The sequence below is a fragment of the Odocoileus virginianus genome, chromosome 34, assembly GCF_023699985.2.
Source record: "Odocoileus virginianus isolate 20LAN1187 ecotype Illinois chromosome 34, Ovbor_1.2, whole genome shotgun sequence".
NCBI lineage: Eukaryota > Metazoa > Chordata > Mammalia > Artiodactyla > Cervidae > Odocoileus > Odocoileus virginianus.
The window spans coordinates 1-71,095 of NC_069707.1; the positions used below are offsets into that span (position 1 = coordinate 1).

Genomic DNA, 71,095 nt, shown 5'->3' on the forward strand with positions numbered 1-71,095 from the left:
AAACCTAACCCCTAACCCTAACCCCTAAACCCTAACCCTAACCCTAACCCTAAACCCTAACCCTAACCCTAACCCTAACCCTAACCCTAACCCTAACCCTAACCCTAACCCTAACCCTAACCCTAACCCTAACCCTAACCCTAACCCTAACCCTAAAACCCTAACCCTAAACCTAACCCTAACCCTAACCCTAACCCTAACCCTAAAACCCTAACCCTAACCCTAACCCTAACCCTAACCCTAACCCTAGCCCTAAGCCCTAGCCCTAACCCTAACCCTAACCCTAGCCCTAGCCCTAACCCTAACCCTAACCCTAACCCTAACCCTAACCCTAACCCTAACCCTAACCCTAACCCTAACCCTAACCCTAACCCTAACCCTAACCCTAACCTAACCCTAACCCTAACCCTAAACCTCCCTAACCCTAACCCTCACCCTAACCCTCACCCTAACCCTCACCCTCACCCTAACCCTAACCCAATCCCTAACCCCAACCATAACCCCTGACCTTAACCCTAACCCTAGCCCCTGACCCTAGCCCTTTGACCCTTACTCTTGACCCCTGACCTTAACCCCTGACCCTAATGACTGACCCTAACCCCTAACCCCAAACCCTGACCCTGACCCTGCCCTTAACTCTTGACCTGAACCTGACCATTACACTCAGCCTCTTCCTATATTCAGGCCCTAAATCCTGTCCTTTTGCCAAAACTCAATCCATAAATTCTCATTCCTTTTTCCTAGCACCTTAGCCTATTCTCCTAAACATGATATTAAATCTAATTTTTCACCCGAATCCTGTAGTCTCTACCCTAGACCTCATCTCTTATGTTAACGTCACCCCATTTTGCCTCCCCTTAAGATGTGTTCTAAACACCCCTTCGAATTCAGCACTTACCTGTTGAATCACGTACCTGCAGCATCCACCATTTACCCACATCACAACCTTATCAAAGGACTCATGAGTCAAATTTCTAGCTGTGATACAAAGGCTTTAACCATGTAACAGTAATGTAAGAACTGTTTTAACACCGTTTAGATCACTTGCATCACCACAATACCTCTACCCCACATATCCAAGTAATTAACATTTAAACAAATGTATGTAATAAATATTAAAACTTAGCAATCGAATGCAGAACAGTTATGTAAGTAATTATAAACACATGATTACTCCATTTCTATATTGTGATATCAGTCATCACAAATGTGGGATTAACAGCAAGCTTTTTCACTATGATCCAATGCATTGTACAAAACAGGCAGTACAAATGTCATGCTCCTCATGGACAAGGGAAATCTTTAATTATGACCATCCTATAAAAGGAGGGCATGGTTGATCTTTGAGATTTTTCAATGTTCTACTACAATTTCTACCAAAATCCAAAATAAAGACATAAAAGGCAGCCACATAGGAAATGCAAAATGAAAGCAAGTCTAGTCAGTAACAAATTTGACATCATCTCTATGCAGTCATGTTTAAGTCAGACATTCGTCAAATGACACATTTACAAAAAGAAAATATGAGTACACAGAATCCACTTAGTTTTATACATGGCCGATGAATAACTTCAAAAGGAATTTAAGAACAGATTACCATTTTAAATATCAATATAATTTGAATATTCAATACCTTTAGTCTACAAAGAAGACTATAAGACAGAAAATGAAGAAAGTATGACTGAAATAAATGAAAGAAATCCTTAATAGATATGAAAACATCCCATGGTATTGGAATGAATTAACTTAGTTAATAGGACATTAATGCACAAAGACATCTCCAGATTCAATGCGATCTCAAGTAAAATTTGGAAAAAATACAAAAGCTGATTCTAACAGTCATATTATCTTTCTATGTACCCCTAAAAAGGAGAAACAAACTTGGAGGCTCACATTTCCCCATGTCTTAACTCAGTCCAAAGCAAAAGCATATAAAACAATGTGATGCTAGCATAAACATATGCATTTAAATGAAATTGGATGAAACACTCAAAAATGTACACATACTTATAGACTAAAACACTACTTCACAAAGGCAGACAACATTCAATTAATGAAACAATGCTTTTTTCAACAACTGATGATAACAATGCACTATGCAAATGCATAGGAATGAAACAGGACCCTAATCAGATTATATCTGATAGACAAAGTGCCTGAAGAACAATGGACAGAGATTTGTAACATTATACAAGAGGCGGTGATCAAGGCCATCCCCAAGAAAAAGAAATGCAAACAGGCAAAATAGTTTTCTGAAGGCGCCTTTAAAAATAGCTGAGAAAAGAAGAGAAGCAAAAGGCAAAGAAGAAAAGGAAAGATATATCCATCTGAATGCAGAATGCCAGGTAATAGCAAGGAGAGACAAATAAATAGAGGAAAATAATAGAATGGGAAAGACTAGAGATCTCTTCAAGAAAATTAGAGATACAAGGGAATATTTCATGCAAAGATGGGCACTATAAAGGACACACATGGTATGGACCTAACAGGAGCAGAAGATATTAAGAAGAGGTGGAAGGAAGACACAGAAGAACTATTGGAAAAAAAGCTCTTTATGACCCAGATAACCACGATGGTGCGATCACTCACCTAGAGTCTGACATCCTGGAGTGTGAAGTCAGGTGGGACTTTGGAAGCATCACTACAAACAAACCTAGTGGAGGTGATGGAATTCCAGCTGGCCTATTTCAAATCCTAAAACATGATACTGTGAAAGTGCTGCTCTCAATATGCCAGCAAATTTGGAAAACTCAGCAGTGGCCAGAGGACAGGAAAAGATGGGTTTTTATTCCAGTCCCAAAGAAAGGCAAAGACTGTTCAAACTACCACACAATTGCACTCATTTCACACACTAGCAAAGTAATGCTCAAAATTCTCCAACCCACACTTCAACAGGACGTGAACCAAAAACTCCCAGATGTTCAGGCTGGATTTAGAAAAGGCAGAGGAATCAGAGATCAAATTGCCAACATCCTCTGGATCATAAAAAAAAAAAAAAGCCAGAGACTAACAGAAAAACTACTGCTTCGTTGACTACACTAAAGCCTTTGACTGTGTGGATCACCACAAATTGTGGAAAATTCTTCAAGAGATGGGAATACCAGACCACCTTACTTGCCTCCTGAGAAATCTGTATGCAGGTCAAGAAACACCAGCTAGAGCCAGACATGGAACAACAGACTGGTTCCAAATTGGGGAAAGAGTATGTCAAGGCTGTATACTGTCACCCTGTTTATTTAACTTATATGCAGAGTACATCATGAGAAATGCTGGGCTGGGAGAAGCATAAGCTGGAAGCAAGATGGCCAGAACTATCAATAAGTTCTGGTGCAGATGACACCACACTTAGGACAGAAACCCAAGAGGAACTGAAAAGCCTCTTGATGAAAGTGAAAGAAGAGCGTGAAAAAGTCAGCTTAAAATGCAACATGCAAGAAACAAATATCATAGCATCCGGTCCCATCACTTCATGTCAAATAGATGGAGAAACAAGGGAAACAGTGGTGGACTTTATTTTCTTGGGCTCCAAAATCACTGCAGATGGTGGCTGCAGTCATAAAATTAAAAGACACTTGCTCCTTGGAAGTAAAGCTGTGACCAATCTAGACAGAATATTAAAAAACAGACATTACTTTGCCACCAGAGATCCATCTAGTCAAAGCTATGGTTGTTCCAGTAGTCATGTATGTATGTGAGAGTTGGACTATAAAGAAAGCTGAGCACCAAAGAATTGATGCTTCTTAGAGAAAACTCTTGAGAGTCCCTTGGACTGCAAGGAGATTCCACCAGTCCATCCTAAAAGAGATCAGTCTTGAATATACATTGGAAGGACTGTTACTGAAGCTGAAACTCCAATACTTTGGCAACCTGATGTGAAGAACTGACTCATTGGGAAAGACCCTGATGCTGGGAAAGATTGAAGGCAGGAGGAGAAGGGGATGACAGAGGATGAGATGGTTGGATGGCATCACCGACTCAATGGACATGAATTTGAGCAAGCTTCGGGAGTTGGTGACAGACAGGGAAGCCTGCCATGCTGCAGTCCATGGGGTCACAAAGAGTCAGACAAGACTGAGTGACTGAACTGAACTAATCTCAAACCACATTTGAAAATAAACCTTCCCTCAAAATAAATATAACACAATCAGTCCTTCATATATATAGCTTCTGCAACTATGAAGTCATATAATTATGGGTGTAAAATACTGCAAAAAATTCCGAAGTTTCAAATCTGTAAATATTGAATTTCACTTGCAGGCACTTCTTTACATGCCATCTACATTATTTTAGCTATTACAGCTAATCATGTGCTGTGCTAAGTCCTTTCAGTCCTGTCTGACTCTTTGTGACCCCGTGGACTGCAGCCTACCAGGATCCCCTATCCATGAGATTCTCCAGGCAAGGATACTGGAGTGGGTTGCCAGGGCCTCCTACAGAGGATCTTCCCAACCCAGGAACTGAACCCACATCTCTTGCATCTCCTGCATAAGCAGGCACATTCTGTACCAACCTGCTGCTGCTAAGTTCTTTCAGTCCTGTCCGACTCTGTGTGACCCCATCGACGGCAGCCCACCAGGCTCCCCCGTCCCTGGGATTTCCCAGGCAAGAATACTGGAGTGGGTTGCCATTTCCTTCTCCAATGCGTGAAAGTGAAGTCGCTCAGTCGTGTCTGACTCTTAGCGACCCCATGGACCGAGGAGCTAGGCTCCTCGGTCCCTGGGATTTTCCAGGCAAGAGGACTGGAGTGGGGTGCCATTGCCTTCTCCGCTGTACCAACCTAGGAATCAATCTATATTGCATGAACTGCTGCCATCAGCTTCTACTCTTCATGACAGGAGCAGGAGTAAGAATATCGGGAGAAGTTCTCAAAAGCATCTATTACTTAGTCAAGGCAATGTTATACTAGACATTCCAATTATTACTGGGACAAGTCAGTTTCCAAGTCCTCCAGTTATGATGGGTATAACTAAAAATTATTACAAATTCATGGGATGTGATGGCTACATTATAAATTTGTTCATATTATGGTACTACTTCAGGTATGTCCACTTCAGCATGAAGTAATGCACTTAAAAGGATGCCTACTATTCTAGCTCAAGCAACAAATAGTAAATATAAAGTGCTGATCATTGTCATTTGTTGAAAATAATCAGCAACTTGTTGATACATAGAACATGCTAGAGCAAGTCTTGGAGTGTACTGTAAAAACCCGGTTAGGGCCTCTTTGTCCAAGCCCTGTGGTAAAATGCAAATCAAAAAAAAAAAAACAGCATCAATTTTGACATGGCTTTCTCACTGTTTCTTTCTGGAAGGCAGGAAATATTTCTTGAAGCCAGGTGATTGCAGGATTTACCTGTGAACTACAATATGGTGGGATGGAAGCACATCACTCTAGTAAGAATATGGCTTGATTACCATGTTTGACTTCCATTCACTTCATGTACACAGAGTTCTATAGTCCTTTAATAAGGAATCATATAAATCATACTTCATTACACCTTTGAAATCTCTTAGTCTATACTGACTTCAAAAAAGACATTTAGACTCATTGTAACAGGTAACATATAAGTGCTGTGGCTATTAAAGAAACAGTAAGATATTTCTAAGGTTTCATATTTCTAATAAGGTGTAAAATCCTCACTGCAGGCCTCTTGCTAGATGAATAAATAAAGAAAGAATATGGAACTTCATTTACAATAGAGAAATCTCCATTTGTATAGGTATGTCCCTCTCCGAACCAGGAATAGGCAGATAATTAAATTTCAAGTAACTCTTATCACAGGAGAAGTCCTGACTTAAATCTGCAAACAATAATACCCTTTTTCACTATGGTTTGTATTATAACCTGTCATAATTAGCTTCCCCCCTTCCCCAAGGTCTTTCTTTTGTTTCTGAGGTTGGCATTTAAGGTGATGGCTTTGGATATTTCAGGAACTAACTCAGTTTTTCTGCTCCCTTTTATACAGGAGGAATACATGTTATTTAATGTCTGGTTTTCTCCTGATAATTTTCTTTTATTTTTTTAAGGGGGACGTCTCAACTAAGAATCTAGAAGAGTAGAGGAAAATTGTTTTTCCTCCCATACACATGCAACGCAATACCGCTCAGCAATAGAAAAGAATGATCTACCAACCCTGGAAACACAAGGATAAACCTTACATATATATTGTGTTAAGTGAAAGAATCCATTCTGAGGGAGCTGCCCACAATATGACATTGTGGGCATCTATGCCCATCTATGACATTCTGGGAAAGGCAAAGCTACACAGATGATAAGCAGAAGATGGGATAGGGGAGTTTGAAGGGTTCCATGTGACACTTTAGGATGCATATCTGTCACTATGCATTTGTCTAAGCCCACAGATTTGTGTAGCCCAAGGTGTTAATCAAAATCTACTCTGATTTCATTATTTTGGATGTAGCAGGGGAATATACAATGTAACACTGCATGTAACTGTAATAGAAACACACAGAAAAACCTCACTGTAGGGGATGGGGCAAAAAGTGCTAAGTTAACATTGGAAAAGAACAGAATCTGTAGACTAAAGGCAAAATGGAGCTTCCATAAACAATGGACTTGATTTTACAGGGTTCTTTCCAGGGCGTAGTAGCTAATAAAGCGGAAACCTCTACACATGTCATCTGGAAAGGAGCAACACGCAGATGAACGGCAGATGGTGGGGGCCGGTTCCTCACTGTGAGAGTGAAAGTTACACAAGGGGAGGACCTCTGCCCTGGTAATCCTCAATCTCAGCTTCCTGGGAAAATGACATGGGGAGCTGACTGGCCAGAGGCAATGCAAAGGCCCTGCAGATGTAGGAAGTTCACACCTCATCCCCACACCCATACCTACTAGAAACACTCAGCTCTCAGTGATCTGCCAGGTGCAGCTTTTATGCCACCTGATGCTTTTCCCTGATGGAAAAGATTGAAGACAGGAGGAGAAGACGACAACAGATGATGAGATAGCTGGATGGCGTTACCAACTCGATAGACATGAGTTTGACTAAGCCCCAGGAGCTGGTGATGGACAGTGAAGCCTGGGGTGCTGCAGTCCCTGGGGTCGCAAAGAGTCAGACACAACTGAGCAACTGAACTGACTGAGCCCCCAAGTAGGAACAGGTTTGTGAGGGTTTTTCTTACCCCTAAGTTGTCCCAGAATTCCAGTCTTGGAAGCTGGAGTCAGGATTGGGGTGCCTGGGCCTCTGACAAGCAGCTGGTTGGAAAAAAGACCAGTCCTGAGGGCAGGGGTGCCCTGAAGTCTCTGAGCTCTGATGTCCTGCTGGGATTCATCCCTGGTGGGGACACGGGCAGGGCCTACTGTGGTTCCCAGGTGGCACTAGCAATAAAGAACCGCCTTGAACAGCAAGGAGATCAAACCAGTCAACCCTAAAGGAAATCAACCCTGAGTATTCATTGGAATGACTGATGCTGAAGCTCCAATACTTTGGCCACCAGATGTGAAGAGCTGACTCATTGGAAAAGACCTTGATGCTGGGAAAGACTGAGGGCAGGAGGAGAAGGGGATGACAGAGGATGAGATGGTTGGATGGCATCACGGACTCAATGGACATAAGTTTGAGCAAACTCCAGGGGATAGTGAAGGACAGGGAAGCCTGGGGTGTTGCAGTCCATGGGGTCACAAAGGGTCAGACACGACTAAATGACTAACACTTTCACTTTTTGAGGAACAAATGTATACCTTAATCTGGTTGCTGTATACCTGCAACAAAGACAACATGGGAAATGAACTATATTCCAAATAAAATAACCATTATTTTGACAAATAAATTGAAATGCCTACTATATTCCTGTCGAGCATTGGTGACAACAAATGTTGGAGATGGCCTGGAGAAAAGGCAAACCTTCTACACTGCTGGTAGGCAAACCACTTCCTTCCAATAAAGCTTGGTTTCAAATTTGAATCAATTACCACAGTATGAGTTTATATGGACTATGAACTAAGTAGGCAATATGTGAAGACAATTGTGGTATTCCATGTGTGACAGTGAATGTTTCTTGTCAGATCTGTAGCTCAGTATTTTTTAGATTAGCTACAATGATTGGAGCTAAGTTCTGTTGAGTGTGAATCAGATTTGTGAATCAGAAGGTTGATCTACATTTCTTTGAACAGTCTGTAACTAAGTAATAAACTAAATTTCAAATAATGAAACATTTATCTGAAATTTACAGGCTCTTTGAAAGGTGTATTCTACCATGAAAACTTTTCCTCTGTCCTTTTTGTAAAAAATTTTTCATGATAACACTTTAACTCCTCCATTATGAATGTTATTATCAAGATAAGCTTGTTCACATTTGTGATGGAGGTGGAGTTGACCCACTGTGATTGCGCTCTGGTCGCATGCCTTTCCCAATTTCTACTAATGTCCCTACATTCAAGATTTTTTTCTTTTTGTACCCATCAAATTCTACCTCTCAGATCTGCATTTACTCAGAATGAGAAATACCTGGCAAATTCAGATTATATTAAACACTGCTTCCAAAGCTTTTTGCATCTCAAAGGAATCTGAAAATGATGAAGCAGGGAGAATGGTTGAGATTTTAAATGGTTTCTAAGCCCCCCCCCAACCCCCACCAAAGAAACCCATTAGACTAAGACATCCTAGTATCTTCTACTGGTCTATATAAATACATGAAGTTTCTATCCTTCTGTTATAAAATTGAGAAAAAGGACTGGACAAAGTTGCAACAGACTGGGGAAAATGGCGACGCCTGCTCGTTCGCCGGAGTCCCCGCCGGCCGCGTAACTGGCGCCAGCTGCGGGGGCTGCCGAGGAAGCAAGTGCCCACGGCCTCGCCAGCCTCAGCCCCCGCAGAATGTCCTCGCTGCCCCGCGGCTTCCAGCCCCAAACTCCCGAGGACTTGGGGCAGCAGAGTTTGGCGGAGCTACGGGAAATGTTGAAGCGCCCGGAGAGACTTTTGCGCAACGTAAAATTAAGTTGCAAATTGCCCAATAAAGGTAAAAAGCTCTCAGATGCTGTCGCCAAACTGAAAGGTGCCACTGCAGAACGTGAAGAAGTTAGAGAAAGAAGTGAACTCTTTTATCCTAGACTATCCTAGACAGTTAGCTTAGACTGTAAGGGGAGGCAAAAAGCGATTGCAGTTGTTGACGGAGACAGAGATAAGGCCCAGAATTCTGACCAGATACTTGATATTTCATCACCAGTTCCTGGCTGTTCCTCTGTAGCTAACATCACATCACCTCAGACAACCTCACAACAGGGACTGGCACATCCGACTCGCGGAGGTGATGCTGAGGCAACTGAGGCTGAACACACAGTGAGTGAGCACCCAACTTCTAGCAGCAGAGCCCCAGCGCCTTCCTCATCTGAAGCTAGTGAGGGTCTCCCTCAGCATTGTGCCTTAGGTCAAGTGGAGGATCATCCTGGCAGCTCAAACAACCTGTTCATCGATAGATTACAAAGGATCGCAATTGCGGACCCCACTGAACACGACTCAGAAGGAAACCAGAGTCCTGAGAACTTGGCCAGCCTCTGGACTGGGCCGCAGAAGAAGCCTCATTGCATGGAACTGCTGGAAATGCGAGCCAAAAATCCCATGCCCCCGCCACATAAATTTAAAACCAATGTATTACCTTCACAGCCGCATGATTCACCGAGTGATTGTCAGAGGAGAGGGTCTCCCATCTCCTCAGAGGAGAGGCGGCGCTGGGACAGGAAGCATCGCGATGACATCACAGCGGCCCCGCTTCTGCCGCGGCACCACCTGCCGACACAGCTGCTCTCCATAGAGGGGTCGCTGGTACTGCAGAGACAGCAGGAGCAGAGTCACGAGGAGATGCAAGCCTAGCTCGCAGCACAGAAGCTAGCTGAAAGACCAAATATTAAAATGCATAGCTGTAATCCAGAAGGGGAGTCTTCAAGGAAATACCAAGAAGTAAGGGACGAAGATGATGATCAGTCATCCTAGGATGAATTCTGAAGATGGGTGTTCAGATCATCTCCTAAATCTCTGCCTGTTGAGATGTCATCTTACATCAGGCTGCCTAACAAGTATCAAGATCAGTGTCAGACATTGTTGAGAAAAAGAATTTTGTAAAGTTACACTAAGGAAACTATAAAAATAGCCCACTTTCAGATGATAACTTTCATGTGCTTGAAAAGTTGAATATTTGAATATTGTGTTTAATGACACTAGATTAAATTTTGGCAGTAAAAAAAAAAGTTGGAACAGATCAGAGGGCTATGTTTGGAACACTGAAGATGAAACAGGCTACATGAGTTCAAAGGAGTATGTATAGGTTGATACAAGGTATCGACAAATATGTATCAATGCACTGATAAAGTATACCTTTGTAAACAAAGATAAAACATTTACCTTTTCCTCTATAACTGAAACCTTCCAGAATTTAACTTCTTCAGCTGGCTCCCCTATGGACTTGATGGTTTATTGTGACCAGATTTCAAGTAATTATACTAATCATTGCTTTGATGTGTTCTCTTTGGTTTAAAATTGTTTATGCTTTCTATCTCTCTCTGTTATAGTATGATCTTATTATGTTCTAGCAATATGACGTGTTCTATTTAATAAATTGTTGCTTGCATTATTCACTGTGTAAGCAGGTCTCCAACAAATGAATGATGGCTTAAGGTCTTGAAGCGTTTAATATATCAACATGTATATAGATATTTATGGTTATATAGATCATTACAATCATATGTATAGAGACCTTTCTAATTATATGTATAGAGATCTTTGTATCTAGATGTGTAGAGATATTTACAGTTATATGTATAGAGGTATTAAGGAGTTCAGTCCCATAGTTTGAAGGTTCTTTGGCATTTCTCATCTTTGGGGTTGGAATAAAAACAGACCTTTTCCAGTCCTGTGGCCACTGCTGAGTTTTCCAAATTTGCTGGCATATTGAGTGCAGCACTTAACAGCATCATCTTTTAAGATTTGGAATAGCTCAGCTGGAATTCCATCAACTCCACTAGCTTTGTTCAAAACAATGCTTCCTAAGGCCCACTTGACTTCAGACTCCAGTATGTCTGCCTGTATGCAAGTGATTACACCACCATGATTATCCCAGTCATTAAGACCTTTTTGTACAGTTCTTCTGTGTATTCTTGCCACCTCATCTTAATATCTCCTGCTTCTGTTAGATCCATACCACTTCTGTTCTTCATTGTGCCCATCTATGCATGAAATGTTTCCTTGGTATCTCTAATTTTCCTGAAGAGATCTCTAGTCTTTCATGGAGCTAACATTCCAGGTTCCTAGGTAATATTGGGAAAGGAGTATGTCAAGGCTGTATATTGTCACCCTAAGAACTACAGAGCTTCTTGGTGAGACTGAAAGAGGAGAGTGAAAAAATTGGTTAAAACTCAACATTCAGAAAACTAAGGTCATGGCATTCAGTCCCATCACTTCATGACAAATAGATGGGGAAACAGTGAAAACAGTGACAGACTTCATTTGGGGGGGGGGGGGGGCAGGGGACTCTAAAATCACTGCAGATGGTGACTGCAGCCATGAAATTAAAAGACTTGTGCCTTGGAAGAAAAGTTACGACCAACCTAGACAGCATATTAAAAAGCAGACACATTACTTTGCCAAGAAAGGTCTGTCTAGTCAAAGCTATGGTTTTCCAGTAATCATGTATGGATGTGAGAGTGGACTATAAAGAAACCTGGGCGCCAAAGAATTGATGCTTTGGAACTGTAGTATTGGAGAAGACTTTTGAGAGTCCCTTGGACAACAAGGATATCAAACCAGTCAATCCGAAAGGAAATCAGTCCTGAATATTCATTGGAAGAACTGATGCTGAAGCTGAAGCTCCAATACTCTGGTCACCTGATGCGAAGAACTGACTCATTGGAAAAGACCCTAAGGCTGGGAAAGATTGAAGGCAGGAGGAGAAGGGGACGACAGAGGATGAGATGATTGGATGGCATCACGAACTCGATAGACATGAGTTTGAGCAATCTCCAGGAGTTGGTGATGGACAGGCAATCCTGACGTGCTGCAGTCCATGGGGTCGCAAGGAGTCGGACCGACTGAGCCACTGAACTAAACTTAACAAGACACCTGACATTTACAGTTTAGCCCCAGGCAAGGACCGGAAACCGGGAATAAGTGAGCCGGCCCAATCCGGTCCCCCCGTGGCCCCGCCCGCTCTGCGCTGTCATCCAATCACGTCTGGCCCGCCGTCCGCATTTCCGGCGCCGACTTCCGGCGGCGGCGGTGGTTCTGCGGTATGACTAGCCTGCACCCCACCCCATGGCGTCTCCAAGCGCTGGGCCGGCGGAGCTGGGCTTCGTGGAGGCGGCGCCATCGTGGCGGCTGCGCAGCGAGCAGTTCCCCAGCAAGGTGGGCGGCCGGCCGGCGTGGCTGAGTGCGGCTGGGCTGCCCGGGCCTCCGGAGCTGGCCTGCCCGCTGTGTGGCCGCCCGATGGCCTTCCTGCTGCAGGTGTACGCGCCGCTGCCAGGCCGCGCCGACGCCTTCCACCGCTGTCTCTTCCTCTTCTGCTGCCGGACGCCACCGTGCTGCTGCGGCCTGCGCGGTGAGTGGCGCGGCCTCTGCTCGGGGTCGGACCCCAGAAGCCACCCGGCCTCTCCCGTACCCCACCGGCCTCTCCCACCCGGAACCCCGCCGGCTTCTCCCCCACGGAAACCGCCCGGTCTCCCCCGTACCCCGCCGGCCTCTCCCCCCTGGAACCCCGCGAACACTTGCGGGGGTGGGGGCGTCCCGCGTGTTCGCTCACTCCTAGCCGCCAGCCTTCTGGTTAATTAGTAGGTAATAGGTGTGGTAGGTTACTTTCAGGTAATAGAAATCGTCACTTTTCGGAAAGGTGGATCTCAACAGGTTTTTCATGTTTCTGTAGTCTGACTTTACCTATTATTCTTGTTAATTTGAATAAACTGTGAGAGCGTACTTAGTTGTGTGAACTGTAGAAGTTTCTCATTCTTTTCTCCGTTTCCAAAAAATAAGCTCTTTGCAAGGGAAAACTGTCTTCAGTTTTTCTTTTTAAAAAATGAATGTCTTTTTCAGTCTAGTGTGAAGGCTCCAAATACTTGAATTGCTGTATTGTTTTATTTAAATCATTCATTAACAGTTCTCCTTCTGTCCCCTTAGTTTTCAGAAATCAGCTGCCCAGAAGAAATGACTTCTACTCCTATGAGCCACCTTCTGAGGATCCTCCGTCAGAGACAGGAGAGTCTGTGTATCTCCAGCTCAAGTCTGGTGCACATCTCTGCAGAGTTTGTGGCTGTTCAGGCCCCAAAAGATGCTCCAGATGTCACAAGGCACATTACTGCAGTAAGGAGCATCAGAGTCTGGATTGGCGATTAGGACATAAGCAGGCTTGTGCGCAGACAGGTCAGTCAATTCTTTTTTTATTTTGAAATATCAGCTCAGTTTCCTTGTGTCTATAGGCCAGATCTTTCGTTTTGAGGATAAAGGTTAACATTAGAAAAGGTGTAATAATTTTCAGAATTTTGGTTAACTAGTGCCATAAACACCTTTATGAAGAAGGAGCTGTGAGTTCTCACCCACTCACATCCCAACCATGCTTTAATATAGTCATTTAATGTATGAATCATAATCTAAAATGCCAGAGCTACATATGTTAGTTTCTAAGGAAAACTGTTATAACACGGAATACATTTCAGAAAAAGGAAATTATTTGATTTTCAAAACTAAATGATCACTAATGATGCTAGTTACCTTTTTTGTTTCAGATAATTTGGACAATACAGTTCCAGATCACAACTTCCTTTTTCCAGAATTTGAAATTGTAATAGAAACAGAAGATGAGATTATGCCTGAAGTTGTGGAACGAGATAATGAATCAGAAATTATAGGAGGCATGGGTAAGGAATCTGTTTCAAAACTCATTCAAGTGAGTGAATATAATACTTGAAAGAAAAGGCTCGATATGCCAAGAAGAGACGCACTGAACAACTCACTTGGGAGGCTTCAACCTGTACTTTTCAAATACTGCCTCATTTGAAGATAGCCTTTCTGTACTTCCCTCCTTGGTATATATAACTTATATTTTGATTGCTATGAAGTGTCGCAGGGTGTATTCCAGTTGGTCAGTTGGGTGGGACTGCACAAGATGCTGGAAACTTGGAAAGTTTATCTGGTTCCAAGATTTGTTTCTCCAAACTGAGATGGTGTACATGAGAGTCCCTTGCAGTGTTTGGTGGGTGGCAGGCGCCCTCTTACCTGGCAAGTTTCAGATCCATGATTCTGTCAGTTACTTCACGATGGTCACGTGCTAGAGCAGTGCCTGTGCTGAGACTCCGTAGGAGCCAGCATTTCTCCAGCACATTCTCTGTTGTACAGCTCATACCATGGGCCTTCTGTGCATGATCTCACTGAGATTTTCCCACCAGAACAATACATTGAAAGCAGTACCTCATTTTGCAGTAAGGAATTTGAGGTTCTGGGTATAACTTGTTTGGGCATATAACTGACGACAGTTAAGTTTTAGAACTGGAGTTTGAGCTCACATCTTGCTGAATTTAGAACTTGATCTCTTCACCACAGAATGTAGATTTTTAGAATCTAAATTAAATTTTACATTAGAATGTCAGCTTACTGGCTTATAGTTCACATGCAGGATATCAGAAATACCCTCTGAGTTACAACGAGTCTTGCCTGTTCAGGACAGGGTGATTCAGGTAGCTGGGATTCCAGAGGTGAGAGTGAAAGTGTGAGCTGACAGGTCCAGTGAGCCTGTGATGACAGAATGAGTGTACCAGCTGGGAAAGGAGAAATGGGGCAGGAAAAAAAAATGTAAATAAGAGTTCAGACAAGTGAAGGACAGTAGGAATTAGAAGGACTCGTGATTTGGGAATATCCTTTTCAGTGCTGAGTACAGCAGTCCTGAACCTGGGACTTGGAGTCTATTCTTAATTTGAAGGTTCAAGGAAAAGCTCTTTAAAAGAACCAGCAGAATAATAATGCTTCATGGAGTACCTGGAAAGTCAGGTAGTTTTAAAGCACAGATGTTAATAAACCAAAACAGGAAAACCCTGCAAAAACATCAGGCCTTCAGTGTCTGATTTAACACTAAGTTGGTTGCTTAAAAACTGGCTTTCCTTGGCATGTGTTTATTGTCAAGACATGTGGGTTATTCCTGCTGACATAATAGTAATGTTGATGATTTTTCAGGTGAAGCACATGAGGAAGACTTGGAATCCATGGCAAAACATGAATCTAAGGAAGATAAAATTTTCCAGAAGTTTAAGACTAAAATATCCCTTGAACCAGAACAGGTAAAATGGAACTCATATAGCTCCTTCTTCTGTTCTTTTGAAGTGGTGTCCGGGTGTGAATCTTGAGGTGGAAATTCCCTGGTGGTTTGGTTGTTAGGACTCTGCACTCCCACTATTGAGGGCCCAGGTTCGATCCCTGGTTGGAGGACTAAGATCCCAAAAGCCACGGTGTGCGCCACACCCCGCCTCCCTTAAAAAAAAAAAAAAAAAACACCACACCTGTGTAGAAGTAACTCTTTCTAATAAAGTTAGTCTCTTGTCTGTAGGATTCCTTCACAGGGGATCCATAGGGAAAGGTGTTTGCAGTGCTGATCCTTTTAATAGTTATGGGAAGACTAAAAGCTACATTGTGTATCATATAGTCATTTTCTAAAACCGTCAGCAATCAGAGAGAAACATCTTTTGTTGCCTGTAACACATGGAGTTTAGACACTAATGGCAAGACAGAAAGGAAATTTTTGCGCATTTTTCCAGCAGGGACCTTTGATTTATAAAAATTAACCTGACACATTAGTAGAGAAATCACTGGCTTTGTCAAAAGAATAATGGGTTTTGGTGTTGTGAGGATTCCTGGCTCCTTGAGTTACATTTTGGCCTTCTGATGTAGTTGTATCTACAGTGTAGGGAGGAAAAAAGAGTGGTTTGGAGGATTAAGGTAGATTATAGACTTATAGTAAGTGTTCAGCAAATGTTTCCCTTTGCCTGTTTTCTTCCATTAACTTTATTCCCTTAATTTCCCTCACCATAAATAGAAACCACTAAAGACTCTGCAGAATTCCCATAAGTCAGTCACTAGAGCAAATAAATACTAAGGGGCTTATAGGAAGAATAGCTGTAGGTCCTCAATACTGAGAAGATGGATTTTAGCAATGCCTATTTCTTTTTTAACAAGAAGCATCTAGGAACATCACTCAGTTGTTACATAAGATCTTATTATAGTGAAATTTACTTCTGTTGTATTTAAAACAGTGTGTCTCACTTGGTATTTTGGCAACTAAGTTTCCTTATCTGTGTGAAGGTAAGCAGAGGCATTGGGTTGCATTTTATATTCACAACCTGGTAATGGGGAAATAGAATTATTGTTAGTCTCTTCACAAAATAGCCATAGAATTCATTCTAATCATAGTCATCTAAGAAAAATACTTTTGATAACCTGAATCAGATGAGGTGAAAGCATCACTTTGACGATACTGAGGCATTAATGGTGCCCAGTGTGTATCCGCCAGGGAGTGGGGGAGGGGCAGACAGGAAACTGGTTTTCAGATGAGCATTTCATCAATTGTCAGAGTATGTACAAAGTTTCTGGAGATGATCCTCAGATCACATGAGATGCTGGTGATTTAAGTGGATCATAATTGATTTTAGATTCTCAGATACGGCAGAGGGATTGCCCCGCTCTGGATCTCCGGTAAAAATATCCCTCAAGAAAAGGATATTCCAGATTGCCCCTGTGGTGCTAAGAGATTATTTGAATTCCAGGTAAGATCTTAAAAAGGAATATTTTAGTATATATTTACCCTATTAAATATTAAAAGATTTTGCCAAAGTAATTTATGTGCAAGAGTTCCTAGGGGTACTATGTATAGAAGATGCCCTTTAGGAACAATTAGTAGTTTCTGCACCACCTTACAGTATGTTCCAAGGAGGGAATTATCCTTTACTGGTTAATCTGGAAGTTATTTCTGCCTCTAATTTGTTTGCTTTTTCTGAGATTTATCAGTTTACTAGTTTTTAGACATTATCTGTTGACTGACTTCTGTAGTAGTGAGGATTTAAATGTCACTTACGCCACCTGGACCATCCCTTCCTTCCCAGTGTGGTTATATCTTTATTTTTAGTGCCTCTGTTGTTACCTTTATAATTTAAAATGATGTAGCTTCAATCTTTATGAGAGGAGTGTTTTAGAACCCTTGCTCTGTTTGGTCTTGGTTTGTGGATTTGTTAGAACAAATGAATGTAATCATTAAGATAAAATTTTTCTTGCCGAAAAAAGATGATTAGCATCAGAATCCATTTAGGTTGGGTGGAAACAACTCTTGAACTGTCAATTCACTAACATTATGAAGTCATAGTTGTTTCTTACGGTTGAAAGGGTAATTTGAGGACTGACCCCAAACAGACTGGTCCTTGGTGTACGGTAGTCTGATAGTATTGGTGGCAGTGCTGCCTCGGACTCATTCCCAGGAGACCACGGACTCCTCAGACTCCTTTCTAGTCTAAACAAATACGTCAGTAGATTGTCTTTTTGTATTCTACTACGGTAGTGTTTCTTCAGAGTCATAGTAACGGCATCTGCTATTCAGGTTGTAATAGCACAAAATAAAAGTTGCCCAAATAGAAGCCTCTGCCCTATTTTTGTGGCATTATTATTATTAAAAAATAATTAGGTTAACAGCCAAGTTCAACAGATCAGCCAGTCTTATACTTGGGAACTTCTTTCTCAGATAAAAGGACACCAGATATAAAGAGGGGCTTTAAAGAAACACAGAGCTGCAAAGTATTTTTAGATTGTTAGTAAGTTACCAGTGTCATGTCTGCAACCTTGCTGTAGAATGTGGAGACTGAGAGCTGAGTGATCAGGGTCCCTACAGTCGCTCTGGCAGGGAAGATCTGGTCTGTTGAAAACTGTGTGTGTGCCTCGCCTTCAAGGAGGGCTCTGACTGTGCCACCCTTTTCTCAGGTCATGCCTCAGCTGCTCAACTACCTGAAGGCGGACAGACTGGGCAGGAGCGTCGACTGGGGCGTCCTGGCTGTCTTCACCTGTGCTGAAAGCTGCGAACTGGGCACTGGCTATGCAGAGGAGTTTGTTTGGAAGCAGGATATAACAGATGCAGCCTAAAGACAATGGTGTAAAGCCTTAAAATATTCATCATCTCTTCTACCTTGCAGTTCCATTTCTAGAACTTTATCCTAAGGAAACAGTCATACCAGGGATACACAAAGATGTTTTAGGTGTTGTTTACATTGTCTGAATGCTAGACAAAAGTGTCCAGTGGCAGGGAATTCAATAAATTCTGGTGTATCTGTCTAGCAGGAGGCTACGATCTTAATGATACAGACCTATATGCAGATCAAATAAAATACACAGTATCATCTATAATACCATACCATCTATAATACCATGATAGATGGTATTCATAGTGTGAAGTTTTTGTAAAAATATACATGTGTATGTGTATCAAAAAATTGGAAAGATACTAGTTGTGAACTCAACAGTGGAACCAAGAACTTTTTACTTATATTTAAAATTAATTTTTTACTTTTGCCATATTTAAAAAGAACTAAGATCTTTGTACTTATATTTCTTTTTACAATAAAAGTGGATTAGGTGCCTAATTAAGTCAAACTATCATTCACAGCATTTTCCCCCTAAAATTTGCAAAATTTAAGAGAAAAATATTTGGGTAAAACCCCAGGAGACATGTATAATAATCAGGTGATTGTCACAGGCTCCAGTTTACATGGAAGCCCAGAATGTGAGAAAATTCTGAACCCCATTCAATAATTGGACTTCCCTGGTGGCTCAGATGGTAAAGTGTCTGCCTGCAATGTGGGAGACCTGGATTTGATCCCTGGGTTGGGATGATCCCCTGAAGAAGGAAATGGCATCCCACTCCAGTACTCTTGCCTGGAAAACCATTCACTAATCACTAATCAGTCACTAATTAGCATGATGAATGGGATACCCACTAATTCTGAAAGCAACAGTTAGCAGGATCAGAAAAACAAGCAGATTTGTGATCAGAAGAGCTGACTTTGAAAAGCTCTACCTCAAAACTGACCTTAGTCAGCCAGTGGCACTACTTACAGACCGCAGACTGAAAGGCAAGAGTGATGGTCTCTTTCCATCTGCCTGTCTCATAGCACTGCCCATGTGGCAGGTAAACCCAAGTAATGATTTGGAATCAACCACTGAAATTTCTCTGGGTTGGGCCTCAGAGACTGTTGGGCCTAAGGGAGGCCCTGAAGAGGCTTTCAGATGAGGGATATTCTGTTTACACAAGTGGTTCCTAAGTCAGTGCTAAGGCTCCTTCCCACCCCAAGCAATATGCACTTCCAGTGAGATAATTCCCAGTTCTCTTAGCAGCAGTGAAGCCTGCCCAGCACTAAGGCAAACCTGAAGAGACATCGCTGTCAATCACTGCTTGCAGACCAACAGCTAATTCTGGTTAACGGCCCTGCTAACCCTGAAATGCACTGCTGCCACAAACAACTTAGAATGGCGTAACATCACTGACTTGATCACTTCATTATACCTTTATATCAGGAAGTCCTAGCCTTTTACTCGGTATCATATGTATAGTAGTGTTCTGCTGTAGTGGTATTAGTTGCTCAGTCATGTCCGACTCTGCAACCCCATGTACTGTAGCCTGCCAGGCTCCTGTCCATGAAATTCTTCAGGTAAGAATATTGGAGTGGGTAGCCATCCCTTTCTCCAGGGTATCTTCCCAACCCTAGGATCAGACCCAGGTCTCCCACATTGCTGGCTGATTCCTTACCGTCTTGAGCCACCAGGTGTGTGTGAGTATGTAATTCATACAAAGATGCATATATAAAACAGTTACATGTAGCACTGTATGGGAAACTGCAGTATGGAATCCCATGGAGAGATTGTTAAATGCAAGTTTCAGAGGGAGAGGACAGCGTTAACAGTACTGAAGCTAGGAGTCAGTGACAATCACCCATAATTAAGGGGACATAGCCTGTGGCTACTGAGACAATATGGCAAGAGTCACACACTTAGCTGGAAGCTCACTGGAGAACTCATCTAGTGGGACCTTCATAGTCCAAACTGTAACTCAGATATAAGTGCCAAAACAGGACAGCACCCTGACTGCTAAGGACTTTTTAAGTGAATTCACTGTGGTCTATTTGGAGACATCCCTGGATGTCTACATAGACATTCTTGCAGGCGTGTGTGTGGTAATCAGCCAAGCTATCCTTTAGGTGTATATTCCTGCCACAGTCTGGAGATGACAGTGAGTTCACAGGGCATTTCCACTTGGACACAGACATTCAAATCACAGCACTGACTTGGCAGCCATGTCCAAAAAAAGCAACTAGTTGAAATAACTAAAAAATTTTAAAACTTAGATTAAAAAAGTAACTCAGTTGTCTCTAGAAATGTGAAGACACATTTAAAAATCTTAATGTTGACCATGAAATGATTGATGCAAGACACAGCAACTGCTCCTGCAGAGGATACAAACTGCCAAACCACGTGCTCCACCATCCCCCCAAACCTTGGCTTGGCCTGGCCGCCGCCTGACCAGGCAGCTTACCCCACTGCAGAGAGCAGAGCATCCACCTCTCCTTACGTTAGATATGAGTGCGGGTCTCGGCCTTCAACAATTCAGAGATTTTAGTGAAGAAACGTTTCAGTGCTTTTGATAATCATACTGGTGGTAGTACTCTGTTATTCTAACTCATCATCCCATGTGTCTTTAACAATTAAGGGTTCTCAGCATAAAATACTTAATACAGAGCTGATGGGGGGACACATGCATACCTGTGGCTGATTCATGAATTTAAAAAAAATACGAAGCTGACTAAAAGCCCTATAGTCTGGACTGCATGTATTAATATGAACTCATGAGGCATTTTTTTTTTTTCATGAGGCATTTTTATCTTGAGAAGTTTTAAAGAAGTAAGCACTTACCCTGCTATGTGAAGTATATCACTATAAAAAAATTTTCCAACAAGTAATGATAAAGTGATTAAAATTTCATCTTTTACAACCTAATGAATTAATGGATCAATGAGGAGACAATCAGACATTCAGTTCCTAAAACCACTATGACAGTCTCTACAAAGGGATCAAGCCTTCAGATGCAGCCACGCACCTGCAGGACACAGAACCAGGGGCACGCGGACTGCAGGACGCCACCAGCCAAACAAGCCTGAAAGTTTCCTTCAGTGAGATGGCGGGGGACTCCAGGAATAAAACAGACATAAAAACGTACCAGCTTATTAAAATGGAAGACGAATCAATATTGGTGTTTGGTGATTAAAAGGATAATGGTTATGGGAGTGTGTGTCTGGACTGAACCATAATGAGCTTCTGGGATGTTTTGCAAGGTTCAGGGTGGTGGCTGCTGGGGTGTCTGCCTCTGGAATATGTTATGCGAAACGTGTATTGGGTTTCCTGTGTGTGCTGCATTTCACAACTGTAACAGTCAAGTGATTGGAAATAAATATATCAATAATTTTAAAGTATTCTGAAAAATACCATTAATAAGAAACTATAAAATACTTAGGAATTAACTTTTATGAAATGTAAAAGCCCTAAATAAAATAATTATGAAATTTTACTGAAGAACCTAAGAGAAGACCTACATGTGAGGAGACAATTCTTTCTTGGATAGAAGGAGATACTATTGGAATGATGTCTTTCTGATGAATTCATACATTACTGACATCACTAATGACTTCTTCTGGACTATAATCTGGTATGGATCTATTAAAACCTAGGATGTATAACTTCTTTAATACAGTGACTCCTAGGAATGTTGTTACAGAAACACCTGTACTCACCACAAGTACACATGAAAGGATGTTCTCTGCTGCACTGTTTATAATAGTGAAACACCACAGATAACGTAAATGATTATAATTCAGGAGATGGTTAAATACATAAAGGTATGTAAGAGATATGACACCACTGAGTTCCATGTCATGGAAGTATGTCTGTCATGCAAATATGTGTATGATATAGTGACTACAAAAAGGAGGCTATAAAATCAAACATATGCTTTACTGTATTCTCCATATATGGAGAAAACCACCCCCAAGGGAAAGAATCTGAACAGGAGAGCTGAGGAGACACCAGTCTGTAGTTAACCAGGGAAAACAGAAGGGAGAGGAAGGAAGAAACACCTTTCTAATTATATACCTCAGAGCTGCTGAAAAATAATATACAACTAAAAAGAAAATCACACACATCACATATGATGAAACCCCAGAACTTTTACATGTTAACCTGATATTTATGAGCACAACAGACACCCATCCATTAGTCTATTGGACTACCCCAGTTCTAACCATGAAGGCCTTTGGCTTAGAACCCATGTTTGACACTTACCTGCTCTGTAACCTGGGGCAGATCCCCAGGTGGGACCTAGCTTGCCTGCTTTATATAAGAGCAACAAAACCTGATTATAGGTTTGTGAGAATTAAGGTATGTGGGAAATAGAGGGTGCTCAATATATAGGATGTAATAAACACATTTTGTGAGCAACTGTAAATTTTCACAGTTCTGCCATTTTCACTGCAACAATGAAATGTTGACTGAAGCAAGCAAGCAAACACACTGAAATGGTTTCAGGCATTGTATCTAAAATACAATTTTTTTAACAGTATGATCACATGAATTTTAGAAAGTTTCATTTACAACATCAATCTAACACTTTTATAAACAGCATTTATTGTACAGAGTACTCTGAAGGAAGAAAAATATGTACAGCCATTTGTTTTCATTAATACATTTCTATTCTGTCCTGCAATACTGAAAAGGCGGAATGTGTCTGGCACAAAAATAACCCTCAGGAGTTACAAATTAGAAAACAACACTTTTAAAAAAGAGTTTTACTTTTCTGGTAGAAATATAAAACTGTGGTTTATGGGGAAGAAATTAAACAAAATAAAGTCCAATCAATTGTTGAGGTGGCTTTAACACTTAGTTTTGTCCCTTAAACCAACTTGTCAACAGCAGTAAGTGTTTAAAATCTAAATATAAATAACAGGCAGCACTGCCCGTATAGCAGCACAGTCTGAGCCACTTAGAGTGACGCTCCGGTGTTCTCTGTGCAGAAATGACACCCCTTCTGGCACCCCATGGGGGTACACGTGGAGGAGCGCCTCACCTGGTGCTGCACCCTACAACCAGACGTCCATCCGCTACCACATGGGCCATCACCACACCACTGAGTGTACCAAAACTGACTGGTTTAAAAAAAAACAAGTGGGTGGGGGAGGCAGGAGTACACAGCAGCCATTACGTTGTCTTCCTGAAACCCTTCAGAATAGGGTAGATGTTCTCAAAGGCTTCATAAATTTCTGCTCTGACTTTAGCACCTACGAAGACAAGTAGAAAAGAGTCTGAAATGGAATTTCTTAACAAAACCACAAAAGCACAATTCTCTCCACATCCAGGCATTAAAACATTAACAATGGAATCCCTTGTCACAATCCTATTTTTGTTTTTAAAGAGGTACTTTCTTCATTTGGCTTTAAAAAATTACCAAAGCAACAATACAGATGACTCCACCTTCCATGCCTACAGTCTGCCCATGTGACAGCTGTTGGTCTCTGCACCAGGTCAGAGCCCAGCAAGGCAGCAGTTGAGCGTGACGGGAGTCTTATTCTCTCAATTGCCGCTTTCAAACAAGCTCTTTAGAAACTTCCTTTGTTGAGGCAAAATGATAATGCTGAGGAAAACCAAAGTTTTAGACAATGGTACCCAACTTAAACCACCATCTGTTATGCAATCTAATGCTCACCTCCACCCCTCCCCACCAAGGTGATGCTTCAACTGAAGGATCAGCAAGGCTGTGACCTGACTCCTCAGCTCCCCGCCTCTGGTGGACGTTTCCCATCAGTGTTGGGAAGAGAAAAGGGGAAAGGATTCTCTGCAAGTCACTAGTTAAATGTCCCAACACTGTGATATTACTTCTAAGTACTGAGAAAATACCATTCTCGACACTTTCAAAACTGCAACCACTACTTTCTGTTACAACTTACCTGTTAATACAACTTTTCCAGAAACAAAAATAAGGAGAACAATTCTCGGTTTGATCATCCTGTAGATTAAACCAGGAAATAACTCTGGCTCATAACTAGAAGGAAAATAGTAAAAACAATTTAAATTGACAGCTGCTCATGCCTTTAGAAAATATGAGGACCTGAACAAGGGAAAGCACCGGATTAGCCACAAACTAATGACAGGGTGAAGCCCAATTCTGCAAGCAGTATTTGGCCAGTGAGGCTGACCTGTCACTAGCACGTAAAGACCAACTAATCCTGTTTTGAATGAATCTGGATTTCCTGACATAAGAACAAGAGTTTTATATTCTGTAGTTTCTGATCTTTATCAAGTTTCATTCTGGACAAGTTTATATCAACTTAAAAGAGCCCAGTAATTATCCATCTATAAGATCTGCCAGTCACACAGTTTCTTCTCTAATCATTCACATCTCATCTCCTTAAAGTGAAATACCTTCTAGCTGCTACGTTTGCTCAGGCAATTTAACCAAAGTGACAGAAAAGATGGTTGGAGACTGAACCTTGCCCCGTGTTATCTGACTAAATGCACTATTGGTATAGTTTTGTTCTAATCCTAGTAATCTCATTTTGTTACACTGAAAACATGATGTATGACTGTGTTCAACTTACTGGAAAATTCAAGGCAGGCTTCTCTGAGGAAGGGAGATGCTGGGATGGATACATGAAATGCCAGTGGGAGTTTCTTAGGTAAAAAGTGACAGAAGAGTGTGCCAGGGATAAAAGTGGGATGTGCAACGACCCTGGTGTAAGAGGGGTGTGATAAGCCGTGGTGCTACTGTGAGCAGAGAGGCTGGAGAGGTGGTCAGGGACCACCTGCCTTTGAAGTCTTCTTCAGGACATAGAACAAAAGACTGAAACAACTGGGGGAAAAATTGATACAAGAGGTTGTGGGTTTTATTTATTCATTTAAAATGTATTTATTGAGCAATAAAATGATGAAACATACAGAAGGGAATCAATTTCATGCCAGTAAAGGGGAGTTTTGGGTGTCACTGAGTTAAAAAATAGAGAAGTAGGAGGCTGGTGAGAATAGTAGCTATTACCAAAGAAATCAGGAAGACACTTCAACAATAAACACACCTATCAGTATATCATTTGTTCTTACATACTAATTATTTTGCTTAAGTTTTATCATGAACAATGTTTAAATAGATTATAAATTTAAATTGTTGCCAAAAGCAACCACCATGTATTTCAGACTTACCTACTGAACTGTTGGTGGGTAAGCACAAGGCCTTCTAACCTTATAGGGAACTTCACATCACAGCTCCCCACCATGTTCTGAATCTTGAAGTCCAAGAACTTAGCTGGAAAACCCAATTTCTGTACAACTCTGGCATATTTTCTTGCTGCTAGTCTAGACTGTTCTTCACTAGGAAAGAAAAAGTGAGCTATTCATACTCAAAGACAGCTAACACAATTATTTAGATGAGTAACTTTCCCACGTCCTTGACAGAAAACTGTAGGCCTACCAAAATGAATACCTTTCAATTCACCAAATTATTGATAGCCCCAGATTTCATGGATATGAAGTATAATATCAGCATCACCATTATCACTAATATTGCTGTATTTAAGCCCACAAATTTCTACTGAGATAAAAACCAACAAGCGTCATTTTGATAGGAAAATACTGATGAGATTTATACTCAAAGAATGCATACACTAATTCCTCTTTTATGTCATGTCTTTCTTCATCCATTCCTAGAACTTATTTGTTGGATAAAATATGACTTAGCAGTGCAGGGCTTATGTAACAAAAGCAGAATGAAAGCAGTAACATCACTGTTGACAAAAGGCTCTCAAGTGCAGGGTCACAAATGACAAAAATCTGGCACGCACGCATGCTGAACTGTACAGAAATAAGATCGGAACACACATCCTAAACTAATGCCTATTTTTAAGAAAATGAAGCTACCACCATCTAAGGTGAAGAGAATCAACTACTTTAATAAGAAAGCAACAACACTGTATTAAAGTAGTAGCCTAACATCTAGATACCATGACACAACCTTCTCTCCGTAACACGCAGACCAGGACAATGAACTCCTTTAAACCCACCTCTTGGCTCCTGTGCACACCATCTTCCCAGAACTGAATATCAGTGCAGTGGTCCGGGGCTCTCTTATTCTCATGATTACAGCAGCAAAACGCTAAAATAGCCAGGGACAACAGTTAATGAGGTCAGACTACTGACTTCCATCAGGAGAACTACACAACAAAGAACAACTGAAATAACGAGAAGGACCTGGTACTGAGACAGTTATAACACCTGTCATGTGTTTCCTTATAGGACTCCCTTCCATCACCGCGTGGCACACACGCTTTTGCATAGGAAACAAACATGTAAACTGTGATGACAGGGGCAGCTGGACCGAGATTTTTATATTCTGTCATGCACATCCCAACAACTGAAGATAAATAATATTTGCAAAACTTTAACTATAAATTTTGTTTTATTAATGATTTTTTAGGCAAATCCACTTACAAACCTTTCCACCTCCAGAAGGAATAAATCAGATTACAAGCATATCAACACACAGTGAAGTCCCTGTTCCCGTAGACTTTTAGAAAATGCACTGATATATTGGCATTTATATAAATGCAATGGCCTCTCTAAAAGATGTAATATCTGCTACCTAATTACACACAAAAAAATTCACATATTTCTTTTTCTTTTTTACATATTTCTAATGAAGATGACTCTGACAAGTTAGACAGCTTTAACAATTTTAATTTAAAAACTACCATCTGTCTTCCTTCTAACTTTACCACCATGTAAAAATGCTAGCATTATATTCTAGTCTATACAAGTCCCAGGAAATGTCTAATTATTTTGCATTTCCTAAATTCCTTCTATAATTTTTTACATTTCCTAAATTCCTTTAACCAGTTTTACTGGTTGGATAACTACTATCATTTCATTAGGAGAAAAATATGTAAAATTATGTATTCAACTTAATAACATTATGATAGAAAAAAGGTTAATTCTTATAAGGCTACACTCATATGGATTTGCCATATGCATTAGGCTGCTAATCTTAAAATCTGAAAATTTGTAGCTATTTTCTTCTTAATCTTTTTATTATTAAAAAAAGACTGGGCAGTTATACAAAGGTAGAAAAATATATTAAACTTCCTTGTACTTATTATCCAACTTTAACAACTACTAGTTTTTGGCTAATCTTGTCTCATTCATATGCCCCTTTCCCAGTTCTCCAATTGGATTATTCTGAAGTAAATTCCAAGTAGCCTGGCATTCTATTCTATATAGTTTTCAAAACATAAATGGGAAAAAAAAAAAATTTTAAACATAAATGGGATCACACTACATATTTTCTTCAGTAACTTCACAAGATCCCCTTACAATAAGTATATTAAACTTCATCCTGTGGATTGCTATATTCTTACAGTCTCTTACTTGGCAGTTATTCAATAAAAATGCTACATATTTTGCTTCAAATTCTTGTTTTGTTGGTGTCAACAAACAAACACAACATATTCTTTTTAACTTAGAGACCTTTGGAAGAAAATTCTGCTATCACTATGGTTTGATACATTACAATTGTTCTGACCTTGGGATTATATTCAGCATTTCGGGCACGAAGTGCAATGGTCTTTAGGTCAAGTTTACAACCAAGATTCACTGTGGATACAATATTTCTGTAAGAAATTGGAAAAGAAAGCATGATTATTTACTGTTAATTATCTAAAAAACACAATCTTTCCTAATTTTTTTAAATTAAACAAATTTTTAATTGCTGACATTAAGTGTTTAAACAAGTACCAAACACCATGCCAGCATAATACATAGATAACCTCACTTAGTACTTACAATACACTATGAAGTAATAACTATAAATATTGCCATCTTCAGATGAAGAAACTGCTCTGTATGTACATGGCTCCTAAGTGAGGTATGACTTTCTCACTTCTTTCAAAATAAGAATCTCGGACAAACAAAAATTCAATTATCTCTGACAAAGGAAGGAAACCTGCTTTTTCCTCCGATCAACTCTAAGTAGATCAAGAAAACCAGACATCGATATTTATTATGTAGGTCCAATGAACTCTTTTAACTTTCTCTTCTCCTCTCTGTGGGGGCCCCCACCCTGCCCTCTGCTCCCCTTGATGTCAGGGGGTGACCGGTATTCTGGAGCAGCGCCTCTATAACTTTGTGCGGCGGCACCTGCACCTCATAGCATGGCAGGCGGGAGACAAACACTCCCTTCTCATTCTTTAATATTCTTATACATGTTCTCTTCTAATCAATCTTCTATACGCGGTTCATATAACCTTATCTATCTACTCCATAGAATCCCTGCCATCCTTTCTGATTTTAGTGCTCTGAGTCTTCACTCTCTGTTAGTCTAACTAAATGTTGATTTTTGTCAAAAACCCAATCTTTTGTTTCATTGATTTTCTCTATGGTTTTCTTTTTCTCTATTTTATCTATCTCTGCTCTAATCTTCATTATTTCCTTCCTTCTTACAGCTTTGGGTTTAGTTTTCTCTTTTTCTAGTTGTAATGTTATTGCTTTGAAATATTTCTTATTTTTTAATGTGATCATTTACAGATATCAATTTCACCCTTAGTTCAATATTTGCTGCATCCCAAATATGTTTTGTGCTCCATCAGGCTTCCATTAAGTCTATCAGGCTTCTCTGCCCACGGAATTTTCCAAGCAAGAATATCGGAGTGGGTTGCATTTCTTACTCCAGAGGATCTTCCTGACCCAGGGATCCAACCACATCTCTTGCGCCTCTTGCACTGGCAGGCAATTCTTCATACTACTAGCGCCACCTGGGAAGCCCTATATACTATTTTCATTTTCATTTGTCTTAACTATTTTCTAACTGCCTCTGTGATCTCTGATCCAACGGATGTTTAAAAATATGTTATTTAATTTCCACAATTCTGTGAATTTCTTGGGATGCTTTGTGGAATACCAGAAATATTAAGGTGCTGGCAAGAAATAAACACCCCATCTGAACTGGGTATAAATTACAACTTAAACCAAAGATGCAAACTTAAATGGGCATAGGAGCCAGGTAACTGTGCAAGACAATAGCGTATGGTGCTTATAAACTGAACTAATAAGTGCTTATCTTTCTACAATCATTAAGATTAAAATTATTTTGTTTTTTTAACTTGTTTTGGATCAAACAAACACCAAGGGCAAGATTTAGGTCTCTGTATAACAGTCATGATCCATGATTAAACATTACTTAGTTCTAAAAATGATTAGGAATAACTTGCATGAAAACTCGATGATGTATTTACTACAAATAACCCTTCATGTGGTTATAAGCTTCCTAAAGGCAAAAGCTATATACTTCTTACTGACAGATATGAGAATATGTTTTTCAGGGAGGAGGAATTTTCCCTACCTGTCCCCCCACCCCCTTTTCTGTTACATACAGGACCCACTTCACACAGGTAGAAAAATCCATTTAGGGCAAGAACAGCTATCCTCAGCTTGTGGGAAGGATACAACTCTTCAAAGATTTATACGCAGCCCTTATAATAAACAATGAAGAAAAACAAGGACCACTATGAACGATGATGATTCTGTGACTCTGCAATTAATCTTTCCAAAGGCTTAAAGTATCACAAGGGAGGGAGACTACATAAGGCTTGATCTGGTTAATCAGCTACAGCAAAACGTCAACAACAATAATGCAATCCAAACTGGACTTCACTGGCCCAAGCATACAAGCACAGCTACCAAATTTCTGAAGATGTTCTGAGAGACCTTTACTGGGGGCACTGACTCAGTAAGATAGCTTTCCTTCCCTTGTCAAGTAAGATAAAGCAAGTTTTGATGCATGGTCCCCACTGACACCACACAAGTAAGTCAATCCATCTGAGAACAAAGAACAGCAGCGAAGTCGCAGAGGGGGCCCCTCCAGGGCAGGGACAGGACACGCAAGAAGAACTCACTGCAGCTGCGGCACGATCCCAGAGCTCTCGGAGGCTGGCGTGGCAGGGGTGATGGGGGTCATGGGGGTCATGGGGGAGGGATACAGGGGCGTGGTGCCCGGCAAGGGTGCAGTCGTAAGAGTCTGTGAGTGGAAGAGCTGTGGCGTCTGGCCCGAGGGCCCCTGGGTTGCCTGCTGGGACGTCGACTGCTGGACGGCTGCCACTGCCGCCGCCTGCTGCTGCTGCTGCTGCTGCTGCTGCTGCTGCTGCTGCTGCTGCTGCCGTTGCTGCTCCTCCAAAATAGACAGACTGTTGGTGTTCTGAATAGGCTGTGGAGTCAGTCCTGTGCCGTAAGGCATCATCGGACTAAAGATAGGGATTCCAGGAGTCATGGCACCCTGTGGACGGTTAGAGAACAATGTGTTAGGCTGGCTGGTGTCAAATGTCTGCAGCACTTGGCTGGGAGAACTGCAGGTGAGATGTGCAAAGACAGGCACCATCCAAGAACAAATGGGGCTATTAAGCTGTCATCTCACGCACATCACTTTCTTCTTCACCGTAGCATAGTAGGTAAGAGCTTAGCATGTGGAAGTAGACCTAGGTGTGAAATTCAACGAATAACACATGAGAAGTTAGGAAGATGCTTAACCCTTCAAGCTCTAGAGGATAACAATGGTCTAAGACTCAGAAAAAATTGAGAATTTCTATTCTTTGAAAGATAGCATTAAAAAAATTAAAAATTAAGCCACAGATTAGGAGAAAACATCTACCATACATACATCTGAGAAAGAACTTGTATCCAGAATAAAGGACAATCAAAATGCAATAAAAGATGAACAAACAGACCAATAAAAAATGGGCAAAAGAAGTGAAGGACATTTTACAAATGAAGAAACATAAACAGTTAATAAGCAGTTGACAAAACGCTCAAGATTGTAAGTTAACAGGAAAATGCTTTTACTTTTAGACTCAAGTGAAAACAGAAGTGCTGGTGAGGGTGTGGAGCAATGAGAACTCTCACACGCTGCTGGCTGGACTTGAGAACACGCAGGGTACTTTCTTATAAAGTTAAACACACACTTACAAAATGACCCAGCAATCCGACTCCTAAGTATCTACCCAAGAGAAATAAAAACATAGCAGACATGAAGAATATACACATACAGCACCTTTATTCATAATTGCTTCTACCTAGAAACAGCCCTAATGTCAGCAACTGGAAAACAAACTGTGTTACATCCACACAAGAGGGCCACTTGGCAATAAAACGGGATTTGCTGATATATGCAAACATTATGCTGGGCTAAGATGACAGGCACACAATAAGCACATACCGACTGGTATGACGCGACCTGCACGATATTCTAGCGTAGACAAAACTATCTCTAAGTCTAGAAAGTGGATCAGCTGTTGCCTGGGGCCAGAGGAAGGGGCAGAGAGGGATTTTTAGGCTAACTGAAATGTTCCAGAACTTTCACAGGTGCATACACTTATCAAAACACACATTTAAAATGGGTATTTTTATTTAACAGAAGTTATTTAAAATTTTTAAAAGCAGATATGTTATTTGGAACCTTAAAGATAAAAAGGAAAAGATAAAGCTAGAAAATAATTAGGTTACTTCCAAAATCAAACACTCTATAATCACTCAGACCACTTTCATAAGTGTTTATCAAAAGATTTAAGTCTTATAGACAAATATATATTTTAGCTTCCAAACTTCCCAAATTAAATGCTATCATGCCTATTAAAAATCTAAAGGAAATTCTCAATGAAATAAAGAAGACTTAAAAAACTGTAAGTCCATTTTCAACAACAGATGGCTTAATTCCTTTCCTTCCCCTATACAATATCTCTAACAATGCAGATTCTGTCCTACATGCCCCCTCCCTCCAGTTGCATTACCTGAGGGGAGGCCAGGCCCTGGGCATAAGGTGGGAGGCTGTTGTTCTGATCCATGATGTTCACCTTCTTGGCAAGTCAAAAACCTTTGGACTGGAAATTGCCTCAGCATTCAGTCTTTTCCTAAAGCATCCCCAGCACACTCTTCTTGGAGACTTCCTCAGCTCTATGGGTTATCTTCGTGCACACCAAGAAACAGTGGTGTTGCTTTGAAAAAACCTGAAGTTTAATGTAAGAATACAGGTAAGCTATACAGCCTCATAAATCAGTTTCACGGTTATACAAAAAACAAATTTAAAAACCCAATCAAGCTATTCTGGAATCCATTTCCCTTTACCTCACAAAGCTGAAATCTTATTCCTTCCATGTTTCTCACGACTGCATGCAAAATAGTCAACAGGACAAAAACTGTTTTTTTTTAATGTGTTCAATTTATAGTCTTATAATGTTAAATGTTAAGGTACATAACCAGCATTCAAAACTTTTGGGGAAAAATATCCAAGGGAAATGAATTCCTAAGGAAACTGTCATATCTGAGTAGGAATTATTATGCACTGTATACATGGTACTATTAGGCTGAATTTAAGTTTTTAAATATTTCATTCAGTTTTCTATCCTCTATAATGTCTTGGGCATTAAGTTTAATAAATTTTGAATTGTATCCAATACACTTTAGCGTGATCATTTATTGAGAAACTACCTTAAATAACATACTGTGATAGAAGCTGTACCGACATAAAAATAAGACATCATATTTTTATATATGTAATACCTTTACCCCTTCAGAGCACACAAATACCAATATGCCTGTACCTGGCTTTCCTTAAATCATCTCTTTACTAGCTACACATTTGAAATTCCTTTTAGGTTAAAGAACCGAGTGACTAACGAAAGACCTTCTATTCAGTTTAGCTCATATGGACTCCTATTGTGCTCAAGGTTGCTGTGAGAACTGACTGATTCAAACAGGACTGATTAATACCCTAAGAACAGCATCCAGTTATAATACAGTAAGCACAGGATAAATGTCAGCTATTAGTATTAGATTTCAGTCTAAATGTTACCAATCTAGTAAGATATTCTCACACAGAACATATAAATCTTAAAGTTACAAATTATATGTCAAAGATGCGCATGTACCTCAAGCACGTACTTGTATAAAAAAGCACTCAGAATCTGGCAGTGACTCTGAAGACAAAGGACTCCGAAGACTATATATCCTACATACCCATCAGTGGAAAGCAGACCAAACACAGGGAAAGCTGCTTCCGAAAACAGACATATAAGAAAATTACACTCCTTTGGACACTGTTATTCTATTACAACAACAGAGTGCTGCAAATATAAAAATTAAGAGGAGATATATATATATATATATATATATATATATATAGTCCCTGGCATCAAAGAGTTCAATTTGTATAGGATATGCAAATAATCACTGCAAAATTTAAGTGCTATAATAGCAGATACATACTAAGCTAAGCCCCTTGAGTGAAGAAACCAGGAATATATGTTTTTGTAATCTCTATACTTAGTACAGTGTCTGACATATAATATGTTGATGATGAATGAATGCATGCTTTCGTTCAGTAGCTAGGTCATGTCCAACTCTTTTGCAACCACATGGACTATATAGTCCACCAAGGTTCTCTGTCTGTGGGATCTTCCAGGCAAGAATAGTGGAGTGGGTTGCCACTTCCTTCTCCAGAGGATCTTCCCAACCCAGGGGTTGAACTGGTGTCTCCAGCAACTACAGGTAGATTCCTTACTACTGAGCCACCGGGGAGGCCCCAAATGAATGCATACATGCTAGAGAAAAGAAAGGCAATGTTAACTGCCAAGTGTTCAGAAGAGTATGTTTATAAAGCAAGGAATATCTAACTTGGGTCTAGCAAGGTGAGTAGGAATTTACATTCAGCATTTCAAGTAGAAGGTCAAGCACAAAGAGACAGAAATTGAAAGAGCATGCAAGCAACAAACTAAGCATGACTGCATGGAATGTTCCTGCAGGGGATGAGACAGCAAATGTAAGTGGGGTCACGTTATATTACATAAGCAATACAAGCAGTGACAAGGTTTTGAAGTGCACCATGAGTATATCTACTGTGGCAAGAATATGAACGAACTCTAAGAGACAAAACTGGAGGCTGGAAGTTCGGTTTAAGAGTCACTGCTATGGTTAAGGCAAGAGATAATGAGGGCAGGATCGAAACCACTCATTTGTACGAACAGATTGATCCAGAAACTGGTGGCTCCTTACCCCGTTCTGCAAACTAAGTCTAGAGAAAAAAATCTGAGGAAGTTGTTGAGGCCTAATGTTACCATTGTTTAGAGCTTATCTCTAATTCGAAGGGATGGTACAGACCATTTTTCCTCCCTTGTGTCCTTAAAGCCACACAGTTATTACTGTACTAACTTATCCCCAGAAAACAGAGTTGTTTGTAGCATCTCCTCATCTTTTGGTTAACTGAAGCGTCAAATTTGATATTTTGGGGAGATAATCACTGATAAGGGAAAAGAATCAATAAATTCTGCATAGTCTCCTCGTGTCTGCGAGGAGATTATTCTCAATCAAGAATAATCTTTTCAGAGACGCCTACCTAAGTATTACATGCGAAAACCACACTGTCCAGGGCCTAGACAGGGACACCTTTGTATTTGTGTATTATGCTCTAACGTGCCTGAAGTCTCCGGCCTCTGAAAAAACGTTAAAAAGTCTCAAGCTCAACTTTATTATAAAACTACCCCTGTTGGTAGCAAACCAGGTGAGCACAGGCCAAGGTGAATATGCCTTTCAATAAAGAGAATTAAGGGATGGCAGGCTCCTGGATGAGCGGGACTGTGCTGCCTCAGGCCCCATCAGCACCCTGCGCCCGCGCTCGTACAGGTAAGCCGCTCTCGAACCACCGCAGAGAGCGCCGGGCGGGAGCCACGGCCGGGACAGGCCGAAGGGGCGGCAGCAGGAACCAGAGGAACGGCCCCCTTGGTCTTCGGATCCATTCCGTGCCTCTCCGCTCCACCACCCCCAGGAAGTCGTTGCAGTGACCACTCTGCAGTAATTCTCAGAGAGAAGCTAACAGGGTGGTTACCTGGAGTCACTGCAGAGACGACTACCGGTCGGAGAAAACGAAGTTCTGCACCAAACTGCCCAGGCGCCCGCCACGGCGACCCTTCCCGATCCCACAGGACTCCGGGCGCGCGTTGATAACGTCACTTCCGCCAGTTTCACCCTCTGCTTTAGCAAGCTGCCCACGAGGGGCGCCGGCGGTGGTAAGTGCGGACGCCTAGTGACTTCCTCTGACTCCCTTGGATACTCGACTTTAGAGAAACAAGAGGCGGGGCGGAGTGCTTCTGGCTTCCGGGAGAGGCCACCCTGCCAGAAAATGTTGATTGGTCGCTGCTGGATGTAGACAAGATATTGATTTTTAAATACTGACTGTTTAAACCAACTAGCGGTGTGACATTGAGCAAGTTACCAGACCGCTCCACCTCAGGTTCTTCGTGTATAGGATGGAATGGTAATAGGGCTTGTCCTCTGAGAACAATGTGAGAAGAATTAAGGAAATGCATGAACAGTGCCTGGTGCGCGGTAAGCGGTGTTCGCTATTCTCAAACACGTGGAACGATTAAAAAAAGAAAAAACCAGATAGCGTGCTGCCATCTTATGAAGTCTTTTCACATTTGTCACAAGAACTATAGGTAAAATTAGACCCCAGACGACCTCTCCGATGGTTCAGTTCAGTTCAGTCGCTCAATCGTGTCAGACTCTCTGTGACTCCATGGACTGCAGCACGCCCGGCTTTCCGGTCCATCACCAACTCCCAGAGCTTGCTCAGACTCACATTCATCGAGTCGGTGATGCCATCCAACCATCTCATCCTCTGTCGTCCGGTACTCTTCCTGCCTTCAATCTTTCCCAGCATCAGGGTCTTTTCCCAATGAGTCAGTTCTTCGCATCAGGTGGCCAAAGGATTGGAGCTTCAGCATCAGTCATTCCAATGAATATTCAGGACTGATATCCTTTAGGATTGACAGGTTTAAGCTCCTTGCAGTCCAGGGGACTCTCTATAGAGTCTTCTCCAGCACAAGAGTTCAAAAGCATCAATTCTTGTTCAAAAGCATCAATTCTTCGGTGCTCGGCTTTCTTTATAGTCCAACTCACATCCATACATGACTACTGGAAAAACCATAGCTTTGACTAGACAGACCCTTGTTGGCAAAGTAATGTCTCTGCTTTTTAATACACTGTCTAGGTTGGTCGTAGCTTTTCTTCCAAGGAGCAAGCATCTTTGAATTTCTTGGCTGCAGTCACCATCTGCAGTGATTTTGGAGCCCAAGAAAATAAAGTCTTGTCACTGTTTCCATTGTTTCCCCATCTATTTGCCATGAAGTGATGAGGTTGGATGCCATGATCTTAAGGTTTTTGAATGTTGAGTTTTAAGCCAGCTTTTTCACTCTCCTCTTTCACTTTCATCAAGAGGCTCTTCATTTCCTCTGCACTTTCTGCCATAAGGGTGGTGTTATCTGCATATCTGAGGGTATTGATATTTCTCCCAGCAATCTTGATTCCAGCTTGTGCTTCATCCAGCCTGGCATTTCACATGATGTAGTCTGCACATAAGTTAAATAAGCAGGGTGACAACATACAACCCTGACATACTCCTTTCCCTATTTGGAACCAGTTCATTGTTTCATGTCCGGTTCTAACTGTTGCTTCTTGACCTGTATACAGATTTCTCAGGAGGCAGGGAAGTTGGTCTGCTATTCTTATCTCTTTAGGAATTTTCCAGTTTGTTGTGATCCACACAGTCAAAGGCTTTGGCCTAGATAATAGAGTATAAATAAATGTTTCTCTGGAACTTTATTGCTTTTTTGATGATCCAGTGGATGTTGGGAATTTGATCTCTGACTTTTCTAAATCCAGCTTAAACATCTGGAAGTTCTCAGTTCAGGTACTATTGAAGCCTGGCTTGGAGAATTTTGAACATTACTTTACTAGTGTGTGAGATGAGTGTAATTGTGCAGTAGTCTGAACACTCTTTGGCATTGCCTTTCTCTGGGATTGGAATGAAAACTGACCTTTTCCAGTCTTGTGGCCACTGCTGAGTTTTCCAAATTTGCTGGCATATTGAATGCGGTGCTTTCACAGCAGCATCTTTTAGGACTTGAAGTAGCTCAGCTGGAATTCCATCACCTCCACTAGCTTTGTCCGTAGTGATGCTTCTTAAGACCCACTTGACTTCACATTCCAGGATGTCTGGCTCTAGGTGAGTGATCACACTATTGTGGTTATCTGGGTCATAAAGATCTTTTTTGTATAGTTCTTCTGTGTATTCTTGCCACCTTTTCTTAATATCTTCTGCTTCTGTTAGGTCCATACCATTTCTGTCCTTTATTATGCCCATCTTTGCATGAAATGTTCCCTTGGTATCTCTAATATCCTATGGTTTATTTAGGCATAGTCGCAGGTTGTAATGCTTGTTAGCTTGCTTCCTTTGTACCTCACATAATCAGTGAGGTTGTGTGCTCCTTAAGGATAGGAAAGATTTTACAGAATTTTTGTATCCAAGACATTACCTGAATAAATACAATACTTCTCTGTCCATAATCATCAAAGAAAACCCTTTCTTTTACCCTTTGTTTACAGTAAAGTATAGGAAAAGTTTTAATTAAAAAAATACTTTTCAAAAATCTTTTTCTCCTTCCAGAATTGCATGTATATATCAGGTAGTCCATTCTATATTAGTCAAAGGCTTGCTTGTTTTTTTAATTAACATTTTTAAATTGTAAAATATGATATTTACATAAAGTATGTAGACATGTATACAGATTAATAGATGGTATTAAATCAAGTAAGGGCAGTACATGAACCAAGAACTTCCAGATGTACAAGCTGGATTTAGAAAAGGCAGAGGTGCCAGAGATCAAATTGCCAACATCCATTGGATCATAGAGAAAGCAAGGGAATTCCAGAAAAACATCTACTTCTGCTTCATTGACTTTGCTAAAGCCTTTGACTGTGTGGATCACAACAAACAATGGAAAATTCTTACAGAGATGGGAATACCAGACCAGTTTATCTATCACCTGAAAAACTTGTATGCAGGTCAAGAAGCAACAGAACGGAACAATGGACGGGTTCAAAATTGGGAAAGGAGTACATCAAGGCCGTACACTGTCACCCTGCTTATTTAACTTATATACAGAGTACATCATGCAATATGTGGGGCTGGATGAACCTCAAGCTGGAATCAAGATTTCCTGGAGAAATATCAACAACCTCATATATGCAGATGATACCACTCTAATGGCAGAAAGCGAAGAGGAACTGAAGAGCCTCTTGATGAGGATGAAAGAGGAGAGTGAAAAAGCTGGCTTAAAACTCAACATTCAGAAAATGAAGATCATGGCATCCAATCCCATCACTTCATGGCAAATAGATGGGGAAAAAGTGGAGACAGTGACAGATTTGATCTTCTTGGGGTCCTAAATCACTGCAGTGACTGCAGCCATGAAATTCAAAGACACTTGCTCCTTGGAAGGAAAGCTATGACCAATCGAGACAGTGTATTAAAAAGCAGAGATGTCACTTTGCTGGTAAAGTCTGTATAGGCAAAGCTGTGATTTTTCCAGCAGTCATGTACAGATGTGAGAGTTGGACCATAAAGAAGGCTGAGTGCCAAAGAATTGATGCTTTTGAACTGTGGTGTTGAAGGGACTCTTGAGAGTCCCTTGGACAGCAAGGAGATCAAACCAGTCAATCCTAAAGGAAATCAACCCTAAATATTAATGGGAAAGACTGATGCTGAAGCTGAAGCTCCAATACTTTGGCCACTTGATGCAAAGAGCTGATTCATTAGAAAAGACCCTGATGCTGGGAAAGAATGAGGGCAGGAGAAGGTGGGGGATGACAGAAGATGAGGTGGTTGGATGTGACCGACACAATGGATATGGGTTTGAGTAAATTCTGGGAGATAGTGAAGGACAGGGAAGCCTATCATGCTGCAGTTTATGGGGTTGCAAAGAGTTGGACACGACTTAGGGACTGAAAACAGCAACAAAGGGTTCCCCTGGTAGCTCGTTGGTAAAGAATCTGCCTGCCAATACAAGAGACACAGGAGATGGATGTTCGATCCCTGGGTGAGGAAGATCCCTTGGAAGAGGAAATGTCAACCTACTCCACTATTCTTGCCTGTAAATATCCCATGGACAGAAGAGCCTCCTGGGCTATAGTCCATGTGGTCACAGAGTCAGACAAGCCTGATCAACTGAGCAGGCGCACGTTAAATCAAGTAAAGAGACCCAGTATTGCTGGCACTACAACCTCCAACCCATCCTTAGCCAAGCAGGACCTTTCCCTCTATCCAAAGTCAGTTTATTTTCTTGCTTTGGCACATCCCTCAGTTGCTTTATCCATTCTGCAGTTTATGGACATTTAGCTCATTTCCAGTTTGGGGCCATTAAGAACATCTTTATGAACATTCTTACACATCTTTCTGGCCAGGGTACATACCTTGGCGTGAAACTGCTGGGTCATGATGTGTGTGTATTTTCAACTATGTCAAGTAATGCCAGTCCCTTTTCGAAATACAGCTGTACTAATTTACACTCCAATAGAGTCTTCGAGTTTCCGTTGCTCCATAGTTTTTCCAATTTCTTTGTAAGCTCAGACTTTAAAATTTCTACCCATCACGAGTGACTTCGAATGTTTGCCTGGAAAAGAAAGCCTGCACCTCACTGCCAGGTCTCTTCGAAGAGCGGGCGCTCGCTACCGACTGAAAGGGAAAGGCTCTGGCCTCCAAGAGCAACGACCGGCGCGAGATAGAGCGGCCGGAGGCAGCGCCGCGGAAACCGGAAGCGGCACAATTTCCGGTCGAGGCAGCCATCTTGCCGTGAGACAGCAGGAGCGGAGCCACGGAATGTTGCCCTCCGTTGCCGCGTACTCGGGCGCGGGCCGAGACCTGGCCATGGAACCTCACAGCGCCGTGGGCCCTTTGCAGCTGCGCTTTTCGCCCTACGCTTTCAACGGAGGGTAAAGCCCGCAGAGCCGCCGCTTTCTCTTTCTTCCTCCATATCCCTGCTTAAGCCTGTCTGCATGGCGCTGCCCCTCCAGTCTCAGGCCTCCCTCTCCGAGGTTGCTCGGCTATGTCTTGTTCTTCAGGGCTTCACCTTATAGGCCGGTCACTGGATCTCGATGTGGACGGCCAGCTTTACGTAGACAGCAGATAGAAATTTGACACCTGACCTCCACTCTGGAAGAGTTTTAAAAATGGACCTAACGTTTCCTCTCTGTCTGAACGTGTTTCTCGAGCCAGCAGGCACGGGGCAAGTTGAGCATCTGAGATTTAAGAGTTAGGTTTGATTGGCCATGTGATTAGATGTAGTTGTATCTAGCTAAAAGGTCTAATCAAATCACCATTTTGAGTTGTTTTAAATAGCAGGTAGGATTACTTGGGCAGACTTAGTTTCATTGATCAGTGTTTATTTTTAAGGGTTGACATAAGTTCAGGGAAAAAATACTCGGAGGACCTTTGATTATGTGTATTCTTGCATGTTGTATTAAAGTTTTCCTTTTTTTTTTAAACTTACCAGCTTTATCTTAATACTTTTCCTTGATAGTGCACTAAAAGAACCAGGGTTGTGGAAAGACACTCAGGACTCCTAACTGCGAAGAGCTGTGTATTTAAGCATCGTTTATAGTTTGCCAGCCAAATTTTGTACTTTGAAAGGTACACACCCAATTAATTACTCTGGTAATTTTTAAAGACCATCTGATGACCAGATTAATTACTCAGGTCCTTATGGGTTTGAGGGCTTCCCTGGTGGCTCAGATGGTAAAGCGTCTGTCTGCAATGCTGGAGACCCGGGTTCGATCCCTGGGTCGGGAAGATCCTGTAGAGCAGGAAATGGCAACCCACTCCAGTACTCTTGCCTGGAAAATCCCATGAACAGAGGAGCCTGGTAGGCTGCAGTCCATGGGGTCACAAAGAGTTGGACACGACTGAGCGACTTTACTTACTAAGCTTTACTTTATAGGTTTGAAATTTTAATGTAGATTTTTGGGGTACTTGCAAAGAGGGTGGAAGTCTATGATTTTAGCCTTGTCTCTGACACTAAAGAGCAGTGTGATCTTTGGTACCTACCTCTCAGCTTCTTGAACCCAGATTTCCTTATCTTCCTTTAGCTACTCATAGTTTGAGAGAAGAATCAAAAGAGAAGCATTTTGTAGATTGAAAGCAGGTATCTTTTTAATCCTCATGATGACTGACTGTTAAATAATATATACCTCAATTTTGCAAATGAACTTGGGCCCTTAGAAGTTAAATTTTGTTAGTCATAGCACTGGTGTGAATTTGAACCCCAGGACTTGAATCCATATCTGTGTTGCTATGAAGTTTATGAATACTTTTATCATTGCACTTTTAAATATTTCCTGTGACAACTAATGAAGTGGTGGGGTCACCAAATGAGTTATTAGACCCATTTCATGAGACAATTGGAGATTCTGCTTGAGACTTAATAAAGTATTCACTATTTATTGCTCACTTTCTAACCTTTGTAATCCAATTACTGCTCTAAAGTTAGTGCTTATGGCTTTCTGATATTAAATTACCTTTTCTTAGTCTGTGTTCTTTTCCTTGCTGGCTCTTGGGCAGCCTTTGCTTCTACAAAATAAGACTTAGTCCTGTGTCTTTTTCTACTCTGACTGAATGTGGTTAAACTCCAAGTGATTAGCCTGTGCATTGGTCACTGAATACTTTAGGATTGTGCCATTTAACTCGGTCAACCTTTAACACAGGAACTGCTAGTATCATCAATTTGATACTTTGTCCAAGGTCACAGAGCTGTTAAGTGGCATGGACAGGTTTTGGGTAACTTCAGAGTCCAGGTGATCATACTTATGCCAGAGGGATCATAGCTAACACTTAACTGGAGGACCAGTTATGTTTCAAGCACTGGTATAAGGCTTAACAATTTAGTCCATTTAATGCTTGTAACACCCAAATAAAGTAGCTACTGTTGTGATCCGTGATATGTGTTTGAGGACATCGAGGCCTTGAGAATTTAAGCAGTTGACTGTCTCATATCCTCTAAGCAGGAGAGCCAGACTTCAAACCCACACTGTCTGCTTTTAGAGCTCATCCTCTAGGCCCCCACTGAACAGAGCCACAGAGGGAAAAGGTTGTTCTTTGTTGGTCCATTTTCCAACAGATGCTTGGGTGTCTCCTGAGTGCAAGACAATTATATAAGGACTTGGATATAAAGAAATTAAAAACATTAAGCCCTGGGACTCCCCATGTGGTCCAGTGGTTAAGACTGCCCTTCCAAAGCATGAGACACGGGTTTGATCCCTGATCGGGAAACTGAGATTCCACATGCTGTGTGGCGTGATCAAAAAATAATAAGAAAAACCACATTAAGCCCCTCTTTCTTGAGCTCAGATATCTTGTGTTGTATCACTATCTACACCTCCCCCAGCAGGCAGGACCATGGCCTTTGGCCGTTTTATAGTATCAGTAATTGTTTAATGATGCATATTAATCAATGATATGTTTAATTTTTTGACGATAGTGATAATTTTGTGCTTAGTCGCTCAGTCGTGTCCAACTCTTTGCGACCCCTTGATCGCATGGACAGGCTCTGTCCATGGGGATTTTCCAGACAAGAATACTGGAGTGGGTTTCCATGCCCTCCTCCAGGGGATCTTCGCAACTCAAATATCGAAGCTAGGTCCCCCACGTTGCAGGCAGATTCTTTACCAGTTGAACCACAAGGGAAGCTGGATGTTTCTGTAATCTTCTGCTAAGTAAACTTTGCTCTGATTTGACTTGTGTTTTTAAGGGAATTCTTAATTTTTTTTTTCCCAGATGACTTGTAGCCAGGGATCCTTTCCCATTACCTTTTCCTCTTCCATCTGAATCCTGCACTTGATTATATCTAGTAGATTTTATCTCAGTATGTGCTATGGAGCATTCTCATATTGGGAAAGGTGTTATTAATGTCCAGAAGAATTCATTAATTTTGTTTTTCCTTCTTTTCTCCTCAGTACTGTATTGGCAATTGCTGGAGAAGATTTTTCAATTGTTGCTTCTGACACTAGATTAAGTGAAGGGTTTTCAATTCACACACGGGACAGCCCCAAATGTTACAAATTGTAAGTAAATATTTCTAAAGACATGTTTTCAGCACCTTGTGATGATTTAATGTGGCGAAAGATTCGGGTTTTAAATGATGTGTTTCATGAATTTTTAGTTTGCCTGTTTGGAGCTTAGCTTGCATTTTTGTTAGAAAATTATTTTCTAGTAATTCAGTATGTAGTCTTCGTGATATTTTCCATATCTAGGTACCAACAGTGTTTTTGGTAACAAATATTTTTTATTCAACATCTTATAAAAAATTTCAAATATACAAAAAGGTAGGATAATTTTGTAGTCAGTGCTCATATACTATCACGTAGATCTTATCAGCATTTTATTGTTACTACTTTATCATGTATTTTAATCCTTCTGTGGGTCCTTCAATACATTGGATTCTTTTTTAATCTGCACCTTTAAAAAACAATAACCTAAAACATTCAATCTACCCATATCTTAAGCAGTTATATATATCCATAGCTCACAGTTTTAGTGGGTGGCTATGTTTCTTCTAAAACGTAAGAAAATCAAGTCATGTGTACTGGGGGTGGGGGGAATCTGCATAAATTACTAAGTGCACCTTACATTAACAGTTAACAGTGGTTTGTATTTAACATTTTTGGACACAGTTGAAAATGGTGGTTACTCTTAGGTTAGTGCACAAGTGCTTCTTAATCCTGTATTCTAGCAGGAGTGGACTGATGAGGTTCAGGTCCTTTGGGTGGGCCTTGTGGTGCTGCAGGGCATGGCCCAGCCCACACCGTAACCTAAAGAACAGTTAGCTTATCTTCATCTTCCCAGTTCCCTTTCTGTCCACTTCCATCTTTTGATACCCTTTTCTCTTGTCTGATTTGTAGCATGGTGGTGATTTCGTTGTTAAGTCGTGTCCAACTCTTGGCGACCCCATGGACTGTAACCTGCCTGGCTCCTCTGTCCATGGGATTCTTCAGGCAGGAATACTGGAGTGGGTTGCCATTTCCTTCTCCAGGGGGTTCTTCTGACCCAGAAATCAAACCCTGGTTTCCTGTGTTGCAGGCAGATGATTTACCGACTGAGCTATCAAGGAAGCCCTTGTGGCATACCCATGCAACAATTTTTGTCTTTTAAGATGTAACTTTTATAAAGTGCAAGTAGTAAATATCATGAATAAAACTTAAACACATAATGTTACAAATACTGTCCTTGTACACTGAGTGTGCTCATCTTTGTAACATTCTGTTTTAGCTTGTGTGCCTCCTGGGTGAGTACTCTCTCTCTTTTTTTTTAAATGAAATACTTCAGGTATATATAGAGAGAACAGTATTACTTCTGTGTTCCTGTCGTGCATCTCAGGCACTGGGTCACACATGAATTGCTAGCATGCTCCTGATCCTGTGCCCTTTGGGGCTCACCTAGAGCCTAGCCCATCTCTTCCCCAACTTGTTTGAAACTTATATTTACTCTTTATTCTTTGCAGAAAAACTCTTCTTCATTTAGGTACCTAGATACTTGGCAAAAGCATCTTGAAGCTCAGATTTTGTCTTACCCTCCTGGTACTATCAGCCATTCTTGGTAGCACAGGCAGTGAAGCCTTATGGTATATTGGGGTCTTTGGCTCAGTGCAGTGAGGTTGGTTATAGAGAGATCAGGAAATGCTAGTGATGACCCTAGAAGTATCAGTGGTCTCCCCAGTTGGACAGGTATGTTTTGTGTGAATTATTCTTTTATTTCTAAAAGAAAGGGCCTCTGCTGGTCATTTCTTGATGAGATGGGTTTAGGTTTCCTTATAAATATCAAGACTTAGGAATTAACTTTTGAGGCGTCAGTTCATTTCAGTTGCTCAGTCGTGTCCAACTCTTTGCGACACATGGACTGCAACACATCAGGTCTCTCTGTCCATCACCAGCTCCCAGAGCTTGCCCAAACTAATGTCCATCGAGTCAGTGATGTCATCCAACCATCTCATCCTTGTCATCCCCTTCTCCTCCTGCCTTCAGTCTTTCCCAGCATCAGGATCTTTTTCACTGAATTAGTTCTTCTTCACATCAGGTGGCCAAAGTAATGGAGCTTCAGCTTCAGCATCAGTCCTTCCAATGAATATTCAGGACCAATTTTCTTTAGGATTGACTGGTTGGATCTCTTTGCAGTCCAAGGGACTCTCAAGAGTCTTCTCCAACACCACAGTTCAGAAGTATCAGTTCTTTGGCACTCAGCTTTCTTTATGGTCCAACTCAGATCTGTACATGACTACTGGAAAAACCTGGGCTGGAAGAAGCACAAGCTAGAATCAAGATTGCTGGGAGAAATAACAATGACCTCAGATATGCAGATGACACCACCCTTATGGCAAAAAGTGAAGAAGAACTGAAAAGCCTCTTGATGAAAGTGAAAGAGGAGAGTGAAAAAGTTGGCTTAAAGCTCAACATTCAGAAAACTAAGATCATGGCATCTGGTCCCATCACTTCTTGGGAAATAAATGTGGAAACAGTGTCAGACTTTATTTTGGGGGGGCTCCAAAATCACTACAGATGGTGACTGCAGCCAAGAAATTAAAAGATGCTCACTCCTTGGGCTAGATAGCATATTAAAAAGGAGAGACATTACTTTGCCAACAGAGGTCCATCTAGTCAAGACTGTGGTTTTTCCAGTGGTCATGTATGGGTGTGAGAGTTGGACTGGGAAGAAAGCTGAGCGCCGAAGAATTGAACTGTGGTGTTGGAGAAGACTCTTGAGAGTCCCTTAGACTGCAAGGAGATTCAACCAGTCCATCCTGAAGATGAGTCCTGGGTGTTCATTGGAAGGACTGATGCTGAAGCCGAAACTCCAATACTTTGGCCACCTCATGCGAAGAGTTGACTCATTGGAAAAGACCCTGATGCTGCGAGGGATTGGGGGCAGGAGGAGAAGTGGACAACAGAGGATGAGATGGCTGGATGGCATCACTGACTCGATGGACATGAGTTTGAGTAAACTCCAGGAGTTGGTGATGGACAGGGAGGCCTGGCGTGCTGCGATTCATGGGGTCGCAAAGAGTTGGACACAACTGAGCAACTGAACTGAACTGGCAAAACCATAGCTTTGACTAGACGGACCTTTGTTGGCAAAGATACACAAAAATTTTATTAAGTACTCTCTGGTGGGCATTTGGGTTGTATTTGTTTTGTTTTGGAGAGTCATTAAAATAATGTGTATACTTACACGTGAACCTAGAGCTTATCTTCACAAACTTGCATGAGTATATCTGTAGCAGTGGAGTTTTTGAGTGAAAGTGATGTGCATTTAAGTTTTTAGTACAGGCTGTCAAACATCCTTTCTAAGAGTTGGATCAGTATACACTCTTTTCCACTTTCTGAGAGTACCCAATTTTCACAACCTCACTAGCATTAAACATTCTTATTCTACTAGGCTGAAATCGTCTCTCATCTAGATTTAATGTCTGAGTGGCATGGAGGCTCTTCCATGTGTTTGTGGTAGCTTGTGTCTCTGTTCTCATGACTTCCATGTAATTCAGGGGCTTCCCTAGTGGCTCAGACAGTAAAGACTCTGGAGGAGACTGGGTTTGATCCCAGGATCAGGAAGATCCCCTGGAGAAGGGAATGGCCACCCACTCTAGTATTCTCGCCTGGAGAATTCTCCTCCTGGACAGAGGAGCCTGGTGGGCGACAGTCTGTGGGTTTGGAAAGAGTTGAACACAGCTGAACACTAAAACTTTCATGTAACTTACCTGTCTTTCCATCATAGGTTTTCTGTTTTTTGTATTGAGGTATAATTGACATTTGGGGGCTTCCCAGGTAGTGCAGTGGTAAAGAAGACAGCTGCCAGTGCAGGAGGTACAAGAGATGCAGGTTTGACCCCTGGGTCGGAAGATCCCCTAAAGTGGGAAGTGGCAGCCTGCTTCAGTGTTCATGCTTGGAAAATTCCATGGACGGGAACCTGGCAGGCTGCAGTTGTGGGGCTGCACAGAGTCGGACACGACTGAGCACACGCACTCCTAGTTGACGTGTAATATGTTAGTACTTCCTGGCGTATAGCATAATGAGCCCATAGTCATGTATATTGCAGAATGATCACAATTAGTCTGTCACCACCCAAGTTATAACATTTTTTTTCTTATGATGAGAACTTCTAGGATCTATTCTCTTAGCAACTTTTAAATATACAATATGATGTTATTGACTATGCACCTTATCCCCAAGAGCCATTATGCTGTTAATGCATTTCATATTTTCAGAAACTATTTGTAGAATAAGGAGATTAAAAGTAGACTTTGGTCTGGTCGTGTATATTACAAATATATTTTCTTAGTTCTTTCTGGCTACACTGAGCAGCTTATGGGTTCCCAGTTCCAGGAATTGAACCTGGGCCGTGACACTCCCAGTTTTTTTGTGTTGTTTTTTTTTAATTCAGATTTTTATAGAAGGTTTCATTTTTTATGCAGTCAAATCTATGAAGCTTTCTGTGTGGACATTGGGTTGTATTATATGTAAATTGGCTGCCCTCAACCTAACCTTATTAAAATTAGATCATATTTCCTTTAGTGCATTCATGCTTGCATTTATTCTTATACATCTTTATCCACCTATAATTCATTTGGTATAAGGGGTGAGATTTCTCAATACAGGAATCCCCCCTCCATGTGCCTACATGTCTTGAGTAATTTTAAATTTAAAATTTATTCACCAAATGGAAATGGGAGTTTGTGAGTTTTAAATTTAAAATTACTCAAGACATGTTTTACTTTACTGTCAAACCAACTGTTCCCTGAAATGTGGTGTTTTGTTTTTTTTTTTTTTTAACAGAACAGACAAAACAGTCATTGGATGTAGCGGTTTTCATGGAGATTGTCTTACCCTGACCAAAATTATTGAAGCAAGACTAAAGGTAGATGCTTTTGTACATGTCTACACTGATGAAAGCTAATAACAACAGTTCTTTAGATTATTTTAAGCATACATCATGGCTGTTGCTAGCTGGAGAAGAACTAGTTTTAGCAGGTGAAACTTTAACCTACCCTACAAATGACACGATCTTGTTAATACAGCCATCATCAAAGTAGCATAATATAAAATGACAGCAAGTTCCTTTCTGTTAAAATACACGTACAGTATGAAGTGAAGGACTATCTCTCCTTTTTGAGGTAGACTGCAAAGGGTTTCTTCTGAAGATACTCTTCTCAGAAATGAAGTAAATCAGTTTCTGCAGAGGAGGCAGGCTTTTAGACCGGAGCTTGGTTTGAAACACCATCAGCCAACACATCACACTCTCTTGACAGCAGTGTACTCTTAGCATGAGCAGAAGAAGGACGAGCCAGCTGTTTGGACTAGAGGCACAGTCATTATCACCTAACCCCTACCAGTCTTTAGTTGACAGCCAGCTGAGGAAGGAGATCTGACACAATTGTGGTGGTTGGGAGTGCAAGAGAACGGGTGGGGTGAGGGAGAAGGAAGAGAATAAGATAGACTGACCTGCAGTGGAGTCTTCAGAGGCGCTGGTGCTGCACCACCTGCATGTCTCTGGGAGCCAGGGATGTTTGAAGAACGAGGGAACTGACTTGACAAAAGCAGAGGCAGATCTAGATGTTGATTCTGGCCTGTGTATACTAGCTGCGTTTGCTTCAGATCGTTTCAGGGAGAGTAGGATAGTAATTTGGGCTGTACTTATACAGATTTTATCAGTAATGGTGCTCTTCTTAGTTTGTAAAGTACAGGGTTAAGGTAGGATTCTCAGTCACCTTATGTGAGTACTCAGAAGTGTAGCTCTGTTTCTTAGTTATATAGCTTGGTAGCATTTTTAAATTTCTATTCATGATATTTACAGTATCAGTATTATATCTTTTTAGTTTTCATATTTAATTTTCTAGGCTGTATATTATAATAATTTAGTAGTTGGTAAGTTCAGCTGGTACATGAAAAGGTTAGCAGCGTTGGTGTTCTGTTTTGCCTGCTTGTGAATAACCCTTAAGATCACGAGTAAGGTTACTGGAGTTATGTAGTGAATTTAATTGACACTTAAATTTTTTAATGTGTAGAAATGACTTCATTGAGTATTTACCAATTGTTAACATTTATTTAAAATCTATTGATACTGAAAGCTGTAGTGACCTAGGTATTGACATCAGTATGATTCCTAATGTATATTTTGTAAATGGCATTTAGAGGACAAAAATAAAGCTGACATGGAAGGTAGTATTTTGTTAATAAAATTTCAAAAAGGTTAACAGTGAGTTCAACTCAATGCACAGTACTTGAAAATTTTCTTTCACATGTTGTGTAAATGGTGAGGTGAATAAATACTGGTGCTTGGTTTTGGAATGAAATGAAGAATTTTCTTTATAATCTTGGAAAAATACATTTTTATTCATCAACTTATATAAGTAGCCCATTTCTCCTCTTTCTTCAGTATTTTAATTGTCATTGTTAGACTTATAGCAGTTCTTAGGTTTCTCTTTAGAGATGTTTGTTGTGGCTGACAAATCGGTGAACTTAAATTAATTTTATTGGATAATTTGAGATTGCCAAGGATGTAGTAAATCTAGGATCAGAAATCACTGTGTCAGGTGCTATTTTGGATACTTCTGTTCTGGTAGATGCTCTAAGGATTAAGACCCTGCTCTCTGCTGAATTCATACAGAGTAGAGCTGCCCCCGTCTCTCGCAGATACCTACTCTGAAAAGAGAGAGGCTTGTCTGAGTCTGATCAGGAGTCAGCCATTTGGTTTCTGGGGCAACTGTTTAAGTCTGCCCTTGTGCAAAAACAGATACAATATGTTGTGAATGAACAAGGCTGTGTTCAGTGAAACTTCACCTAAACAAGTGGTGGGCTGGATTTGGCCCATGGGCTGGATTTTCCTGACCACTGTCAGTTTGCACAGTGGAGAGCTGAGTTTGGAATATCCTCTCCAGGTTGCCTCATGTGATCTTGTGTGTATTTACTCTTGAGTTAGAGGGCCTGAGATAAGGATGGCATGGAAAGGAGCCTCCAAACTGAAGAGCTGAGGGCAAGTTGGTGTTCTCTCCCTGAGAAATGTCTGTAGCCCTCACAACAATAGGACATAAAATGTTTTTGTATTATTGTGTTGTTTAATTATGAAAGGAACAGGCATCCTTTCTCATTTCACCAGGAAAGGCTTTCATTCTTTTCAATTTGCTGTTCATTGTTCTAGTCTTTAGTATATTCTGCTTGTACATGCCTGTTGGTTTTGTTAATAATTGCAGATGTACAAACATTCCAATAATAAGGCCATGACTACCGGGGCGATTGCTGCGATGCTGTCTACAATCCTGTACTCCAGGCGCTTCTTTCCCTACTATGTGTACAACATCATCGGGGGGCTTGATGAAGAAGGTAGGATGTTTCCTTTCTGGGTGATGGAGTGGGTAGCATTTCTTACATGTGTGTTTCCATCCAGAGCTGATAAAAACTGGATACCATCTTACCCAGCAACTTTATTTTCTCATAATTAAGGCAGTGAAGAAAGTGAAGCTAAAACGGAAGTAAAGGATTATCCAGTGAGACACAGCAGGTCATGTGTTAAGTGAATGTTGGGCATTCAGTTCTTTTACAGATATTTCCTCAAGATCTTGCATGAGTTCAGTAGTAGATATTTAGCATTTTAATCTTCCAAAAAGAAACTTGACTTGGAGAAGCTTGACCTAAATATGATTCTAAGTAATGACACTTCAGTAACAAGCATATTTGATTTCAAAAAGTTGTTTTGAAAGTAATGTGAAAAGAAATGTTTTTCCACCAGTGTTCTTGGATCATTTTTGACACACCTCTTTAATTTTCTGTCAGAGTTGGACCAGGAAGGCCAGGGAAAATCAGTGTTGTTACTTGACATTTTCATGTTTGTATTGATCTAAAGCTGTGTTACCCAGAAAAGGCAACAGTGTTTTTCTCCAGATCTGATGTGAGTGAACTTTTAGTTGCTTCTAAAAATCAAATACCATCTCCCAGGACAGATCTGTGCTGCTGTTTAGAGTAGTCCATTCTAAAAAGAGGGCTTTCCTGGTGGCTCAGATGGTAAAGAATCCACCCTACTATGTGGGAGACCTAGATTCTCTCCCTGGGTTGGGAAGATCCCCGGGAGGAGAGGGCATGGCAACCCACTGCAGTATTCTTGCCTGGAGAATCCCCGTGGACAGAGGAGCCTGGTGGGCCACAGTCCAGGGGGTAGCGAAGAGTGGGAGACGACTGAGAGACTAAGCCCGAGCACGGAGACTGTGAAAAGAAGGCACAGGAATGTCTGAGGAGAGCATGGTTGAAATGTCTGTGCCTTTCTTTCTTTTTATAAAAACATTTTCATTTCTTTTTGGCTGTGCTGGGTCCTTATTGCTGTGCAGGCTTTTCAGTAGTTGCAGCGAGTGGAGGCTGCTCTGTGCTGTGGTGCACAGGCTTCTCATTGCAGTGGGTTCTCTTATTGCGGAGCACCAGCTACAGGGTGTGCGGGCTTCGGGCGCTGTGGCTCCCAGGCTCTGAGGCACAGGCTAAGTAGCTTTGGCACATGAGCTTAGTTACTCTGAGACATGGAATTTTCCCGGATCAGGGATCAAACCCATGTACTCCTGCATTGGCAGGCGAATTCTTTACCACTGAGCCATCAGGAAAACCCAAGTCTGTCTTTCCGAGAGGGAAGTTTCTGGGTCAGAAGGAGTCAGGTTCTTTTCATCTTCTCTCTCTAGTTTTTGCTCCTGTCTATTCCCATTCACAGGTGTTTTACTTTGTTCTCCCTTTCTTTCTTAACCCCACCCCTCATGTGATGTATGGGAGCATTCTGATCACTTTAGGTTGGCATAGTTTTTTCAGGCTTTCATACGTAAAAACAGAAAATATAGAGCATAGAAATGGAGAATAGAAATTAGTTACCCCATAACCTGAGTAATTCTAGCCACAGGTTAGCTTGCCTAACACCCAGCATGCTTCTGTCTTTTTTTTTTTTGACTGATTTGTAGTCAAAGGGTAATTGCTTTACAGTGTTGTGTTGGTTTCTACCAAACACATTCACACATTACCGTCTCACTGGAGCATCCCTCCAGCCCTCTAGGCTGCTGCTGCGCCCGGCTTTGCATTCCGAGTCACACGGCAGCGGCCCGTTCGCCGTCTGCCTCCCATGTGGTGGTGTGTGCTTCTCTTCCTCTCCCTGAACACGCGCGGCCTCCCCTGGTGCCTTTTGAAACTTCACTTATGTCTGATTTGAGTGTCAGGCTAATAAATTCAGACTTGACCAACATGAATAATAGCTGCTATTGAATTTCAGCAGGCCAGACAGTGTCTTTGAGTTGTTCTGAGTGTCACTGATTTGAGAAACCACATGTGTACTGACTGGCAGAGCTCAGGTTTGGATCTGTTTGACTTCAGAGCCCTAGGCTTTGATTTCCACTTGCTAACACTCTAGCTTGCTTTGGTGGTATTCTCAGGCTTTCCTAATGTTTTTCTTTCTCCTAATCTTTTCTGGTTTAATTTGATTTTTGTTCCTAAGAGGAATTTCTGTGTGTAGTGAAATAGTCCTTTGCCTTCTTTTCCTGTTTCCCAGGACAGTCTTCAGCACTTTAACTCCCATCCTTTCCTCTTTCTTGGTTTATTTCTTTGTTTAGTGGAGTGTGTTGCTAGAGAAATTTCTGAAGAAAGGTATCGGGAGACCTTTTTGAGTCTTTGCTTTTAGAGTCTTTTCTCTATCCTACTGTTTTTTGCTTTTTAAAAAAACTTTCCCCCATATGTTGTCTGGCTGTTTGGGGTTTTATCAGATTGCTTTTTTGGTCTTGTTTATTTTGGCTGCGCTCTTCTATATTGGAGGCTTCCTTCAAATTTCTTTTGATTTTGGCTGTCCGTTCATACTGAAGAGTAATAATCAAAATTTGGTCAAGGCATGTGGTGGAGTGGCTCATCAGCTCTCCATTTAACGCTTCTGTTCTTGAACCTGCCTTCTACCCTGTCTGTGCCTAAGCCTTGTGCTTCCAAGTCCAGAGCCTCCATTGAGGCTTGAGATTGCTTCCTGTCTTTTGTGTTGGCGGTAGGCTGTGTTCCTGATGGGGACCCTCAGGACACTGGGTCAGCAGCTGACCGAGCACAGTCCGCAGCTGCTGCTTAGACCACTGTGCCTTCACCTCTCCAGTTGTAGTCATGACCTCTTTTAAAAGAATCTTCCCCCAGGTTAACGAGGACTTTGGTTTTTCTGGAACAAAAACAGTAATGCTTATAGAAGTAGTCAAATAGTATTGGAAGATACAAAGATAAAAGTGGGAATCCCCCAAAGCCTGTCCCTAGAGGTAATTACTATTAAACTTCTTGGTATGCATGTATGCTTGTGCACTGTGTAAGTAGGCCATAGTTCACATGTTTCTCCTTGACTGTGCTGTGGATGTTTTATCACGGGGTAGATTTGTGCTGATGGATAAAGACGTGGGTGATAATTTTATAGCCAACACCACTAGTCCTCTGAGAGTCATCTACATTGTTTCCAGTTTCCTTAATACAAACAATATTATGCCTCCCTGTATATAAAATTCTGTGTATTTCTCCTGTTATGCTTATCTCCCTGGAAAAAATTCCTGGAAGTTGAGTTTCTAGATCAGAGAATATCTGTGTTTTCCGTTCTGCTGATACCACATGCTTGCCCATCAGAAAGGGTCCTGCACTCACCAGCAGGGGTGTGAGTACCATTTTTGTCTTTTGTTTTGGGGTTTTCTTGTTTTGCTTTGGCGTCCTAACCAGTATCAGAATTTTAACACATTTTGACAGTCTTTGCCTAGTAAACACATTGTTATAATTCATATGTATTCTTTGTTTTTATTGAGTTTGGGTGATTTCATGTTTATTGCCCTTTTCATTTCTTGTTTGGAGACTGACCCATGTCTTGGTCATCACTTGTACCTTTACATGCAGGTTAGTCTTTCTCTTGCTGATTTATAACAACTGTTTTCAGCATATGTTACAAATGTCTCTTGCTTTTTCTAAGGGGTCTTGGACATATACTCTTCGTTTTCCTCAAAGCTGTTGTGTGTGGTTTTCTGAGGTTGGCTTCCCTCGGGTAAATCTTTCTGCATATATATAGTTTTATTTAGTCATGTATGGAATTTTGGCCCTGCCGGGTCCTTGTTGCCGTATGGGCTCTTCTCTGGTTGTGGCGAGTGGAGGCTGCTCTTTGTTGCAGTGCTTGGCCTTCTCATTGCAGTGGCTTCTCTTGCGTGGAGCACGGGCCCCGGGGCGCGTGGTCTCCTGGGCTCTTTAGCACAGCTTTTGTAGTTGTGGCCCTCAGGCCTGGTTGCTCCACGGCACGTGGGATCCTCCCGGCCCAGAGGTCAAACCTGTGTCTCCTTCATTGGCAGGTGGATTCTTTACACTGAGCCGCCTAGGAAGCCCCCTACCCTTGGGTAAATTTTTGGGACCTTGTTTTACTTGTGGCCTATTGGCCTCGTGAAAGATAACACGAGGTTTGGTTTTATCCTTTGTCTTTTTATCCTTTATCCTTTGACTTTATCCTTCATAGCACTTAGCTTATGTGTTGAAGTTGGTGAGCTTGCTTGCTGCAATCTGGGTTCTTGTTCCAGGCTTACTTCCAGCAGAACACTTCTTCAGGTTTTCTCAGATGTTGCCTTCTTCGTGGGGTTATTAGGCTTAGGGTTATGTTTATGTAATTCTGCAGAATTCTGCATGAATCTGTTAGTTTTTAAGTCATACTTTATAAATGACTCCTGGGTTCTCACACTCAGAACACAGTGGTTTTTAAAAGTTCTCTTTAAAAGTTATAGTGACGTGTTCTTTTTAATACACTCAGTACCAAAGCTTATAAAGTGATTCCCTTTCCTCGTCTCTAATCCCACGAAGATGAATGAGTACAGTTCACGTATTCATCTTTCTGTGTGTTTCTGTGTGCCTGTGTAAGTGTGTGTGCTGCTTACTTAATGCCTTTAATGAAAATGAAACTGCCGTGCACACTGCAGCTCTTCCTTTGGCTCGTCCTGTGGGGGTGTCCCGCAGCTGCTTCCTAGGCTGTGTGTTGCTATGTGAACATAACATTTTCTGCTCATGGATAGGTTGCTTGTAAATTTTTGATCTTTCAGAGATAAATAAATGATCCTGTACATACTGCTTTGTGTGTTTATATAACTGTTATTTGTAGGTAAATTTTAATTCTGTAAGTGAAATTATTGCTGGATCATAGGGTACATACTTTTATAGTTTGATGGATTCAGACTCCAGTGGCATAACAGTTTATACTTACTTCAGGAGAGCCTGAGGACCCATTTACCTACCCCCTGACAGGTCTCTGTAACTGTCATGATAAGAATCAGTGTACTCAGATTCTGTTTTTCTTACCCCCAAAAAAGTACTAGTGTTTATGCTGCTAGTATAAAACAAGTGATTACATTTTAGGCAAATCTAGCCTCTTGCATGTGATATTTGTGTTCTTCTGGAATTTCTTCTTTATTGATTTTTTTTATGGTACTGATGCTAAAGATGTGCTCACCGTTAGTCTAAAAACACGTAATAAGTTTTTTGTGCTTCTGCTTATATTTAACACTAGGAGAATCTTAAATGCATGTCTGCACTGCAGCTGCACCAGTTAGTTTTCCAGGAATGTTGTGAGGAACTTGGTTCAGAACTTAGAGTAGCACTGTGACCGCTAACACCCCATGTGCACAGGGAACCCCATCACAGTAGTCGGTGACAGCAGCTTTGAGAGTATGAAGCTCCTTGTGGCAAATGCCATCGTGGACAGGAGTGGCAGGAGGGCCTCCAGTTGCGTTCTGAAGGGAGGGGAGGAGCAGACCGCACTTCTTAAATTTTAGCCAAGTTGATAGTCCATATTGCGTCACACTTTGATTAGGTTTATTTTACCATAATTTGGGAATGTTGTCAGGATGCACTCTTACAGAGACTTTTCCTTTAAGGGAAGGGAGCCGTGTACAGCTTTGACCCGGTAGGGTCCTACCAGAGGGACTCGTTCAAGGCCGGAGGCTCAGCCAGTGCCATGCTGCAGCCGCTGCTTGACAACCAGGTAAGGAGACTGCATCCAGGGGGCGGCGGGGGAACCCGAAGTGCCTTCCTTTGCCTTTTCTTCATTAGCTAGGGGAGCCAAGAAATCACGGCTTTTTTGTAATTCACTGCTGAGCTTGCTTGGTTAATTGGCCTCACCCACCTTCTTGTCTCTGTTCTGCTAGTTCTCCTGTGGCCACTCACTTACGTGGCTCCAGCTTCTTCTTGTTCTCGTTACTTCGGGGTGCTTCTGTCTACAGTGGTTGGTCCATGTTTTCACTTCTCCTTTTGCCATTTTTATTTAGAGATCATGAAAATGCATTTCTCCCCGTCTCTCCATTTCGGTCACCTCATTTTGTATTCAAACTTCCATGTATATTTTTAATTTTTCCCTTTTCTGTTACTGCTGGCTGCATTCATGCCTGCATGGCATCTTGCCTGGATCATTGTGTTAATTTTCTAACATCCTTTTTGCCTCCTAGCTTACTTCCCTGTTTCATCCTCCTTGCTTGTTTGAAATATGTGCAGTTCCTTCTGCTCATTGCTTATCTACCACATTTCCTGTCTCTGTATTCCACTCAGATCCTTGAAATGATGTGCCTCCCCGTCTCCATGCCTCCATCTGGAATGTGATTCCATCCGTTTAACTCCAGTTTATCTGTTAGGATTCCTCTACTCAAATACATTTCCTGGGGGGGCTTTCCTGGCTCTATTTTCTTCTTAGTTTCAGCACATTCTATAACCATACTTGGCTTTCATGTGTCTACCCCTCTGCTGTGTGCTTCTCAGAAGTGGGGACTTTGTCTTAGTGGATGCTTGTCAGGTGTCAGGTATGGGTAAATTCAGCCAGGTCTAGAAACATTTCCCTTGGGGGACATTTTAAGTTTGTGTGATATATTCATTTTGACTCTTGAGACCTATGGAAAGCTTTGTGGGAGACTGGACCTCCTTTACATGATCACATGATGCCTCATCCAAGTTTCCTGTCCCACTAGGTTGGTTTTAAGAACATGCAGAATGTGGAGCATATCCCGCTGTCGTTGGACAGAGCCATGCGGCTTGTGAAAGATGTCTTCATTTCTGCTGCTGAGAGAGATGTGTACACTGGGGATGCACTCAAGATCTGCATTGTGACCAAGGAGGGCATCAGGGAGGAGACTATTCCTCTGCGGAAAGACTGACTTCTGGGCCCTTGTCACTGATCAGCTCAAAACTGGCCAAGTTTGTACCTTGAAACTGTTGGACTAACTTGTTTTATTAAAAAATAAAGCCCCAAGCACTTATTTTGTTATAACTTGCCTTCTTCCAGGACAGAGCTAGGAAACAATTTCTTTTTCCTTTCATTTTCTTCATTCTTGTATTTTTCTGTCATCCAGAGCTAAGCAGACTCTTTTGGTCAGTTTATCATTTTATGATAGTCAGCCCATCTTACAAAGAACATGTTTAGAATTTATTTAGTCCACCTAGCTTGCCTTGATGGACAGGTTACCTTTAACACTCTCAGTTTCATTGAGAATGAAATTAATGTAAGTAGAGTATGCTAAGATTTATCATCCCTGGAATGACTATTTTGGAGGAAAATCTTCAAGTCAGCCAAAACAGAATAAAATTGTGAAAGCAAATAGCCCTTTATATGGACTTTTGCCAGCAATCTGCAATAATTGTTATAAACAATTAAGAAATGTTAAAATTGAGACCTAAACTTAGATAGAGCTGAAGTTTTTGCTTTAAAACTATTAAGTACATTCTAACTCTATTACATATAATGTTGGAGTAATTTTTTTGATGTTGAACAAATTATTACGGTAGGGGGTGTGATTTGCTTTGTGGGCTAAGAAAAATGGAATTTTACTGTTGACTTTCCCTTAATTTAAATGATCACAAACCCCTAGTGGATGCATATTTGAAATTTTGTTCAAGAAATACTTGTTGAATACTCTGTCCTAGGCAGCAGAGTGCATTGGTGACATCTCATTCATTTCTCTTACAACATCACAAGTGAAAACCAGACTCTTCCATTCAAAATGTATTTGTCATCTTTATTATATAGTTATCCAGAGAAGCAGAAGAAATAGGATATAGATTTATTATTAGTAACTGGCTTGTGTGGTTCTGGAGACTGAGAAGTTCCCATTACCCGTTGTCTGCAGCCTCAAGACCCAGGGGATGTGGGTATGAATTCCAGTCCAAGTGTAAAGGCCTGAGACCAGGAGAATTGATGGGTGTGAGACCCTGTCCCCAAGGACAAGAGAAGACTGGTCCCAGCTCAACATGAAGAGAAAACGAGTGGATGATGCCCACCCAAATTGGGGAGGGCAACCATAATATTCATCCAATTCAAATGCTAATCTCATCCAGAAACCCTCACAGACACCCAGAAAGAATACTTAGCAAGGTATTTGGAAACCCTGTGATCCAACCAAGTTGACATAAAATAAGCCATTAAAGTTGTCAGCTATAGGTGTATTTTATTTGTTTCAAAGGATTTTCTGTTAATTTGAGATTTAATTTTTCACTACTTAAAATTATATAAATTTGTGCCTAAACTTTTCTATTCGGTCTTCCCCTCCCAAGGTTTCTAGGACCATTTTCCCCCAACCACCAGGGACAAAGTATTTTAGCCTAATATTCCTCTAGACTAAATGTGGTTTCCCTGAAGGCCTTGTCCAGAATGTGCTAGATGTGAAACCTCCTAGAGCTACCTCTGACTCCAGTTGTTTGAGTGGCTTTTATGTTTTATTCAGTTGCACATGCTCACCTGAAAAGGGCAGCCTTTTAGCCTTTGATAGGTTGGAGGAGTAATTTGCTTTTACAGTTAGCCAGACTCGTTAAGATTCCAGTGCCAGGTGACTCTAGTAAAGAATCCACCTGCCAGTGCAGGAGACAAATGATGTGGGTTCAATCCCTGGGTCAGGAAGATTCCCTATAGGAGGAAATGGCAACCCATTCCAGTATTCTTGCCTGGAGAATCCCATGGACAGAGGAGCCTGGTGGGCTACAGTCTGTGGGGTTGCGGAGTCAGACATGACAGAGCAATTTAGCATGCTTGCAAGATTCCAGGGATAAAGCTCAATTATGTTGAGACTTGACTTTATAGATGAGTTACATTCCTGCTTGCAGCACAGAATTGAAAGAATCTGATAATATTAGAAATTGTTGGGGGGAAACACTTAACTCTGGAGGCATCAGCCATGGCTTGATTTACATCCACTGAATTGGAATGTTGTGTACATGTTTGTTTTTTCTTTCATTGTCAGAACAGAGATGCTTTTTTGCAGTCTGCTCGACAGTGTTGCCCAGTGGGGTAATGCTGGCCAAACTGAGCCTGTGACAAGCAGGGGCCACATTTCCTGCTGTAATTGTGAAGGCAGCAGGCTGAGACAGTGACCGTGCAAGCCTACTTGAGAAGAATATGAATTACTTGATAGGAAAATGTTGGTCTTTATTTCTAAAATGTCTCAGTCATTTCCCTGAAGGGTTTTCCAGCTGTTGTTCTGTACCTGTTATTTAGGAGAACCCTTCTGACTCCAAGATCTCCCATCCTGTCTGTGAGTTTCAAGGTGTGACTAGTGCATCCGTATATCGGAGCTGACTCGCTGGAAAAGACCTTGATGCTGGGAAAGATTGAGGACAGGAAGAGAAGGGGGCGACGAGATGGTTGGATGGAATCTTCGACTCAGTGAACATGAGTTTGAGCAAACTCAGAGATAGTGAAGGACAGGGAAGCCTGGTGTGATGTAGTCCATGGGATCCCAAAGAGTTGGATGTGACTCAGCAACTGATCAACAACAACATATTAGAATTACATAGAGCACTTGTTAATAATTCCTGAGCTCACCCCAGACATACTGGCCTAGTTTCTGGACTGGGATGTGAAAATATGCGTTAGAAAACTAATACCCAAGTGACACATAACACAGTTTGAAAGCCCAGGAATTGAACCTGGGTCTCCTGCATTGCAGGCAGATTTTTTTACCAACTGAGCTACAAGGGAAGCCCTAGGAGACTTTTAATGAGAGATTGACTAGAGGTTTGACCTTGTGTAGTTAAGAGGGGCTGGTTAGATGACCCATGAGTGGTGCTGGAGCCTGAAGTCCGAGTGCAGCAAAGGCTCCTGGGAAGGAACAATGGGTGTAAAGGGAACTCGGCTGGATTGGAAACTACAAACTGGGGCGTGAGGGCATTCCTACCAGCCTCACCACCTCCAGATCTCTCATTTTAGCGATGGCTGCAAGGGGCTGAGTTCCCTACACCCAGCACAGCACCTAGGAGCAGCTGGAGAGGGTCTGGCAGAGCTGAAGGCACCACCACGCCCATCAGAGGGGAACAAAAGGAAGATGGCACTGCCCATCTTCCCAAGTTGGCAGTAGCAGGCCCACACCTAGCAGGTGGGAAGGACATTTAGGTTCTACCCACAGAGGAGGTGGCAACTGTGCCCATGGACAGTTTGGACCACAGGGAACCTGAAGGCAAGGAGAGCTGAGGGATAGGAACCTCCTCACATTCTGCAGGTCAGGACGGAGGGTAGGAGAGAACTGTTAACCTCCTGGGGCTTGTTTTCTCTTGGACAGAGAGGGGCTCCCAGTGTGTCTGCAATTCAGTACATCCAGCGGAGGAAGGGCCCCTGACAATCCCGGCCACTGTCGCCCTCTCTGAGCAGATGCCCGGCGGTGGCTGTTCCGAAGGCATCTGTTCTCTCTCCTTGCGTGAGATCAGCTGCCCATGTGGCTCTCCCTGGTCTGAGTGGCTCTGTGGAGTGTGTACTCATCTTTGAAAATGTTTTTTCCATAATGGGAACATCTCTATTCAAGAAAACAGCCTGGGAAAACAAAAACAACAGAAATCAAACATGGGGTGTGAACGGATATCCACAGGGCTGACTTGGAAAGTATAGGTGACCTAGGGTGTGATTTCACACTTTGTCCTCAAGCAGACGTAGAGCCTGTGCCTTTTTTGCAGCGAGATGCTTCTGGAGGGCCCCTGCTAGAAGCAGGCTTGGAAGCAGGTTTGGAAAAGGAGTTGGTTATGATCCAGGGAGGCTGTGAGACCCTCACTCTTCAAGGACATCAGATCTACAGGCCATTCTTCCAGGCCACCAGATGGCAGTGTTGTCTTGTCCGGCTGGGTATCCCACAGCTGGGGACCTGGTGTTCTATAAGGAAGTGGTTGCTGATAAGATCTCCCAATGCAGACTGCTGAGCTCCTGTGAGAGTCCTGGGCCTGATGGTAAATCCTTTTCATAACCTGGAAGGAGGGTTGCCCTGCTATGTGCTAAATCCCTTCATCCTTATATCAAAGTGGAAAAACAGGAGATAAACCCAGCACAGTTGGTAGTAATTTGTACTGGCAGAGATAAATCGAAAGTTGCTAAGTAGTGATCTGTACTGGAGGTCCTGGGCAAGGTGTGTGGGTGGGAGGGAGAAAACATCAAAAGACAGCTTGTTTGGAAACAGAACTTCTGGGGTTTACTCAGGCAGCTGTCTGGTGGCAGAACTGAAATTAAGTCTCAGCATTCATTTTATTCTCCTAGGACCTGTCTCTGGGTTTTCTCTGTTTTCTGCCACCAGCAAATCCTTTTATTTCTTGTACTTGAGTCTATTCTTTCAAATGGTCTGTGAGGTTATGATACTCTTGAGGACCTGAGTCTACCAGTTCTGTTGAGACCTTTGGTTGAAGAGTTTGTGTAGTGCTCGTGGTAGAAAACACCCACAAAGTCGTGAGCACAGTCTCCCCTTAATAAAGTTCTAAGTCCCAGCAAGTAGGCTGCTCACTTCAAGGAGGAACTACACCCCCAAGAAAATGCAAGAAAAGACTTGCTTTTCTTGCATTTAATTTAATGCCTTTGGTTAAATAAGAGTTGGCCCATACTGCTTTCCTTTGCCATTGGCAAGGAATACTGTTTTCCTTGAGTATCACAGATAATTTTGCCTTTCTTCTCTTTTGCTCAGAGAGAAACCTAGTAACCCTGGGGCTGGCCTACCTTAACTGGAAAAAGTTTGAAAAGGAAAAAGGAAAGTCTGCCATTATAATGATCACATTTTCTAAGCCAAAGGTTGAAACACGCTGTAATGTAGGGTCTGACCAAATAGTTCAGTTCAAGACTGTCTTGCAAATATTAGCACTTGTAATAAAAGTTCTAAGAGTATCTATTTAGTTTTGGTTTTCTTTCCTAAAACTTATTTTTAACTATTTCAAAAACTGCACCTGGATTCGTTTTCTTCGTTCCGATAGTCTCATTTACTTTTGAATTGACTGTGGAGAACCATGTGGCTGGCCTAGAGGTTGGAGACAGCGCTTGTTGATTTGTGATGATGTGCTGTTTTCCCTCTTCGTTTAGGATGCTGAGAGCATTCCCCCACAAACCCTGAAACGTTGGTTAGCTTCTCGGGAGGTCGTCTCGAAGTTCAGCCCTGCTATCCCTGCTCCTGGGAGGAGCGCTGTGTACAAACCTCTGGAGCCTGCAGGCTGCAGATGCGGAGACCTCCAGGAGGCCTGCCCGCTGCCGTGCTCCTGGCCTCCAGGGCTCTGAAAGGCTTTAATGCCATAAGGCCTTGCCCATCTGTGGGTTCCTTGTGAACCTTTAGACCTCCATAATGACCACACATCATTAAAAAAAAGTTTGAGGTCAAAGTTTTGTAAATCTAGAATTCTATGTATAATGATTGCTTTTCTATTTTTGCCAACCTCCTCAAAATATACTGAGTTTGGATGCTACCTAATAACACACCTAGTGAAAAAAAATCTAATTGGTGACTTGGTTTGAGCTGGCAAAAAATTAGTTTGTTTGACAGAGTATCTCACTTTTAGCCAGCCATATTGGCATCAATAGATATGCCTGATCATTCCCTAATTAGTAACCAATAAAGACTGTTGTTTTCATGAACCATAAATATCAGGGAGGTGGGGTAGATAGGGCCAGGATGGAGCTAACTGCAGAGCACATACCTGCTTTGTGTGAGGATTTTCGGGCAGTTAGGTGATGGCATGGCCAGGATACTAGTCTTCTCTGTTGAATTATGAAGCTGAAACCCCAGTCTTTTTAGAAAGACATGTACAAAGTCTCTGGTGGTCTGCAGAAAATCACAGAGAATTCTGACTTCCTTCAGGCTTCGCAAAGGTGAAAGGAGTTTTAACCTTGAGCACACATTACAAAATTCTAATAAAGGAAATGGTATTGAAGAGTATAGAGTTTCACTCAAAAAACATGGTAATAAATGCTGACAGGCAACATGTCCGCCACACAAAAAGAAAAACTCCAGAGAAAATCACCAATGCCTTTTTTTATTCCACTGAAAATTTGCACCAATGTCAAACAACAACACTTCAAAAATAAGAAACAAACACAATTTTTTTTTATGGTTTTCACAAACCAGAGGAAACAATTACTAATCTAAACTTATCAGGAAGTTTGGTGAAGCTTATTGTTCCATTTCCCTCATAATTCTGTAAGAAAAATAGGTTTTTTATTTTATACTGGACAAGCTTTGATATAAGCTCTTCATTTGCTCAAAATCTGCAGCAGGTTTTGAGCCCTTCTGGAGCTCGGGTGCCTCCTGTTCTGGGTCTTCTCTTGACGTGGGTGTGGGTGCTGCTGCCTGGATTCGGTAATTCCCCAGAAGGGTTAGCCTCAAAAGTGCCAGCATGCTTTGGTTTATTACAAGTTGCAAACTATTTTTTCCTTGAATTCCTCAAATGCCTCATTCATTCACATATTTTATTATGGAACATTTTAAATGCATACAAAAGAAGTTGAGAGACAAGTGTTACGAAACCCTATGCATCCTTCTCTCACTTCAGTAACTACTCCTGACCACCATTATGTCATCACCTCCCCCACACACCCCAAAGTATTTTGAAGCAAATCCCAGAAGCCCTATAACTTCATCTGTAAATTTTTCAGCCCTCTAAAAATTAGTGAATCACAATAAACTGTGGAAAATTCTGAAAGAGATGGGAATACCAGACCACCTGACCTGCCTCTTGAGAAACCTGTATGCAGGTTAGGAAGCAACAGTTAGAACTGGACATGGAACAACAGACTGGTTCCAAATAGGAAAAAGAGTACGTCAAGGCTGTATATTGTCACCCTGCTTATTTAACTTATATGCAGAGTACATCATGAGAAAAGCTGGGCTGGAGGAAGCATAAGCTGGAATCAAGATTGCCGGGAGAAATATCAATAACCTCAGATATGCAGGTGACACCACCCTTATGGCAGAAAGTGAAGAAGAACTAAAGAACCTCTTGATGAAAGTGAAAGAGGAGAGTGAAAAAGCTGGCTTAAAGCTCAACATTCAGAAAACTAAGATCATGGCGTCTGGTCCCATCACTTCATGGCAAATAGACAGGGAAACAATGGAAACAGTGGCTGACTTTATTTTTCTGGGCTCTAAAATCACTGCAGATGGTGATTGCAGCCATGAAATTAAAAGACACTTGCTCCTTGGAAGGAAAGTTATGGCCAACCTAGATAGCATATTAAAAAGCAGAGACATTACTTTGTCAACAAAGGTCTGTTTAGTCAAGGCTATGGTTTCTCCAGTGGTCATATATGGATGTGAGAGTTGGACTATAAAGAAAGCTGAGGGCCAAAGAATTGATGCTTTTGAACTGTGGTGTTGGAGAAGAGTCTTGAGAGTCCCTTGGACTGCAAGGAGATCCAACCAGTCCATCCTAAAAGAGATCAGTCCTGGGTGTTCATTGGAAGGACTGATGCTAAAGCTGAAACTCCAATACTTTGGCCACCTCATGTGAAGAGTTGACTCATTGGAAAAGACCCTGATGCTGGGAGGGATTGGGGGCAGGAGGAGAAGGGGACAACAGAGGATGAGATGGTTGGATGGCATCACTGGCTCAATGGACATGAGTTTGAGCAAGTTCTGGGAGTTGGTGAAGGACAGGGAGGCCCCTCTGCCTTCACCTTCATTATTATTGTTGGGCTGTCTGGGGAGAGGGCCTCAGGGAACCTGTCGTCTGAGCATCTGTTCCGGCCCATGAAGACGGCTCCTCTGGGTGTGGGGGCAGAGTCCGTGTGACTGGGACCTCTTATGGGAGGACCAGGTGATAAGGTTCCCTTTTAGAAACTTAAGTCCAGCTATGTGTATTTGCAGTGGTGACTCCTCGGACTCCAGCTGGCCTCCCGCTCCTTGTCGGCAGGGCTCAGATCCCTCGCGGCCTTAAAAGGAGAGTCAGGCAGTGGGCTGCACAGGCGGCTTCTCTCTGAAAGTGCCAAGAGGATGGTTTGAGAGAGTGAGAGGGTGCCTCCCAGAGCTTGGCCTCAAAATAGCCTGGTCATCTTGAGCTTCCCTTAATAGCCAGCCATGAGTCAGCATCCACAGTCTATGTGAAGCCTTTGTTGACCTATTTGTACTTGTTTGTGCCACTCTGAAGAGCAATTAAATTCAAACAATTACCTGATTATTCTCTTATTTCCCTTAAACTAAAGCCATCTTTAAGTTTCAAGGGTGTCCTCTTGTCGCTCTGATCTGTAATTGTGTGGCAGATAACATGTCACATCCACTTGTGAATGTGCCTCAGGGAGACCCAGTGACACCAGCTCATTGTCACCTTCACCTTCAGATGAAATCCTCTGGGGGATTGCATGTTGCCCAAGTGACATCAGTTTTTGGGCAGAAACGAAGTGTCCTGCCTTCTCGAGTTGATTCCATCGCTTCCCAGCCGTGTGGCTCAGATGTCCTTACTTGTGAAATGTGGAAACCTTAGAGCTTCCTCCCAAGGAGGAGCGGGTGACGTCGGTGCTTAGCCCAGAGCCTGTAGCACAGCAAGTCCTCGGTGGATCGCGGTTGTGACCAAGCCTCAGGCTGTTCCCGTTCTCTGGAGGGCCCACAGCCCTACCCAGCCTCTCTGCCTAGAAACTCTTACTTGTCCTTCTCCTTCAAACCCTTTGAATTCTGGCTCAGGGTGCCTCTGGGAAGCTACCCCGGCCTTGCTCCGGCCTCCTCCCTCCCCTCATCTCACTCCATCTCCTCCCGCAGTCGCAGTTGCTCTGTGAAGGGTAACTGCTCACTGCGTGGTGACTTCCGGCTGCTGCCCTAGAGGGCAGAGACCTCACCCCTTTGCACTCTCTGTCTCTACATCCACGTCTATCACTACTGCTGAATAAATACTTGTTAAAATAATTAAACTAACTCAGGGCTTGCTTGCATAGAACTTTCACTGGAAGCTATAAATGTCTTTGATTCTTGAAGAATTCTTTGTTACTAAATGCAATTTTGTAAGAAAAAACCTTCCCAGCATAGGGTGTTGGGGGGATGGGGGTCAATAGGGGGATGGGCTGGAAAAGATATAAAGAATTCTTGGTGGTAGGAAGTCTGAGGAGCTGCTGCACTGGCCTCTCCTCCCATCCCACTAGGAGCTTGACTCCAAACTAAGCACTTGTTTCTGAGTTTAGGCGGCAGCAGCTGCCGTGCAAGGTTAGGGTGTGTGGTCAGGGCTTCGCAGCTGACCAGGGCCTTCTGTCGATCCCGTCCTCTCTGCCGTGCGTGTGCCCCTGCTGGCCTTCTGAGGACTGGCCTGCCATCCCCAGACACTCTCTAAGGCACCTTGGGGTCAATTTGCTGGAAACAGCCCTAAGGTTTGGGACCAGCTCCTCTCACTTCTGCTGCTTGGCAGTTCATACTCTATGCATGCAAAATTTTATAAATGACCTGGCGTGATATGGTAGCTATATTTTCAGACCCCCAAACTGAGTCCGTCAACCTAAGATTGAGTTCAGATTTGTGAACTGTTTTATACAAGAAGTCTTATAAAGTTACAAATATTAAACCATATTTTATGATGTTTTCTTTTCTTTTCTTTTTTTTTTTAAATGTGGGCTATCTGAAGAACACTCTTCAGAGTCCCTTGGAGAGCAAGGAGTTCAAACCAGTCAATCTTAAAGGAAATCAACCCTGACAATTCACTAGAAGGACTGGACAAGAGCTGACTCACTGGAAAATAGCCTGATGCTGGGAAAGGTTGAAGGCAGGAGGAGAAGGGGGTGAACAGAGGATGGGATGGTTAGATAACTTCACTGACTCAGTGGACGTGAGTTTCAGCAAGCTCTGGGAAATAGTGAAGGACAGGGAAGCCTAGCGTGCTGCAGTCCATGGGGTTGCAGAGTTGGACACGATTGAGTGACTGAACAACAGCAGCAGCAAAAAGGAAGGAAAAAAAATCCCACTATCAACATCAACTTTCAATATTTTTATTTACTTCTTTTCAGGTTTCTGTATGTGTATTATTTGCCTGTATGCTTTATATTTTTACAAAACTCAAACCAAACTTGCCGTCTTCACCTCAACTTTAAAATTTAATAGTGATATGAGGCACCATGTCAGAAAAGTTCCCATTTATAATAGGAATTTTTATGGGACTCCCTGGCAGTCCAGTGGTTAGGACTCGGGGCTCTCACAGCTGGGGCCCAGGTTCCCAGATTCAATCCCTGGTCAGGGAACTAAGATTCCTCCCAGAAAAGGATGCAGTGTGAATTTGTGGATATGAGTTCCTGAAGCTTGAATATCTACAGATCTGATTTTATCTGTGGGCCTTGTATTTTGGATATTCTGTATTGGTTCTACATTTAACTCATTGCTGTTGCTTAGTCATGTCCAACTCTTTGTGACCCCATGGACTATAGCACTCCAGGCTTCCCTGTCCTTAACCATTCCCCAGAGCTTGCTCAAATTAATGTTCATTGAGTTGGTGAGGCCATCCAACCATCCCGTTCTCTGTCATCACCTTCTTCTCCTGCCTTCAATCTTTCCCAGCATCTGTGTCTTTTGCAATGAGTCAGCTCTTCTCATCAGGTGGCCAAAGTATTGGAGCTTCAGCTTCAGCATCAATCCTTCCAATGATTATTCAGGACTGATTTCCTTTAGGATTGACTGGTTTAATCTCCTTGCTGGCCAAGGGATTCTCAAGAGTCATCTCTAGCACCATAGTTTGAAGGCATCAGTTCTTTGGCACTCAGACTTTTTTTATTGCCCAGCTCTCACATCTGTAAATGACTACTGGAAAAACCACAGCTTTGACTATATGGACCTTTGTTGGCAAAGAAATGCCTCTGCTTTTTACTACCCTGTCTAGGTTTGTCATTGCTTTCCTTGCAAGGAGCAGGTGTCTTTTAATTTCATGGCTGCAGTTACCATCTGCAGTTATTTGGGAGCCCAAGAAAATAAAGTCTGTCACTGTTTCCATTGTTTCCCCATCTATTTGCCATAAAGTGATGGGACCAGATGCCATGATCTCCATTTTTTGAATGTTGAGTTTTAAGCCAGCTTTTTCACTCCCCTCTTTCCCTTTCACCAAGGGGCTATTTAGCTCCTCTTCCGTTTCTGCCAATAGGGTGTTATCATCTGCATATCCGAGGTTATTGATATTTCTCTTGGCAACTTTGATTCCAGCTTATACTTCATCCAGTTGGGGTCCTTTAATGGACCGGAAGCTGGTGGTACGGAGTCGACGATAAGAAAGTAAAAGAGAGAGAGACAAAAAAAGACCCCGGGACCTAAGCTCTGATGGAGCAAAGGTGCTTTAATGATCTTTCTGTGAGTATATACAGGCTGTGGTACAAGAAACTTCTTTCGGGAATGATAGAGATCAGAAAAGCAAATGTACAGCAACCGTTACCAAGGGAACAAGGAGTAACGTTAGTCACAAGGTCAGGAGACAATCCATATCTCAAAAAAGGGGAAGGGGACTAAGCAGTTTTGTCTTAAAGAGAATGTTTACTAAAGGAGACCCAAGCCTACCTCACACAATGACCTCAGTCCCTGGGAGCAGTATGCTGTTCCGCTTGAAGAGAGGCAAAGGATTCACGAGAGACAGCACGTAGGAATCCTCCCGTCAAACATTCCCTGACACAGCCTGGCATCTTGCATGATGTACTCTGCATAAAATTTAAGTACTCCTTTCCCAAGTTTGAACCAGTCCGTTGTTCCATGTCTGGTTCTAACTGTTGCTTCTTGACCTGCATACAGGTTTCTTAGGAGGCAGGTCAGGTGGTCTGGTATTCCCATCTCTTGAAGAATTTTCCAGTTTGTTGCGGTCTACATAGTCAAAGGCTTTAACATAGTCAATGAAGCAGATGTTTTTCTGGAACTCTCTTGCTTTTTCAATGATCCAATGGATGTTGGCAATTTGGTCTCTTGTTCCTCTGCCTTTCTAAATCCAGCTTGAACATCTGGAAGTTTCAGTTAGCCTTTGCCCTGCTTCATTCTGTACTCCAAGGCCAAACTTGCCCATTACTCCAGGTATCTCTTGACTCCCTACTTTTGCATTCCAGGCCCCTACGGTGAAAAGGACATCTTTTTTGGGTGTTAGTTCTAGAAGGTCTTATAGGTCTTCATAGAACTGTTGAACTTCAGTTTGTTTGGCATTACTGGTCAGGGCATAGACTTGGATTACTGTGATGCTGAATGGTTTGCCTTGGAAACTAACAGAGATCATTCAGTTGTCTTCAAGAGTGCACACAAGAACTGCATTTTGGAGTCTTTGGTTGACTATGAGGGCTACTCCATTTCTTCTAAGGGATTCTTGCCCACAGTAGTAGATATAATGGTCATCTGAATTAAATTTGCCCATTCCTGTCCATTTTAGTTCACTGATTCCTAAAAATAATAAAATTTTTTTATTTCTAAAATGTTGATGTTCATTCTTGCCATCTCCTGTTTGACCATTTCCAATTTACCTTGATTCATGGACCTAACATTCCAGGTTACTATGCAATATTATTCTTCACAGCATTGGACTTTACTTTCATAACAGACACGTCCACAAATGGGCGTTGTTTCCACTTTGGCCTCTTCATTCCCTCGGGAGCTATTTCTCTGCTCTTCTCCAGTACCATTTTGGACACCTTCCGACCTGGGGGCTTCATCTTTTAGTGTCATATTTTTTGCCTTTTTATACTGTTCATAGGGTTCTCAAGAATGATGAAGAGGTTTAACATTCCCTTCTCTAGTGGAGCACATTTTGTCTACTCTCTCCAGCATGACCCGTCTATCTTGGGTGGCCCTACACAATATGGCTTGTAGTTTCATTGAGTTAGACAAGGCTGTGGTCTATATGATCAGTTTAGTTAGTTTTCTGTGATTGTGGTTTTCATTCTGTCTGTCCTTTGATGGATGAGGATAAGGGTCTTGTGCAAACTTCCTGATGGGAGGTACCAGCTGGGGGTAAAACTGGGTCTTATTCTTGTGGGCAAGGCTCAGTAAGTCTTTAATCCACTTTTCTGGCGATGGGTGAGGCTGTGTTCCCTCCCGATAGTTTGGCCTGTGTTCAGTAGTAGTAGTCGCAGCACAGGTTAATTGCTCCCTGGCGTGTAAGATCATAGCTCCCTGACCAGGAATCAAACATGTGTTGCTTGCATTGTAAGGCAGATTCTTACCCACTGGACCACTAGGGAAGTCCCTCCTTTTTGCTAATCTGTACTAATTTATAAGTAAGCAAAGACATTAAGAAAAATAAATAGATGCTATTAAACGGTGTCTGCAGTGTAAGTTCTGGATGATACCGGGACCTGCAGCCACATTGCAAAGCACTGGTGTCTTTTCAGTTTTTTGCCTCTTGACTCTTCTCCATGTCTTTTCTCGGAGCCCTTGTGATGTTCTCTGTGCAGAATGCACAGTGCCAGCTGGTCTTGCCCGAGTGCTCAGATTCCCAAGTCCACACTGGACAGCGAGTGCCCCTGTCCTCCCGTGAGTCCTTCATGGGCCCTCCTGAGAGTCAGCCGAGACTCGCTCTGTGAGAAGACTGTGCAGCATTTTCACCCTAAAAAGGAGCTTGCCTGTGTGAAGGACCCTACCCCTCTGAGGAAGGTGCTTGGGTGATGCTGCTGTGTGGCCCTGCTAACTTCACCGCACCTTCCTCCAGGCTGCAGACGGGGGCTCTGGCTTCAAAACAGCTCAGGGGAGGTCTTCTCTCTTAGACCCAATTCCAAAGTGGATAAAACATTTCTAGCTAAGTTTTCACAAAGATGGAGGGGTGGAAGTCATAGTATATTAATCTTAGTGGCTGAGTCGCTCCCATATTCCACATCTTTCTATTATTTCTTACCCATTTTAAGTTCCCCACCAGTTAACTTGTAATTAAAGATTTTAATGAAAAAATTATTTTCATTGGTATTTAAT

General features: G+C 42.0%; 3 protein-coding genes and 1 pseudogene across 5 annotated transcripts; 3 read left to right on the forward strand and 1 right to left on the reverse strand.

The window, feature by feature from the left end:
• Positions 1-8,835: 8,835 nt before the first annotated feature.
• On the forward strand, positions 8,836-9,962 carry LOC110135060 (DNA-directed RNA polymerase II subunit GRINL1A pseudogene; annotated as a pseudogene).
• A 2,252-nt stretch (positions 9,963-12,214) lies between these two features.
• PDCD2 (programmed cell death 2) lies at positions 12,215-21,481 on the forward strand. 2 transcript variants are annotated; one of them, XM_020889878.2, is made up of 6 exons: positions 12,215-12,546; positions 13,119-13,361; positions 13,724-13,855; positions 15,165-15,268; positions 16,634-16,747; positions 17,949-21,481. In XM_020889878.2, the coding sequence occupies exons 1-6, from the start codon at positions 12,264-12,266 to the stop codon at positions 18,105-18,107; spliced, it is 1,035 nt and encodes a 344-aa protein (XP_020745537.1). In that variant the 5' UTR covers positions 12,215-12,263; the 3' UTR covers positions 18,108-21,481. The 2 variants fall into 2 exon arrangements, with proteins under 2 accessions (XP_020745537.1, XP_070317499.1); XM_070461398.1 differs by lacking the exon at positions 16,634-16,747.
• Positions 21,482-22,668: 1,187 nt separating this feature from the next.
• Positions 22,669-39,703, reverse strand: TBP (TATA-box binding protein). Of its 2 annotated transcripts, none has more exons than XM_020889876.2 (8): positions 39,390-39,703; positions 31,877-32,092; positions 29,993-30,369; positions 27,625-27,712; positions 26,111-26,202; positions 25,254-25,421; positions 24,008-24,102; positions 22,669-23,341 (listed from the first exon to the last, which is right to left on the reverse strand). In XM_020889876.2, the coding sequence occupies exons 2-8, from the start codon at positions 31,928-31,930 to the stop codon at positions 23,262-23,264; spliced, it is 954 nt and encodes a 317-aa protein (XP_020745535.2). In that variant the 5' UTR covers positions 31,931-32,092; positions 39,390-39,703; the 3' UTR covers positions 22,669-23,261. The 2 variants fall into 2 exon arrangements, with proteins under 2 accessions (XP_020745535.2, XP_020745534.2); XM_020889875.2 differs by lacking the exon at positions 39,390-39,703 and adding an exon at positions 34,966-35,145.
• A 43-nt stretch (positions 39,704-39,746) lies between these two features.
• PSMB1 (proteasome 20S subunit beta 1) lies at positions 39,747-57,247 on the forward strand. The gene is made up of 6 exons (XM_020889877.2): positions 39,747-39,908; positions 42,924-43,031; positions 47,790-47,871; positions 50,204-50,333; positions 55,880-55,986; positions 56,960-57,247. Exons 1-6 carry the CDS (start codon positions 39,796-39,798, stop codon positions 57,143-57,145), a joined length of 726 nt encoding a protein of 241 aa, XP_020745536.2. The 5' UTR covers positions 39,747-39,795; the 3' UTR covers positions 57,146-57,247.
• The last annotated feature ends 13,848 nt before the right edge of the window (positions 57,248-71,095 follow it).

Excerpts from the sequence above, each read along its gene's own strand:
- PDCD2 (XM_020889878.2), top strand. The coding sequence starts at position 12,264 with ATGGCGTCTCCAAGCGCTGGGCCGGCGGAGCTGGGCTTCGTGGAGGCG. Across the intron at positions 12,547-13,118 it reads GTGCTGCTGCGGCCTGCGCG|TTTTCAGAAATCAGCTGCCC; the intron begins GTGAGTGGCGCG and ends CTGTCCCCTTAG. Across the intron at positions 16,748-17,948 it reads AGAGATTATTTGAATTCCAG|GTCATGCCTCAGCTGCTCAA; the intron begins GTAAGATCTTAA and ends CCCTTTTCTCAG.
- PSMB1 (XM_020889877.2), top strand. The coding sequence starts at position 39,796 with ATGTTGCCCTCCGTTGCCGCGTACTCGGGCGCGGGCCGAGACCTGGCC. Across the intron at positions 50,334-55,879 it reads CGGGGGGCTTGATGAAGAAG|GGAAGGGAGCCGTGTACAGC; the intron begins GTAGGATGTTTC and ends TTTTCCTTTAAG. Across the intron at positions 55,987-56,959 it reads AGCCGCTGCTTGACAACCAG|GTTGGTTTTAAGAACATGCA; the intron begins GTAAGGAGACTG and ends CTGTCCCACTAG.
- TBP (XM_020889876.2), bottom strand. The coding sequence starts at position 31,930 with ATGGATCAGAACAACAGCCTCCCACCTTATGCCCAGGGCCTGGCCTCC. Across the intron at positions 25,422-26,110 it reads GTGTGCACAGGAGCCAAGAG|TGAAGAACAGTCTAGACTAG; the intron begins GTGGGTTTAAAG and ends TTTCTTTCCTAG. Across the intron at positions 24,103-25,253 it reads ACCCACCAACAGTTCAGTAG|TTATGAGCCAGAGTTATTTC; the intron begins GTAAGTCTGAAA and ends TTTTCCTTCTAG.